The following is a 72,089-nucleotide window of genomic DNA, read 5'->3' as shown; positions in this document are numbered from 1 at the left end:
GCTGTAGATTTTGAACCCTAGCTCTGCCGGCACCTAGGGAAACCTAGCAAACCTATACATTTTTGAAAACTAGACACCCTGGGGAATCCAGGATGGGGGTGACTTGACTGGGTTTCACCAGGTTCTGTTACCCAGAATCCCTTGCAAACCTCAAAATTTGTTTTAAAAAAAGCACATTTTCTGGAATCAGCCTGGATCTACAAAATTCCACCTACCCCAAGTTCCCCAAAGTCTTACAAGAAAAATGGCACCTCACTTGTGTGGGTAGACCTAGTGTCCGGGTCAGGAAACGGCCCAAAACGCAAAGTGGACACACCACATTTTCACAGTGAAAACTGACCCTTTTTTGCAAAGTGCCTAGCTGCCGGCACCTAGGGATACCTTGCATACCTATATATTTGTGAAAACTAGACACCCAGGGAATTCCAGGGAGGTATGGCTTGCGTGGATCCCCCAACGTTTTCTTACCCAGAATCCCGTGCAAACCTCAAATTTAGCTGAAAAAAAATCACTTTTTCCACACATTTTCGTGTGTGAAAGTTGTGGCATCACCGGGCTGACACAAATTTCCTGCCTGGGGGGAGATCAGGGGCCACTGCCCCATCTGCCCTCCCGGGGGGGCAGAAAGACAGGAATTTCTCTGGGGGGGGATTGTCATGCCCATTTTGGGCAGTCCCTACACGAATAACAAAAAAAGGATTCCTGGTTTCTAGTGGGCTTTCTGCCCCCCGGGGGGGCAGATCGGGGGCTACTGCCCCGTCTGCCCCCCCGGGGGTCAGGAAGGCTGTAATTTTGGTGGGTGTGGGGGCATTGGCATGCCCGTTTTGGGCAGTACCTACCCTATTCAAACTTGCCCAAACCCCCCCCCCAAAAATCCCTGGCATCTAGTGGGCTTTCTGCCCCCGCGGGGGGGGGGGAAATTGGGGGCTATTGCCCCATCTGTCCCCCAGAGGGGGAAGAAAGTCTGTAATTTTGGTAGGGGTCATATTTGTGGAGGGTGGGGGCATTGGCATGCCTGTTTTGGGCAGCCCCCACCCTAATTCAAATTGCCCAAAGAGAAATCATAGTCATCTAATGGGCTTTTTGCCCCCAGCGGGGGGGGGGGCAGATTGGGTGCTACTGCCCCATCTGCCCCCAGGGGGGCAGAAAGGCTGCAATTTTGGCGGGGGGTGGGGGCATTGGCATGCCCGTTTTGGGCAGCCCCCACCCTAATTACATATGGAAACAGAAAATCCCTGGTGTCAAGTGGGTTTTCTGCCCCCCCCGGGTGAAGATTGGGGGCTACTGCCCCATCTGCCCCCCAGGGGAGCAGAAAGGCTGTAATGGTGGTGGGTGGTGGAGGCATTGGCGTGCCAGTTTTGGGCAGCCCCCACCCTAATTCACATATGTCAGCAAAAATATCCCTGGCATCAAGTGGGCTTTCTGCCCTCCCGGGCGGGGTTGAATGGCTGTAATGGTGGCAGGGGATGGGGGCATTGGCATGCCCATTTTGGGCAGCCCCCACCCTAATTAAATATGTCAATAAAAATATCCCTGGCGTCAAGTGGGCTTTCTGCCCCCCCGGGTGGCAGAAAGACTGAATATGGCCAATATATATTTAGGGGGGAGCAAAGGCCCTTGCCCAAGGGGCCGCTCCCCCCTCCCTGGTGTCTAGTGGTGGATACCTGCACCCCTTTCCAAAGATACCTCTCCCGTGTTTCTACGTGCTCAGGGGGCTGAGATAGCCCCCTGAGCACGAAGAAGTGAAACTGAAATGAGCCTAAAGGCTCATTTTAGTTTTGGTTTCAGTTCAATGACCTCAGCACGATCGTCATTTCACTTAAACGGGGGAGGGGCCTCAGGTGCTGGGGAAGCTCTTCCTCAGCTCCCGAGGCTACAGGGGAGAAATAGAAATCCCTCTGGTCCCTGCACCAGAGGGATTTCTGGTGCCATGTTCCAGGACGGCCGGGAGCTGTCCTGCGAAAACGAGCACCGTGGCGCAGGACGGCTCCCGGCCATCCTGCACGCCGAAGGGGTTAATCACTCGCCGTAACTACGTGTAAAACTTCAGGCTGTGGTCCGAGGGGACAAAGAGAACCAAACCCACCAGGGCACAGCCTTAAAAACCCGCTAAGTTTCGTTTCTGCTAGGTTTCATTTCACCGTACCTCCCGATGACATCACCTCAGCCAGACAACCTTTTCCTTGTCCAGGGGCCCCGGAGGAGGCTCAGCCCCGTAGCGCTACTAGGGGCGGCCCTTTGCTAGGCACGGGGTGTGCCTGTTCAACATTGAAAATCCAAAAAACACATACATTCCCTTCTCTTTCCTCTGCTTTCCAATGCTTTACCCCTGGGAAGATGGCCAATATTAAAAGTGAAAATACCATGGACTTTATTCTTCCTGCAATCAGCTTGATATGTGCCTGGCTTAAGACTTTTTAGTGCTGAGCTCCTCCATTTATGAAAATCAAAACTGTATATCCTGAAGAATAGCTGTGCAAACTGTGAAGATGGATGATCTTTCTGCCCCTTCTAAAACAACAAGTAAATTTCGGACCCTTACTGTTCATTGGGGACACTATGTCACACCTACCTGAAGCCAAACCGACAATTGTTTCTGGGCGTGAGGAGAGCACGGTGGCCGCGTTAGCTCGCGCACCAAAAACTACATTTCCCAGGTGTCCTGCTTCCGGGTAGGCACGCATGCCCGCTGATGACGCACCTACCCAGAAGCCTCTTATGCAGAGCGGCGGCGGCGATGCGGTGCTGCGGATTCTGTTTGGCAGACGCCGGAGAGAGGAAGACCCACGCTGAAGTGCATCATTGGCATTTGGATGCTAGTATGCAGGGTGGTAAGGGTGACGTTGTCACCGCTCTGGGGGCATATGTTGTTACTTCACGAGGATGTGATTTGGATCGCTTTGCTCATTTTCTTAGCATTTGACAATCATGTTGAGGTAGGGATGTTAATACCTCCAACGTGTACTGTTTATGGAATATCGATTCATGGTGGTTAAGCATAAGAAGTGAATTATTACTGGAATCTTTATTCATGACATTTGCTGTGCTTCAACACGCAAAGAGTGCTAGGCATGAGAGGTTATTGCCAGTACAGTTTATTTAGTTTATGATGATGAGTATTACTAAAGACTTTATGTGGCTCTTGTGATCTTCCTTCCAGCAAGGGCATTGGTGTGAGTTATGCTCAACTCCCTCTGTGATGCAATTACCAACAATCATTGTGTGGTGGGTACAGTCTGAGTGAGCGTGGTGTGTGAGTTGTGTATGCCCTTAGTGTGTTGAAACTCATGATATGGTGTCTTTTCTCCTTTTGCATATAAAGAGCCATCCTATGATACGATACCTTCATCAAAGAATTGGTTCGCAAGAATGCAAGTTATTTTTTCTTTACAGGTAGTTACTGCTCAGTATATGTTATGTGTGTTTAGACATGTGTTACAGGAAGTGGAACAGGTCTTTAATTGTGTTTCTTGTGTTGTAGGTCTCCCTCCCCACTGTCCCCATCCTTTCCTTCCCTCGCTTAATCATTCCTACCCTCTGCAATGTTATAGCATCAGAGAGTGGAGCGATTGGGAGGTGGACCCATTTGAGCAACGCACCGATCCTGGGACTTTGGAAGAAAACCTTAACAGAATTCGCAGCCAAAGAATTTATTTTCTCCTGATCGGTGTTGGGTTGATAATGGCCACCTTAGAGGATGTAATGGCGGCCTTGGTTATGGTACAACAGGAATTAACTGCCTCTAGGGCAGAAACCGCGATCTTACAAGACCGAGTTGACAAATTACAGAGAAATCCGTTTGATGTGAGCACAGGAAATGGTAGTGGTGCTACTTGGTCTTCAGGTTCCTTTGCAGGAGCAGCACCACCGTTGTCGGTGGAATTTCCTACACCTATACGTTTGGCGGCCCCTGAAAGGTTTACAGGGGATGAGAACAAAGTACAGGTTTTTATAACACAGGTGTTGTTGCACTTTACCTGTAAACCCAGAGCATTTCCTACTAACCAAGTTAGGGTAGCCTTCCTTATTTCTTATCTAGCTGGAGATGTCGCATTGTGGGCTGTCCCGTTGGTTCATAATTATGATCCTCTGTTGTACGATTGGGAAGGATTTAGAAAAGAGTTTCAGAATATCTTCGATAGATGATCCCATAGTTTCACAGCCGATAGGGAGTTATAGGAAGTAAGGCATGGCAATAAAGATCTAGTACTATTTTTAAATACTTTTCAGCTGTCGATATCAGAGACTGGATAGCCTGAGGATAAGAGAGCAACTTTGTTTCACCAGGGATTAAGAGATGAGCTCAAAGATGTGATAGCCCAGGTAGATCCTCAACCAGCCACGTGTACTGATCTCATTAATTTGGCCTTGAGGTTAGACAGTAGGAAGAACGATCACAGGACCGACAGGAGAAGACCTGATCGTTTTTTTCCAGATATGAAAAACCAAGGTTTCCTAAGTCTAGCACGAGTGGAGCGCTATAACCCATGGAGATAGGAACTGTTAGGGCTCCTTTATCGCAAGAGGAACGAGAGCAAAGACGTTTGAATGGGCTATGTTTGTATTGTGGTAAGAAAGGCCATTTTGTAAGGGATTGCCTGGCTAAACCCAAGAATAAACCAGGGCTTGGTAGCATGAGTGCACCTGTGCCCCCTAAGTTGGAAAACTAGAATGCTCAGAGGTAACAGGAGGGGGCTTTTTGAGTGACTTAGTAATCCCTTCAACTCAGCACATACATGTGATCACATCAGGACATTTTAGGATCCCTATCCATATCCAGTTGCCAGAAGGGTGGAGAGAGGTGGAAGCTATGATAGACTCAGGGGCCACTGGGTTGTTTGTAGATGAGGATTTGGCTGCTAACTTACAGTTGTCATTAGTTAAGAAAGATGTGCCTGAAACAGTCTTGGCCATAGATGGAAGGAAATTGATCACGGGACCAATCAGTTTCTCCACCAGTGTATTAGTAGTGCGCTGTGCACCTCAACATGTAGAGTTCCTAAGCTTTAACCTAATACGAGCACCTCAGTATGGCATTATTCTAGAGTTACCTTGGTTGATCAAGCACAATCATTCCATAGATTGGGTTGCCATGACTGTTCTTTTTAACAGTACGGGATGCAAGTAACATTGCAATCAGGAACATAAGGATCTTCCAATAAAAGCCTTAGCCACTCTTCTTCACATCGCTACCACAGCTGAGCAGAAAATTACCTTACCCAAGGAATACGAACAATACAGGGAGGTGTTCAATGAAAAACAAGCCAATGTGTTACCCCCTCATAGTTCTTATGACTGTCAAATTGACCTAGTGCCAGGTGCTGTAGTACCATGTAGTAGGATCTATGCTCTCACGGACACTGAAAACGAGCATCTCAAATCATATCTGGATCAGTATTTTGCAAATGGCTTCACAAGACCATCTAAGTCTCCTGCAGCCTCCCCTTTGTTTTTCATACCGAAAGCAAATGGGGAAAAACATGCGTGCATTGATTTTAGGGCCTTGAACCACATTACCATTAAGAACAGGTGCCCATTACCTCTAATCCCAGTTCTATTAGACCAGATGAAAATTGCTCAAGTGTACACACGGTTGGACTTAAAAGGTGCTTATCACCTAGTCAGGGTGAGGAAGGGAGATGAGTGGAAAATAGCGTTTCACACTCGTCTTTGGATTATTTGAGTATACAGTGATGCCTTTTGGGCTGTGTAATGCTCCCGCTGCTTTTCAATTCTTTTTGAACGAGGTGTTGCGGGAGTACCTAGATGTCTTTACAGTAGTATATATTGATGATATTTTTATATATTCTGATTCAGTGGCTCAGCATTATCAGCATGTGTGTTTGTTTGGTCCTGCAAGCCTTGCATGACAATGGATTATTTTGCAAACGAAGTAAATGCGAATTCCACGTTCAGAGGGTGGAGTTTTTAGGAGTAATTATTTCACCTCAAGGATTGGAAATGTCTGATCGTAAAATAAAAGCTGTAAAAGATTGGCCACAACCAGTCAATGTGAAGGAAGTCCAATGTTTTTTGGGCTTCGCTAATTTCTATCGAAGGTTTATACTCCAGTTTTCAAGGGCGGTAACACCGATAACAAAATTGTTAAGGAAAAACGTTCCATTTGAATGGAATAATGAAACTGAAGCCTCATTTTCTCAGCTGAAAGGAGCCTTTACCTCAACCCCAATTTTGGCCCCCCAAGATCCTGAGAAGCCGTTTGTAGTGGAAGCTGATGCGCCAGACATGGCGGTGGGTGCAATTTTGTCACAAAGGAATGTGAAGACAGGACAGCTACATCCTGTAGCCTACATGTCTCGCAAGCTAAATGAGGCTGAAACTAGGTACACCATTGCGGAAAAAGAGTTAATGGCCAACAAGGATGCTTTCACTACCTGGAGACATCATTTGATGGGTGCCAAGCATGTGGTCACTGTATACACCGACCATCGTAATCTACAATTTATGAGGTCTGCCCGTATGTTATCCCCCAGGCAAATGCGCTGGATGTTATTTTTCTCCGAATTCGATTATATCGTCACCTACAGACCAGGTGCAGAGAATGGGATAGCGGATGCTCTCATCCGACAAGAAACAGCGTGTAGTCTGGTGAATAAACAGACTCTTTCTATATTGGCCCCTGATCAAGTCATAGGTGTTGTGCACTCTGAACAGTTTTTATGCTCTGTGGTTCGTGCAAGCACGACTCCCATATGGAGGAAATGGCTCAAGGAACATCCTCAATGGAAAATGAGACAAGGGGTGCCTATAAGAAATCAACAAATGTTAATCCCCTCAAAAGCATTACAAGAGAGTGTACTTCATTGGTGTCATACGGTTCCCAGTGCAGAACACAATGGTATCGACAAAACACTAGACAGAATTCTGAGATATTTTTGGTGGCATTCAGTAAAAACAGACTTGGTACTTTTTGTAAAGAAATGCGAAACATGTGCAAAAGCAAAATCAGATCACAGAAAGGCTCAAGGGTTGCTGCAACCGTTACCCACACCCTCGGTTGCATGGACTACTATATCCATAGAATTCATAGTAGGGTTGCCTAAAGATCAAGGTAACACTGTAATCATGGTAGTGGTAGACAGTCTCACTAAGATGGGGCACGCACATGTACAGCGTAGGGAAGGTCCCCCATACCTGCCAGGTGATGTGGTCTGGTTATCCAAAAGGAACATCAGGTTTCGCAGATACAGTATTTTCATCCCTCGCTACTTAGGGCCCTGCAAGGTGATAAAATGCATCAACCCTGTCTCGGTCTGTTTAGCATTGCAAAAGACCATGAGAATACACCCAGTGCTCCATGTATTCTTGCTGAAACCCTCCTACACACCGGTGAAGAAGAAAACTCCTCCAGTGTGGGTGGACGGTGAACCTGAATATGAGGTATCTAAGATTTTGGACTCCAAAATGAGGGGATCCTCTTTATGGTATCTAATTTCATGGAAAGGATATAGCGTGGAGGAGAATTCTTGGAAACCAGCAAGGAGTGTTCATGTTCCCAGGTTGATTCACACTTTCCATGTGCGGTTTCCCAGAAAGCCACGTCTTCGTCGGCCCCTTTAGGGAGGAGGATGTACTGTCACACCTACCTGAAGCCAAACCGACAATTGTTTCTGGGCGTGAGACGAGCGCGGTGGCAGCGTTCGCTCACGCCCCAAAAACTACATTTCCCAGGTGTCCTGCTTCTGGGTAGGCGTGCACGCGCACTGATGACGCACCAACCCAGAAGCCTCTTATGCAGGGCAGCGGTGGCGATGCGGTGCTGCGAATTGTGTTTGGCAAAGACGCCGGAGAGAGTAAGACCCACGCGGAAGTGAATCATTGACATTTGGACACCTGCATGTAGGGCGGTAAGGGTGACGTTGTCACCGCTCTGGGGGCATATGTTGTTACTTCACGAGTATGTGATTTGGATCGCTTTGCTCATTTTCTTAGCATTTGACAATCATGTTGAGGTAGGGAAGTTAATACCTCCAACGTGTACAGTTTATGGAATATCGATTCATTGTGGTTAAGCATACAAAGTGAATTATTACTGGAATCTTTGTTCATGACATTTGCTGTGCTTCACCGCCAAAGAGTGCTAGGTATGAGAGGTTAATGCCAGTACAGTTTATTTCGTTTATGATGATGAGTATTACTAATGACTTTATGTGGCTCTTGTAAATTTTCTTCCTAGCAGGGGCATTGGTGTGAGTTATGCTCAACCCCCTCTGTGATGCAAGCACCAACAATCATTGTGGTGGGTACAGTCTGAGTGAGCGTGGTGTATGAGTTGTGTATGCCCTTAGTGTGTTGAAACTCATGATATGGTATCTTTTCTCCTTTTGCATATAAAGAGCCTTCCTATGATACGATACCTTCATCAAAGAATTGGTTCACAAGAATGGAAGTTATTTTTTTCTTTACAGGTAGTTACTGCTCAGTATATGTAATGTGTATTTAGACATGTGTTACAGGAAGTGGAACAGGCCTTTAATTGTGTTTCTTGATTTGTAGGTCTCCCTCCCTGCTGTCCCCATCCTTTCCTTCCCTTGCTTAATCATTCCTACCCTCTGCGCTGCTATAACATCAGAAAGTGGAGCAATTGAGAGGTGGACCCATTTGAGCAACGCACCGATCCTGGGAGTTTGGAATAAAACCTTGACACACTATCAATAGTAGCGTTGTGACAACCTGACTGGGGGGCAATGGTGTTGGCGTTTTCCTGCAGAGTTTTCGTATTTGTGGCCAGGCCTACACACGGGCAGCTCTGACTTGCAATCTTCTTGTTGTTGTTCTGATGTTTTGTTGCTCTGTCAGCTCTCCATGTTTATACTGACTCAGATTGAGTATAAGCATCTCTATGAACACCTGCTTGTGAATGTTCTTCTGTGAACTCTTTTCTTTGTGCCAATCTCAAGCTATTTGAGAATGTGGAAATGTCAGTATATGTCAAAGGGCCACCATACCATTACAATTGATGGATTACTCCTGTGCTTTAATGTGGGGTCGAGTTCAGCTGAATTTGTAGATGGCATCACCTCACCATATAAGTTGGAAAGTAGGTCAGCTTTTGCAAGCTGGCAGTCTGTTCCTTCTACTTCCCTGCATTTACATGCATGAATGTTTATTTGTTTGTTATTTCTAAAGTGGCAACCTAGCTAGCTGGCAACGTAGCGTTGTACAGGGATGAGGCAAGCTGTAATGGAGATACAGGGGAGGAGCAAAGGGAGGAAGTAGAGCTACTGGAGTGAGTGAGAAGTCAATTTGTCTGAGTTAGTGTTCCTTGAAAAGGTGAGCTTTCAGTTTCCTCTTACATTGTATGAGGGCTGGTGCTGCTCTGATGTTGGAGGGTATGTTGTCCAAGATCCTGAGGCACAGGCTGAGAAGGCTGGTTTTCTTCTTCTTATACTGTTTAGTCTCTAATCTGACGATGTTGGAGCTTCCCACCTGGCACTGACTTCGAGATATTTTATCTGGTTAGCTAGGATAACAGGTTTCTTGGTGTAAAGAGCCTTGTAAGTGAGGCAACTGATCTTGAAGATGAACTAGGCTTCTAGAGGGACCCAGAATAGATCCTTTAATGTGATGGTAATAAGACTGAATTTATTTAGCCCCTTGATAAGCTGTACCACTGCATGAAGGATGCCTTCAGGAGAGCGAATGTGGTCTCTCAGATGCTGTTGTGCAGGGTGTTCCCTCCCTCTAGGTGGAACGGGACCAGGGCTTGAACTGTCACTCTGAAATCAGCTCCTGGAAGGAAAGGTTTTACTTTTGTTAGGAAAGAGACTTGCAACCAGTCTGTTTTAGTCTTCTTCTCAGTGTGTTATCTGAGTGAGAGACTGGATTTGATGTTGCTGTTTTTTGCAAGTAGGAGGAATTCAGACTTCATGGCATTTAACATCATGAGGTTTGTTGGCATCGATTTATGGATGCGTTTGAGTCTGGCTTTGATTCCCTCTATGTCATTGGTAAAAGAGATTTGGAGAGAGAGATTTGGGTGTCATCAGAATATTGGTGGAGCTTGATGTTGCTGTACGCAAGTCCAGGTCCCAAGGTTTCCTAAGAACGTTGAAAATGATGGGTGACAGGATGGAGCCCTGGGAGACTCCACAGGTGACGGGAGAATTTGGGATCTCGTAGGTTTCATCTTAACAATTTGCTGTTAGTTGATGCTGTGCAAAATGAACTATTGTAGGATTGTGCCAGTGAAGCCCATGTGAGTTTTCTGGATGTGGATTAACAGAGAATGGTTGACAGGGTTGAAAGATGCAGAGAGGTCGAGCAGGATCAGGAGGCAAGGGGCGTTTATGTTATTGAGTAAAAGGGCATTGTCAACTATGTAGAGTGTGATGCTTCAATATTGCATGTCTCAACACTATATTGTCTTAACCTTCACCAGAGGTACAAGAGGAGGTTACGGAATTCCTTTGATTTCTTGACTCAGCCAGAGTACCCCAGAGTACCAGAACTTTCTCTGCCTTTCAAAGGGAAACGTTTCTCCCAAATGTTCAACCCTTAAGGTGAATAACTCCTCACCCCTACAATGAGTTGCACAAAGCAAAAGTGCACTGATATTTCCTCTAATACATGTTTCTTCATCACACATGGTGTAATTTAGAGTTTTGGTGGAGCAGTACCCCCTCTGTACATCAGTGATGGCCCCTCGAACCACAAACTCTTGGTAGCCTGGTTAGAGTTGGGTGAAGCACTGTGCTTATATCGATGAAGCCTTTAATACTCTGCCAATGTGAGCCTTTGACATGGAGTTCCATCCGCCAAAGGGTCCCAAGACCACAATTAAGGTGGGTCCGCCATACTAAGGGTGAAGCGACTGTTGTCATTTTCCATGCCTGCTTTTGCAAAACTTTGGGGGTTTATTTACTCAATTCAAAAAGTTTGCTGAGCAAACCCTTTGAATGTGACTTCCTCCTGAGAAGTCTTCAGTACATTGTAGGGAGCCAGTGCATTGGAGCTACGTAGAAGCTTCCTCCAGGCAGGCAGGGACCTACAAACAGGGCAGACGACCAACTTAAGCTCCCTGAAAAGCATCTCCTTTCATTCCTCTTGAGGTATGTCATGATTGTGTGTCCAACAATAAGACAACAGTTGCAGTGACTAGATATCTTGTCTGCTTCAGATTCAAAGCTGAGGTGCTTTTTAGACATATCCTATGGGTTTGAATCCTTATTGGCCTTTACCTGACCATCCCCTGGGGTATCTGGCTAAGTGAGCAGGAGCTGGCTCTTAGTGTCCAGCCTGTACACCAGGATCTGCACTTTTCACCTGTTTGAGCTCATCCATTGATGTTCATCCTCCTGAAAGTGATGAATATAGTTAGAATATTCAAGTGCAGTCCTTTCCAGTGCCACTTCAGTGAGGACCATGAGCTGAGAACCATCTGCAGATACAAAGTAAGTCCCTCGATCAGCAAGGCTAGGGAAAAGTATGATGAGTAGGGGTCCTTTCGGCACACCACGTCAGCAACGAAAAAGTTTTACTGGCTGGGAATGTTCTAGGAGAAAAGAATCCTTCCATTTCAGTTGCAGGAGCTAGTAGTTAGAATCACTCAGTAATCAAGGAGTGTAGTAGTGTCATATTCTGTATCAAAGGTGACCAACAAACCAAGAAATAGCAATGCTGCCAGTCATCTCTCAGCTTTATTCTGCTTCTCAAGCTTGTCGAGTATCAATTCTAGACTCTGTTCCACCTCTCAGGTTTTAAGTTCTACAATGTTTCTTTGTAGGTACCCAGTTGTCCTACATGACCAATCGTTAAATGACAGTGTAACAAAGTAGGTAAATGGAACTTTTCTTCCTTTGGCTTTTTAGGCACCGTTTTATGCAGTGTGTGTAAGGATACGCTTAATGGCTGCTTCAATGAGCACTGTGTCAGTGTCACTTGCTCAAGTGATATGTTGATGACATTGCAGTTGGTTGAATATTACAGATGATATTTCTTTAGAGAACCATGTAACACACAAGTGTTTTATGCAGGGGTGTGAACAATGTTCCCTAGCCAAATTATGTGGAATTACTGCCAAATTAGGCGTAATTAAGGAGGAGTGTAATCCAGTATTTAGCACTATTTTCTTCGCGCAAAATACACGATTGCATCTCAAATGGACCGAAGGATGCATTTTGCTTTAAGAAAATACCACCAAATGCAACAGAACATGAACAACAGCAGTCAGCAGCCTCTTTCCCCCTCTTAGTTTGTTGTTCCTGTGCCCTTGAAGTAGGATTTTTGCCCCAAATTACTCTTAATTACACGAATGGGCGTAATCGTGTAAATGTGGTAATTTCGTATTACAAGAGTAATGCAGAACTATCGAAATTGCTCCGACTACTCCGACTTAATTAAACTTTTGCTCAAGCATAGTTTTAAAATATAAGGTTTGAAATCATTAGTTAGGTCAGCATCTATTGTGTTTTCAAAGTTGTTCCAGGTTAGTGATGTTATTTCAGTGTGGTACCCTCTGTCATTTAATTAGGTGTTACTTGTTGCTTAGACTTGACACTTTGTGCACTTTTTGCAGACAAAGTAGGCAATGTCCCCAGATTCTAGATTGGATTGCTAAGCGCGCCCCTAGCCACTACTTCCCTGAGGGACTTTGGGGCATATTATCAAGGAAGGCGTCAAAAATTATCACCGGTTTAGCGGCAGAAAACTGGCCCTAAAGCGGCGATAATGGGCTTGATAATATGCCCGTGAGAATTCCAATAGAAGTCCATGTTCTGGTGTGAACATGGGCTTCGAATGGAATTCTCCGGGGCATATTATCAAGACTATTATCTCCACTTTAGCGGCAGTTTTCTGCCGCTGAACCGACGATAAATTTAACGCCGTCCTTGATAATATGCCCACTCGTTTCTTCTAGAAGGAATTCTGTCGGAGGTGGACAATATGATACCGTGGCTGGAATTCACTTTGTCAGGTCTGTCAGCGAACTTTATTCATTTTGCATTTCATTAGAAGTACAGTTTACTATTTGCTTTTATGAATTGGATGCACGTATTCCACTCGATGCACTGTCCTCGGTTTTCCATTTGTTCCCTTTTTTCTCACAATCCCTTTTGTGAGTTGCCAGCTCACGTGCACACAAACATGACGGAGATTTCCTTGGCAGCCGGAGTTCTTGAAATAATACCTAACAGAGAGTCGCCGCACGAGTGCAAGGCACAGAAACTATGAATAATTCAAAGGTTTTTTAGGGAAATTCTCTCTCCAGTTTCTCAAAAGCTGCTCAGCCCTGAAGATGACTTTTGACATTAATTTCAGACACCAGAAGCGTTCGGGTACGCAAGCACATTGATGGTGTAAAATTAAATACAACGTGAAAAAAAACCTTTTCTCCCATGTTGAAAATATGATTTGCGAGATCCTGGAGTCTTTGCTACTAACCAGGATGTGCAGTGATTCAGCAACAGGGCGGAGGCTGCTCCGATCTCATGCGATGTCTGCCTTTGGGTGCAGTGGCATAGCTAGGGGGGGGGGCGGTGGGGGCGGTCCGCCCCAGGCGGCACTATTTTTGGTGCGGACAAAGGCATTCAGATAAGGCTCGGCTTGCTTTCGTGGACGTTCAGGGCGGGCAGAGAAGGAAAACGACTCTGTCTCTTCCTTACTGTCCAGAGAAGACACGGACTATGTCCTCTTCTTTTCTGTGCTGGCAGCTGCCCCCACCCCCTCTCTCTTCCTATCATTCCCTGTCTTGGGATCTAAAAAAGAAAAAGACTCTTGCGGGAAATGTCGTTTTTCTGTCATTATTCTATTCCAAAGTGCAGCGGGATGGAGAGAAAAAGAAGGTTTTAAATATGAAAAATAAATACATAACTAAATAAAGCAAGACAGAGTGGTTGCAAAGTGGCCAGATCGGTTTTATTCTCATCCAAATACATCAGCCGCTGCCTCACTTTACAGACTTTGCAGTGAAGCGCTACTTTTGTTTTTCTCATCTTTCTTTGAACAGCATTGTTGTCCCCAGGTGGGGAAGTGTACCATTCCTGGAGGTACTGCAATACCTGGTTGATGGGTGGAATGGAAAACAAAATGCGTACCATGGCTCTGTTTATGGATGTGGTCTTTTTAAACCATACTGCTTACGTTTTGTAAGGATATTAGCAATGGGCATTGAAACGGTTCCCTTCAGGGCCCTGTAGTCATGTCCTTAACTTTTCAGATAAAACCACTCGCTGATTTCTGAATAGTGAGTGGGAGATCGTTAAGGTAACCATGTTGTTTCTGATTACATTTCACATGCTTTACTTAATCTTGCATTCCCTATGAGTGTTTGCTTTTCCTTTTTTTTTTTAGGCAGCATATTACTCTTATCTAGTTCATAATTTGAATTGAGCCACATCCAAGCGTTTATAGCGGGCACAATTGGGTTGTAGCTGAAGGCAGTGCGAGTTTCTCTCAGTGGGGCAGTATGGTGTTCAGTGGGGGAGAGGATGTGGCACTATGGCCAGAGCTGTCGAATTTGGAACTGGGGAACTGGGTTCAGCCTTCATGACCAGTTCACCAGACCACTCTACTGAGGGAGCATATTCCCATGCTAGACCTTAGAAGGCTCCACTAGACCTGATTTATTTATTTATTGAGTATTATATAGCGCTGGCTGGACCCGAAGGTATCAGAGCGCTTTACATTGTGAGAAACAGCAAGTTACAACAATCGTTATTTATACATTAAACAAGCAAATTTCAAGGTGAAAGTTAAGATAATGGGCGGCAGAGAGGGGGAAGGGGTAATCATGGTAAGGATAGAAGGGAGGGGGGGAGAGACCCAGAGGGGGGAGGGGTATAGGCAGAGCAGGCAGAAAGAGAAAGACGTTACCTCAAGTGAAAAGAAAAACATAGCGACGAAAAGGGTGAGTTCAGGGTATAGTAATTGGGAGCGAGATTAGCGTGGAATTAATAGGTATGGTGGACGAGAATTAGGAAGTTGGGGAGAGAGGAAGAAGCGGGAGAGGGGATAGGAGGGAACCAGGAGGGAGAGGATTGCATAAAGGTAGACCAGGGGGAGGGGCATAAACATTGAGGATCGTCTGAGTGGGAGCGGAGGGGAGAGGGGAGTGCCACAAGTAAAACAAGATGGTGGTTCCAGGTCCGAGGGATCAACGATAGTCAACTACAAAATGGCTGGCGAGTCAAAAGTCAGAGGGACAAAAAGACCCTGAATCGTACCGGGGAGGGAAAATTAAATGCAGAAAAGGAGGGGAAGTCAAAGGGGGGTGAGTAGATCCAATGTCAAAGGCAGGGGGCCGGGAACAGTAGAATGCAGTTGCTCCGGATCCCTGGGGCATCAGCGGTGGCAGTCCACCCAGCGTAGCTCTCTCTCCCCCATACCTGTACAGAGCTCCCAGGTCGTAGCAGACAAGATCAAAGTAGAGAACCTCTGCAAGTACTGCCAGCATAGTGGATAGTGAGGCAGCAGCGTGAGATAGGAGCGAGAGTTTTCTGAGATGGCAGACTGCAGGCAGGAAAGCAGGTACAACGGGGCAAGCAGAGCCGCCGCACTCACCATCGGAAAGGCAGGAAGTTGCGGCCCGGTGGAAAGAGGGACTGTACCGTAGAGAAGAATCTCTTGCCCCGTTCAAACTTCCGCCTTTTTAGGCCATTCCGATGGTAGAAACGCTACTTCCAGGCTGGTAGGAAGATCAGGAATCCACGTAAATTATTTGTGAAGGAGGTAGCAGGGGGAGAAAAACGGAGGTAACGGGACAGAGCCTGACTTGTACCGATGTCCAGAAGGGTAGGAGACAGCCGCAGGAGGACCCGAGCCAGCCTCCTCAATAGCCGAACCAGGCGGCTCCTCTGGGCATCGGCCATTTTGTCTCAGAGTCCCAGAGGTTTGGAGATCTCGTCCCCGGATCAATCGGTCGCCATCTGGAGCCTGCCGACGTTTACAGATCAATTCGCCGAAGCTGATCTTACATCAGCAGTCCAAGGCAATTCGATTCTGAGGACGATAGGAGGGGTGGAGGAATGATAGCAGCTGGACGGGGGATGCCATGATCCGATGTCCGGCTGGGTAGGTGTTGGCTGCGGGACAAACCTGGGCCGAACACCTCTTTAGCCGAACCAATTATGTCGATTATGGGGCAAATTACAGGGAAAAAGAGGGCTTTTGGGCGAAAACGGCATTCCCTGTCCGGGAGCTCCCGACTGGAGCTTCACTCCTGGCAGCCATCTTGGTTCAGGTCCTTAGACCTTAGAAGACTTGATGTCTTAGCACAAGCAGGTGTACCCTAGTGGTGTCAATTGTGGGTTAACCTTGAAGGCCTGTCCACCACCGTCCATACTGAAGTTCATCTCCAGTCTTGCGGGCAGGCCTACGAAGCAGCACACCCTAGAGCAACAGTGATCCAGTCACTTTGACTCTGTCACTGATGTCACATGAACCTTGAGCAGGTTAGGGCGCTGCGAACGGTGTGACCGCACTGGGTACCTATTTCGGGTGGAAGTATATTATGGTTTAAAAAAAAACTTGCTGCCTCCTTCCTGGCCTCCAGCAATTTTCAGAAACAATAAAAATGTCATGATAACTTTGGTGATTAATGTTCTTCCTAGAGAGAAATCGGGAGTTTTGTCTAGTGGAAGGGTTGACTCCTGGAAAGGTAGCACAGAGGGTTAAAGTGCCCGCTACAAAGAACATGTACCATGCAGATCACAAAGTGCACTGCTTTAATGGGGGGGACTATGATGAATGGTCATTTAATGTCAGCTGTAGATGATGGATCCCTGAACAGTGTCATGTATGTGCATGTTTGCATTGTGCTGAGGGGATTACCAGGTAATTGTTCACGCAGCTCCCTGATGGATGTCACATGCGGTTTTTCTGAGTCCCCAGATAGATCATGCAGTCTGTGTGTTCTCTTTTGTACTGCCAGTTACGGATGTATTCAACTGTGTAGCCTTGGACCGTGTCATGTATGTTCATGTAACTTGCATGATCAAGGTAACTATTAGCGGCGATACTACGTGTCTCTCGGACTTCTTTCAAGTGCTTGCCATCATTTTTCCCCAGCATCCCACCCCCCCAAGGGGCGGCAATCTGAGGAATAGCCCCGGGCGCCACAAGCTCTAGCTACGCCTCTGGAGAGCATCCTCTGTTTACCTGCCCAGGTAAGCTGGTTTGCTGCAAGACAGGGCGAGTGCAGGAATTTGGGGCAGAGCCAAAGACTTCTTCTATAAAAACTTCCTGTCAGCCCCAAGAGAATCGTAACTCCCCAGACATCTCCAGTTTGGTAACAGCTACCTAACTCCAAGAAGGATGTGCTCAGGCAGGGGGGTCCTGCTGCCCGTATGGATCTTTATAGTGGCAGCCACCTGCTTCCAGCAATATGGTAAGAGCCTCTCTCTCCAGCCCAGTCGACTGTGGACCTGTATCTGGAGCCCTGAGCTTTTCTTCAGTTACCATGGATTGTTAGTCCACTTTTTAGCGCTTAAAGTTTTTAGAATGTCTATATGTGTGAAGATGTATATATGTATCTACACACTCAAGCTTCTAAACGTGTTTTTGATTTATTGACATATATTTATGTTTTCATGTACGTATAAAATTATATATATATATATATTTATTTATTTTTTTATATTTATTTATTTATTCATACATGTGTATCTGTCTCAGTAGTGAGGCTTGTATTCCAATATGTTTGGGACGTTTAGTATCGAAGCGGGTTTATTGATAGCCAGTTCGTGGTCCATAAGAAATGAGTGTGTGTGCACCCCAATGTTGAGAGCCTAAGGAAAGATGAGTTTTGGAGCTGTTGATTGTCTCACTTTCTTGGGGACTCATCCCTCTTGAGAGTCCATGAAATGAGTGCTCATAGAGACAGAAGTAACCTCACACTTCAGAAGAAGGAACTGTCTGGAGAGCGTGCAAGAGATGGGTTGTTATGGAGACCTTGCCTCCTTCACCCTGAGACAACATCCCCTAGCGCCTGACTTAGCTCCAATACCACGCCGTTGTGAGGCGGTGTAGAAGGCCATGGCTACGATGGTCATGATGAAGACTTCCTACTCCAAACTCTATCAGGTAGCCCTCCCTCAAAACTGCTGTCAGGGTCTGTGCGGCATGTATCATGTAGGGTACCCCCGAGATCACGTGACGAGATAGCAAGGAAATCTATGACTTGTAATAGAAGGGATGGGAAGAGAGCTATGACCTATGAGTGCAGATACTGGTGGTGGAATTAATAATATGCATTCCAATGCTGCTTTACCACTTCAACACATTTTGTGATCCTAAATAAATGAATGAATGAACGTGGACGCCTGCACCATCCTAAAGTGTGACCGAAATCACAACTGCAAGTTTCCTGACTAGGAGAGTGCTTGGAAGGTGCCAGGGAGTGGACTCAACAGTCTGTACACACACATCGCGATGGGTGCCATCTTTTCGAGTTGCAGCATATCCTGTGAGCGCGAGGGAGTGCAGAGGGAGCATTGCTCTGTGTTTGTGTTGAGGCACTCTAGGTTTCTATGGGCATACTGGTCACATCACTTGATGTCCTTGTGCCGCACTTCCCTTAACCTGCTGAAAATAGGAGTGCTCGGAAGCATGCTATCAAGTATGAAAGAGAAAATGAAAAAGAAATACAAAATCACCCTCATCCAAGTATGGTGGAGGCTATGCAAAAGGTGTCCGCTTCAAGCAAACCCACATCAGGAGACATGATATAATAATATCTACCATCCTTTTGCTTCCACTTGAGAAAGTGTTGACTTCTCCTTCCAGAAGGCCACAGGTAAGTTTCAGTGCCCCATCACCAGTGCTTTCCTGGACAGTCCCTGCTCTAAGCCAGCAGTCAGCTCTTGGAGGTCATGGAAGCGCGATGACTGTGCATCGCTTAGGACTGGCTTACTCAGAACACCATGAATTCTCATAGGAGTTGGTCATGGATAACACATGCCAAACGCAGGATAAACCTGGCCCTAGGGGCAGAGAGTGAAGTATCTAGTGCGCTAGCATGCACTAGCAGAGTCTGTTTGTGACAGATTCCTCAGTGTGAGGTTAGCTTGCACTGCGGATGTCTGGTTTCAGCCAGATTTATAAATTTGAGAGATGATTGTACTACTGTTTCCTGATTTGTACCAGTTTTGTATATGTGAGGAAAGCTTGCATTGCTCCTGCCTGGTTTGTACCATATGCACATGTATGAAGGAAGCTTGCACTTGTGCTGTCTAGTTTGTATCTAGCAGATTAATATGTATGAGTGAAGCTTGAGCTGGTGCTTTCTTACTTGCACTAGATCTGTAAGTGTAAACGAAGTTTGCACAGCTTTACGGGTTTGTACCAGGTCTGTCCCAGGTGTGCATGTCTGAAGGAAGCTTGCACTCGTGCTGTCTAGATTGTATGTAGCAGATTAATATGTATGAGAGAAGCTTGAGCTGGTGTTTTCTGGCTTGTACTAGATCTGTAAGTGTAAACGAAGCTTGCAAAGCTTTACGGGTTTGTACCAGGTCTGTCCCAGGTGTGCATGTCTGAAAGAAGCTTGCACTCGTGCTGTCTCGTTTGTATGTAGCAGATTAATATGTATGAGTGAAGCTTGAGCTGGTGTTTTCTGGCTTCCACTAGATCTGTAAGTGTAAACGAAGCTTGCACAGCTTTACGGGTTTGTACCAGGTCTGTCCCAGGTGTGCATGTCTGATGGAAGCTTGCACTCGTGCTGTCTAGTTTGTATGTAGCAGATTAATATGTATGACTGAAGCTTGAGCTGATGCTTTCTGGCTTGTACTAGATCTGTAAGTGTAAACGAAGCTTGCAAAGCTTTACAGGTTTGCACCAGGTCTCTACAGCCGAGTGAAGCTTGCATTGTTTTTTCTGGGCCCTCAATGTCTTTTGATGAAGATGTCCTTAGCGGTCACACGTGGGCAAAAAAAACCCTGTTAAGCAACCAGAGAACGAGAAACCCGCTGAAGAGATACCCCTCTAATGTGCTATTCTGTTCCCTGTCTGACTGCACCAGAAGGTCGTATGGCGGCTGCTCATGGTCGTCCTCCTCTTAGGATGAGGAAGACTTGCGTCAATTGACAGTATTCTGATTCTAAAATATATTCCCAAAAAACAAAATACATTGAAATTGATCTTTGTTTCTTCTGAGCACACCCTGCTTTGCCCAAGGTTTGAGCAGCAAAGGGTATTTGGTGGGAGTCACAATTCACACAACAGGCACAGCAAATTGCAACCTAAGACAAACAGCCTACTCCAAGAGGCTACATATTCACAACTAGGGGCGTGCGAAGTTTCCATAACTGCTTTTGCATAATTATGCATAGTTTTTCCAAAATTCTGCTTATGTACATGGAATGCAAATCTATCGATCGGAAGAACCAAGATGGTGGATTGAAGCCGCCACGGAGAGCAGCGGTCTGATGGTCTCCCTATACCCTCAATAATAACGTGAGCAATGTGGAATTTCTGAGTGCTTCCAGGAAAGAAGAAAAGAGATTTTGCCTACCGATATAGCCGAACGAATGTGGCAGCTTCTTCTGACAAAGTTTGGACGGAGAAAGTCAGGGCGGTTGCCTGCAGCTTATTGGCTTCTCTCGAGGTGTTAGTTTGGTTGGTCGGCGCTCTACTGGCCAGGTCTTTCTTCCGCGGTAGCTGTTTCATTATCTGAGAGCGGGGGAAGGATGGTGCCACCGAAAACAACACCGACGGATACCCGCACCGGCCGAAATGTTGCTGGAGGAGGAGAGGCAGGTATATCTGGCGGAGCTAGCGTGAAGGAGAAGCCGGGCATCACGACTAGTAAGCCGCTCTCACATTTGTTACAGACGGGGAGAGTGCCGGAGCTTCTTGCAGGCAAGTGCCTTTCTGACAACAATGTTACAGAGACTATATTGTCAGCGATCTCTGATGGCAACACAGTTGCGACAGACGTCGTTGGTGCTCTCCCTGGGGATACAGTCTTGGTCGCATCTGATAATGGTGGCAATAGCAATGTGTTTGGCGCGAGCGGTTGTGGCGGTGATGGGGTTCAGCTGACGGAGTCCTCAGTACTAGCACAGTCTGGCGATGTGTCCAATAGATTTGAGGAGAAATCATCGGATGGGGCCAATTTGGCGAGCCCACGTAATATATCTATTAATACAAGCCAAAGTGAACAACATACTGACATGGCTCTGTTAGGGGCGAAGGCAAAGGCTCATACTATAACAGATGGTATTTTGCAAGAAGGAGAAGGTGACGGCGAAGCTAACGACTCGGGCTCATTTGATGATGTCGAGGAACCAATGGAGCTATCTGTTCAGATGGTGGGCAAATCATCGATGGGCAAGATAGGCAAAGGAAAAATTAAAAACAAATCTATCATTTAGACTTATATTTTAGCATAAAATGTGTCTTTGCATCAATTTTGGCATGTTAATGCATTTCACGCTAACAAAAGTAGTGCAAAAAGCAAAAGCTGCTTGTGCTCATTTTCTTCCTCTGCATTTGCAGAAGACTGCATGTTCGCAGTAAATTTTAACTGTGAACAAGTAAATACTCAAAATGTGCAATGGTGGAAGCTTGTAAATTTTGCATAACAAATGTAACGCAAAAATTCTGTATTTATGCAAAATACACTACCGTACTTTAAATTTTGCCCAGACCTACATATAACAGTGTTCATTTTTCTTCCACACAATGCAAAGGGAATTGCCTCTAGTCCCTAAACCCAAGAAGAAGAATGAAAATCTATAATCTGCCTATTACATACAAATCTAGGCAGTAGGTTTATTAACTCCCTGACTATCCACCAACATTTGGTTGTGTTGCTGTTAACTAACATATTATTTGTTGTTTCAAGTACATTAACCACAGAGTGCTGAGCGTATAGAAAAAATCACAGGGGGTGAAAGTCTGTAAGTGGGAACTCTGGCTTTCAGTGTCCAACATCAGGCAGGGCGGATAGGGCACCCTAGTCTCTGGGTGCATGCAGTGCAGTGCTCCAACCTTGGTGCACTGTGTACCCCTACAGGACCACCTAAGACAGGGCTTTAATTGGGATGAAAAAACTGAGGGGGAAGGGGTCTGCCAAAGAGGTATGGCCCATGTAATTAAGGGCATGGTTTTGAAACAAGTAAGCTGAAAATCTGTGCTTAGCATAGTCTGCCCTCCGACTGGTATTTTTCTGCTTTTGTAATCGTATCCAGATATATAATACAACAAGTGACAAGCCAGGACTTTTGGCTTTGTCAATTGTTCTTAGTTGCTTAACATGAAAAAGCAAACCATGGCTTCATAGTATAGCATATTGAAAATGTGTCAGTTCTGAAATGAGACAGTAAAAAAACTATAACGAGTTTCTTTGAGGTTACATCAAAGGCAGCAAAGGGTGGAACTGTTGCAGAGTAAAGTTATTTTTTTCATCCTAAGGGTCAGAGCAAAAATGAAGAACCCGACAGGGACCCATCTCAGTACCTGCCTTTTAGGTTTCGCCTGCATAGCGCTTGCACTGTGCTTGTGAGAGCGTTTGTATTTATTATATCTTAAAAAGAGGCTCTTATTAGTTCCCATCACCGAATTAATGGGTTTATTCACTTTTGTGTGGAACTTGTTTTTTAACTTCCCCTGGCTGCACGCATTTACTATACTTCTACTAAAGCTGTTCACACAGTTTAAGCCCCTTTCACTGTCAAGATAAGATCTCTTCCTGCTTGTTCTTTATTACTTAGCTGTGTAAAGTAGATGCTTTAGCCTTAGAACATTGGTGGCATTTCCTATTCATGCCTCAGACTCTTTCTTTGCACTTTATAGGCATTGTCGGTTTGATTTTTTCAACGTAATCTATTTGGTAATTATGATCAAATTCTAAATGTTGTAATAAACATTGCACATTAAAAATAAAGTTAATATACAAGAGCTATGCTATATTTTACTACTAAAAAGGCAGCCACAAGTGTCGTTACCTTGCAGAACCAGGATCATGATTAGAATGGTGCAGTAGGTGCAGTAGCACCGGGCCCAAAAGATGTCAGAACTCCTCTAAACACATAATATTGCTATATTTGACTATTAAACAGGCAGTTTCAATGGCAGGTGCCTTGCAATTGAAAGGGGATTGATTTAAATTGTGCAGCAGGTGCAGTGGCACCTGGGCCAAAAGTTGTCATAACTCCACTAAACACCAAATATTGCTATATTTTAGTACTAGACAGGCAGTCACTAGAGCAGTTATCTTGCAGGCAATAGGGTCATTATTTGAATGGTGCAGCAGGCGCAGTGGCACCGGGCCCAGAAGTTGTCAGAACTCCTCTAAACACCATATATTGCTATATTTAAGTACTAAACAAGCAATCAAAAATTCAGTCACTTTGCAGCACTAGGGTCAGGATTTCAATGGTGTAGCAGGTGCAGTGACATTGGGGCCCAAAGCTCTAGGAACCCCTCTAAACCCCTAATAATGCTATATTTTGCTACTAAACAGGCAGTCACATGTGCAGTGCAGACAACAGGGTCATGATTTGAATGGTGCAGCAGGTGCAGTGGCACTGGGTCAAAAAGTTGTCAGAACTCCTCTAAACACATAATGCTGCTATTGCATCATTACCAACACAATAGATTTCCTTTTTGTACGTAAACAAGCCATAACACTGTAACCGACTTTCTGTAACTTATATTGTACAACAACTCAGCAAGCTACAACCTACAACAACAAACTGCGTATCATTAATCACATAGGTGAAACCTGATGCATTTACCAATACTTGTTAGAAATCAGCTGATGCTGATCACCTGCAGAACCCGGCCCACTCAAAGCTCTGCTAAAGTCTTTTACAGGCATTCCAGTAAACCCACAGACTGTTCCCAAATCTCCATGCTGGCCAGGTACAGAGAAAGGCTGTCCAGCCCTACTAGGCTACCCAGGGGGCTCCAACTTGGCACTGCAGGCCCTTTCATCTGATCCGGTACCAGCCCTTAATGATTTAAAGGAAGAGGAATTTTGTGCGGAACAAAAGAATTGGCTTTCACAGCCTGAATGTCACATATTTCAAGAAAGGTGCAGCACGATTAATGTGCAAATAGAAGTGAGCTGAAGAGGGGTGCTGAGGTGGGAAACTCCATCTTGGCTGCTCCACCCCATACCTCCAGCCATATGTAAACGTTTTAAGCAAAAGTGTGCATAGGTGCGTGAGCACATATATAGACAGCCTTTGTAGATGACCCCACCGGGTTTTATAAGTATCCAAACGTGAGCCCCCTCTCAAAATTCACTCCTAGAGTCACCACTGCAGTCTAGAGGTTGTATGACGTTACAACGCATTCCGTTGCAACGCATGCCTTTACCACGCATGCGTTACAACGCAAATGCAATTACTACGCATAACCTTTACCACGAAAATGCCTTTACCAAGCATATTTTTACAACGATTTTCATTGTAAATCTATGCATGTTAATGCAATTTTTTTGGTAAAGGTTATCTCCGATCCCTGCCCCAACTCTATAAACTGCTCCCGATTCCCACCCACAAACCCTTTTATCAAATACCCCTCCCCGTAAACCTAATAATTTACCCCATCTCTTAACAACCCCCTCATCCCTTACATTTTTTTATTAAAACAAAAATCCCCCAAACCTTTCCTCGACCTCTCCTCTTCAAGCTCTTCTGTGTGACGTTGCACGTCGTAAAGAAGAAGCAGAAGTGTCTTTCCGTTTCCTCTAAGGACGCCGATTGCCTCCACATTGCGACGGAAACAGGTGAGTTTTTTGGGGGGGAGACACCCCCAAGCCCACTTCTTTTTCGCATTTTTTGGGGGGGAGGGAGATACCCCAAGCCCCCTTTTTTAATAATAGCCGTTACCACACATGCCTTTACTACGTATTTCGTAGTAAAGGTATGCGTGTTAAAGGCTATTCGTGGTAACCACGCATGCATTGTAATGCATGCGTGGTTAATGTTATGCGTGTAAACGGCCGCGTTGTAGTGGCCGTTTCCCCACTCTAGAGGGGAAGAGACATGTTTGTTACTAACGGCCAGAGGCCGGGTCTGCCCGCTCTGCTCGAGGCAAACATTGCAGAATCAGGGCCCACGCAAGGATACATGTTAACCGTGCAGACATGGTCACTCTGCTGTGGCTTGTGCAATGGAAGGGACATGGCACGCAGAGTGCATGGTCAATGGTGTTGCGAATCTCCCTCTCACACAAACGCACATACACTGCCCCAGGGCCCTGTTACATTCACACACCGCGCTCCACTCGCTCGTGGACACTGTGCGCTGCACCAGGCCTCCTCAAAACCCACACATTTTGCCAAGGCAATCTTGGATCCACACCCACCCGTCTGTGGCTCTTCTGGATTCCCGCACCTACACTGATCATCTGTTAGATGTGCTAGTCTATTCTCTGGAAGCCACTTCTTGCTGCAGTGCAGTTAATCCACCGTGGAGTGTTTGTATGTAATCTAATTAAAATCCATTATGAACGGCGGCCATGAACTCAGTCATTTAAAGAAAATGAAATTCCTGGAAAGAACATAGGGTTGAAAATTGTATTGCTTCCCGTTATGATTTCGGGGGATCAGCCAGACATGCAGAGAAGAACCACAGCAAACACAAAACCGAAAAAACACACATCTAAGGAGTCTCCCTCCCTGCCTGTTCTTTCATTTCTTGGGGAAATAACACATTTTTCCTGCAGGGTGAGTCTGCTAAAAAAAGGAAAGAGGTTTTGTAACTAGGACAGGGAGGTTATATACTTAGGCCACACAGTTTGTCACCCCTGGTGCCAATTCTGTAGGCATCACTCTTTAACCCTCTGTAGCAGGGTTGGCAGGGCGTGGGGCCCAGGTGATGTCTCGGGTTATACTCATAGCTTTATGCAGCAGGGTGTGGTAAGTCACAAAAAAGCTTTATTACCATTTAGGAGCCTCCACTCTGGGCAGAAAGCTTGCCAGGGCTGTCAAACTGCACCTGAAATTCCCGTTTACCACCCTACCCTAGTGTTGGGTGTTACCCCAAAACTGGTCCCAGGATGCTTGTTTCCGGTCCAGGAAAGACCTGGCTTGACAGGATGGGCTGGACTGGTCCCTTAAGGCACAGGGTAAAGACTGATTTGCATATAGCTGGGTCTGAACTAGGGTGGGAGGTGAGCTAAAGAATTATGATGGATTCAACCCAGATCTGTGAGGGTGGTGGTGAGTGTCTGAAAAGTTTCAGCGCTTGGTCCAGTCCACCATTTCCTTGTGTTTACCCAGGCGTTTGAACTGGTCAATGGTTTGTTCATTGCTCTTGATTTAACTGTAGGGGGTAGTGTAGGGCTTACACGCGAGTCCTAATGGACCACACTGGGATATCGAAGAGTAACTAGGACCGGAATGTAAGAACTCTTTGATTTGTGTAACAAAGTTACCGCCGGGTTCGAGGTCACATTGCTTTACGCATTCTTCCTGTGCTTGTTTGCAGCCCACGCGCAGACGGAGGAGGGCGTCCTGCAGGCAGATGACCCGGAAGAGGTTTCCGACTATGGCCACCAGAATGAAGAAGGTATGTGTGATTTTGCTCGCTCTTCATTTCCCCCACTGCCGCACCCCACAGATGCCGGATATCCGTTTCATCCCTGTTGCCTGCGTGTCTGCTTCTAGCAGGACAGGTTTTAAAGGCGAGTGCTTTACTCTTCCCTGAGCTTTTAATTACAGCCCATTATCTACAAAGACACAGGCTACGTGGTTTGTTTGCTCAACGTCATTGAAAAACACACATTTTAAACACGCTAACGACAGGCACTTTGCCTATGTTTTGTTTTGAATTATTTTGGAAGCTTCATTAGCACCAGTCGCGCGTGGTTTACAGTGAGTGGGAATGGCACCGGTAAGTTTCCTTCATGTCTCTCTGAGTGAAAAACATTTACTTTATCTTTTGTGTTTTTTTTATTTTATATATAAGAGTACACAGGGACTCATGGTGCTGCTTTAGGGCACTTCATTGGAGCACTTAATATGTGGCACATAGTTCTGTAATGAGTTGCAGGCACCAGTTTAATGCATTTGACATATTTATGAGAACGCCTTTAGTGCATAGCTTCTTAAAGCCTGCCCTTCCTTCTTGTTCCACCACTGCACCACAGGTGTGCAAGAGCTCATTATTATTGCCTATCTGAAGGGTCCCACCGGGAAAGTAATACTTTATAAAAACTAAATGAAAACTATAGTTAGATGCTCAATAAGTTTCGTTTTACAAAAGAAAATATATAAATAAAATGGATAAATTCCGACTGTGACGCTCCAAAGAATCTTTTCAGCCCAATGGCATTTTGTTGAAAGGATAAAAATGCACCAGTTACGTCACAACTGGTGTTGTGGCTGAGCCACGGGCATGTGGGTGGCAGTAATCCTGTCTGCTGAGATATGTTTACTTGTAAGGAGCTATCAAGTCTGCATGACTATGAAAAATTGCCCCCGGGACTTGGCCCCCCCGGGGTCTAATTGTAAACGAAACGCGGGAGCCCGCACTTCAATTTTTTTTTCCTCAGCGGGATACGCGCATCCCACGATTAAAAAAAAAATATATATATATATTTTTTGGGCCTTAGGGGTCCTTGTGGGACCCCCTGAGCAGGCCTAGGGGGTCAGGGTGTTTCTACCCTGCCCCCTTTTCGCGTTTTGCGATGTTTTTTTGGGGGCTCCTTGATGGCTGCCAACACTTCCTGATCTGGAGTGTTGAAAGCCAATTAGCATTCAGCTCGTGCACGGCAGGGTGCGCGCTGGGTGCGGGGAGGGTCGCGGATCCTCCTCGGCCATAGATATCACTAACTTTTAACTCTAATTTTCTCAGGAACTACTGAACGGATTTACACCATTTAAGCAAAAGGCCCGAGTCTGAACTGAGGACTACCTCGTTGCCAAATTTGGTGTAATTCCGTTCAGCAGTTCGGGCTGTAGCTGCGACAACAGGTCCTATGGGAAATTGCATGGGGAAAACGCATTTTGGGACCCCCTTTTTTCTCGGCCCCCACTTGACGAATCACCGCGAAATTTTCAGGGTAGGAGCGGAGCTGGCAAAAAGTTTGGAAAATTTCACGAAGATTCGTCAATCGGCACCAGACTTATTGGGAATAGAATGTTGCGGATTTCCTATGGAAAATAGGCCCTAACTATAACTATCTACTGGCGACCGCCAGTAGATAATATATACATACATACATATATATATATATTCACTGAAAAAACCATAGGTTTCACACATGTTATAGTTAGCGGAAATTTTACTGATAAAAAACCAATGAAATTCCCCCGTTATAGTTAGTGCAGGCAACTATAACTCACGCGACCGCAATCCTCTGCTGATGCTAATACTGTATTTAGACACTTATTTGCCCATGTCTTCTTCCATACATTTTTAGCTATACATATATTACAAATATTTTTTTTTCATAAAGACACATATGTCATCAGCAGAAGATTGCGGTCGCGTGAATTATAGTTGCCTGCACTAACTATAACGGGGGAATTTCATTGGTTTTTTTATCAGTAAAATTTCCGCTAACTATAACATGTGTGAAACCTATGGTTTTTTCAGTGAATTTGCAAGGTTTTTTAAATGCTAATTCCTAACTATAACGTGTGTGAAACCTATGGTTTTTTCAGTGAATTTGTACGGTTTTTTAAATGCTAAGTTACTTTACGCCATTCGTGGCGTGCGCGCCCACTTATCGCAGTTCGTTCCGTGCGCGCGCGTTTTGGGACCCCCCTTTTATCTCAGCCCCCGCTTGACGAATCCCCCCGAGACTTTCAGGGTAGGAGCGGAGCGTAGCGCCCCACCTGTTTTGAAAAATTCGCGAGGATTCGTCGACCGGCGCCAAAGTTATTCAAAATAGAATGTTGCGGATTTCCTATGGAAACGTGGTCCTAACTATAACTACCTACTGGCGACCGCCAGTAGGTAATATATATATATATATATATATATATATATATATATATATATATATATATCTATACGTATACTCCGTCACTCCTCAGCTTTCTCTGTAAAGACGGAGACGGACCACAGATTGGTGCTCTATCATGACCACTGCTCCGACGGATGTTTCTGCCCCGCAGGTAGGTGATGGTCCACAGAAGTGTGGGGATGTGGAGATGCGCTACACCGGGCTTTGCCCCGCCCTCTCGCCCCTATGCTGCTTTAGTGCTCTTGATGAGCAGAAGTTCTAGGGTTCAGCACACGGGGCTTTACGTGACCCTGTTAAGCAATCCCAGCCTGCAAACGCTAGCTCCCCCTGCTGAGGAGACCCACTCCAGAGGGCCTCTGTCTACATCCGTAACAAGCCTCGAAGGCCAGAAGCAGCAGGGAGAGCAGATACGGACACCGCAGAGGAAATATTAGTTCTTGCTTCATGGTCGTTTGTACTTCAGTGTAGCTACCCCGGGGCTGTGGCATCCACTCTGCTTGTTTCTATTTTGAACTTATGAGATATTGAGATATGACCACGATGACCCAAATACAAATAAAAGAGAGAGTCGCGAGGATATACTGGGTGAATTAGAATATCATAATGTGGTATAAAAGAGATATACTGCTTCTTCCTCTTCACCGCTTTGTACTGTATACACACCCCCACGCATGCACACACACACACACACACATATAAATAAATAAATAAATAAATAAATACCCATCTAGCTTCAATTTTGGGGATTTTGTAGGCCCAGTTAAGTAGAAAGACAGGACATGGTTTGACATGATAGGAATCCTCTTGGCGCCGTCACATACTCCTCTGTAAGGTCCATCATGTCTTATCTTTTGTCTACGATCAGGAACTGTGTACGATGACATCACCAACTCCGGCTGCATGAAGCAGGAGGACTGCCCTTGCATCTTCAATGGCAAGACATATGCCCTGGGCTCCAATTACACAACGGCCTGTCAGAGATGGTAAATAACCTGCCTTTCCTTTCTCCTGCATAATGTTGGGAGACTACCGGCAAGCCAGCCTCCCAGGCCCTGGTTTTAAATTGGAAAGAGCAATGGGTTACCGGCAAAGCCTTGTTTCCCCCTAGATTTCCAATGTTTCCCTTTCACTGGATCTGGCTCATGCTCCTGAAGCCTTTCTGATCAAGCTTCCTTGTTTCTGACTGACGCTCTTTTGCACATACAAAGCCTCTCATCTCATCTGCTGGCATCTCTGATTTTCGATTCTCTATCGCATTCTCTAATACAATGGTGGTCATCCCTTGGAGTCCATTTGATGCTGCAACACTCAAAGTTCCTTCACAGTCTCTTTGCTCTGCTTCTCACACCCTTTCTCTCGCTCTCCCATCTCATCTGCTTAATCCCACTTCCATTCCTTCGTTTAAGGGAAGTTGCACAGGCTCTTCTTGAGATCTCTGCTTACCTTTTCACCAAAAACACAAGATGTGTGAAGGATGCTACCTGTATGTAATTAGGAAATTTGTGACTTTTGCCATGTCTGGTCCACTGGTTTGCACTTTTGTTCGCTTGGAAAAGCCACACTAGGTTTGTGATCAGGTCGAAAATGCTGGAGATGAGAGAGCGTAAAATAAAAAACCTTTTGAGTCTTGTATTATTGCATGAATGATATTAATCGAGGAAAACATGCTCTTGGGTATGTGAGAAAGGAAATGAGAAAACTCTGCAAACCACATGAATAATCTGGAAAAATAAAAACCCATTTGCACCAAAAAGCATTTTTACACCACTACCTTATTGGATTTGATATTTGAAACTTACCTTACATCACCGAGGCACCCATCTACATTTGTTACTGTTCCTCATTTTTTCTGAAAAGCAATTTCTCACTGTCGACTTTAGCATTCCAAGTGCAAATAAATCCAAATTGTATTGCATTATATTGCAGTTGCATGTATATAGCATTGGCGCACTTCATAATGGGCAGCACATGGCTCCTGAACCCAACGTCAGTGGTCAATCCAGTGGTGATTGGTTATAGTTGATTAGTGGGATGATCAGTATTGCACTCTCAAGGAAACCATTGCATGCATTTAGTCCAGTTTCTTTGTGGTAGATTAAATTAGTAGAAGTTAGGTGTGATCATTAGTTGAGGGGTATGTGAGTCCAAACTGTTGGTTGGCGGGATTAGTAGAGGATCCAGAACAGGTTAGATCTTGGTAGGTTGCAGAGTATGACTTTCAAAGAAAGACGTGGTCTTTGAGATTAGGTCTGGGCAATCTGCATTTCATGGTCCATTACGCGTATTTTTGATGGAAGGTGTCAAAGAGGGCTCGAATTGCATAGCAGCAAATGAAAGTGTGCAAGTTAGACAAAAAGTATCCAGGTGGAGGTGTCAAGAGCCACATCATGTGTCCTGATTTGTAAATCTACTCTTTCTGCGCAGCACCTGTGGTGGAGGGACGTGGGCATGTGATAAACTACCTTGCATTGGGACGTGTTCAGTCTATGGAGGCTCCCACATCAGCACCTTTGATGAGACACTTTACAACTTCCATGGCGACTGTGGCTACGTGCTGGCCAAGGTAATTCACAAAGACAATTCCGGTAATGCTGCTGTCTGTGAGGGATGAATGGGGATCTCGTTGTACTGTATTCTAAAGCAACAAGAGCATTTGCATTATATTGTTCATTTCCATGATCCTGTTCACATATACCTGTATTTTCAGGCTTCCTACCATTATAATCTATTCATACTAGTGACCCTAGTATGGTAAACATTGCAAGCCTCTAATTGTACTATAAAAAACCCTCGAGACCATGGGTCCTGGCATCATAAATCCGCCAGGACATGGATCGTCCTACTATAAGTTTTACAAGCCTTCAATATTACTGATATAAACCTTTACATACTATATTTCCTACTGATATAAACCTTTCAAGCCTTAATACCCCTATTATAAACTCATACATCCCACGAGCACTGTAAAGAAAAACATTTCAAGTCCAATCTCCTGATGATATGCTATTATAGCCATTCCAGGCCAAGAGCTGTGTGGCTATGAACCTGTCACCCTAGTGGTCCACGTGGCTCTGGCACCAGGGACTCCACTGATTTCAGTCTGTCTGTCCAGTTGCAACCACTGGAAGTCATTAATGCTGCTGGTTGTAATTTTTTCCTAGGATAGCGTTGGTAACTCATTCAGTGTCATGGCAGAGATGCGCATGTGTGGAAGGACGGAGAGTGAGACCTGCATGAAAAGTGTCTCGATCAGCCTCAACGGAGGAGACAAGGTATGTGGCTACATCTTACTTGCAAAGGTCATAGGTGTGGAAGGAGAGATGTGAGTGGCAGAGATGTGAGCATAATTTTAATGAGATGCTGGGTGAAAACAAATTGGTTACTAATTGCAGGACACACCGTGCTCTTCAGAAAGCAACAGGATGTCACTAATGATTTTCTTAAATGATATGAGGAGAGGCCCCTACCCCTTTTTCAAAACACCAAAGTTCCAGTGGCTCCGCAATTTAGTGGGTAGTAAATGTTAAGGTGGGCATCCTAGATTTGTGCGTATTGAATGGTCATAAGGGAATTTAAAAGATGTATTCATGTTATTAATAAATTGTAATACATAGATGGATTATTTGTACGGCATGAGACAACCACAGACACCCCAAACACCTATTCTTTCTCTCTCCATATCTTTTTCTCTCTTCTACCTTTCCCAGAGCTAGCATGCAGTCTAAGTACCCCGTAGATGATACAACTTAGATAAGATTTCCATCTATGCAGTATCAAAGCTCTAAACACTTGGTAGTTTTGTTTCCCATCCATGTAGTTCCTTCAGTGACACTCAGATCGCTGCATTGGTGGGGAAGGAACCCCATATATGAGCCTTGCAGTGTGTTTATGGCGGTAATAGCTGGGAAAGAGGTGGCAAGACGATCCAAGAGATTCAAGGAAAGATAAGGGAGTTGCTAATAAATACTAAGTGAATAAATGAGGTTGATTTAGGATGACGCAGAATAGATCCCAGTAGTAAACATACACCTCTCATACCTATCATTTTGATGTGCCTTGTTCAATGTGCCTTTCTCCAAAAGTTTAGAGACGTTCCTACTCTTGAAGTGCAATCCACCATCCACGCCTTATTGCATGAAACAACAGGAGTTTTGGACAGTAATGAGATGTTTTCTAAATCCCCTGACAATATCTCCTTTTATGTGACACAACAATGCTTTTGGTTGAGCTGTTTGGGAAGTTAGCTAAGTTTGGACGTGCCAATCTCTTTAAAGAGGGAGATCTGGTTGCCAGAGAGTATCTCGGATGATGAGGTTGGCTCTCTGCTTGAATAAATACTAGGGCGCTCTCATTTAGTGTTGACATTTGTCCTATGGGATCATGTTTGACAGCTGAGCCAAATCCCTCCAAATAAATCTACTCTCAGTTTTTACAGTGGGCCCTGTGAAGTCCCCTTGCCTTCGACTAGAGCAAATGGTGCTTTGGTTTTCTGTAGATCAGTCCAGAGAAGTTGAATGGCTGGTCTGATTTGTGTTCTGCTCTTCCAATCTACAGACTTTCTTCATCAGGCCAGACGGCACTGTACTCATGAACATGGTCCATGCAGAGCTGCCTGTTGTTTCAGGTGAGTTTCTAGTTCACACCTATCTCTGGATTGCTGGCTTCCTTGGCCTTCTTTGTTTTCTTGACTTGCATGCAAGGTGTGAAGGCTGTGTTCTATCGTTCCTGATTAGTCACATTCTGTGCCCTCAGATGGTGTTTCAATGTTCAAACCCACTTCCTTCTTTATAATTCTGGGGACAAATGTTGGCCTCCAGGTTGAGATCCAAGTGAAGCCCTTTATGCAGGTTTGGATCCGGCTGCAGCCACACTTCGAGGGGAAGACCTCTGGTAAGTCTCCCTCTGCTCTTGATATGAAGATCATTCACCCATCTACTGACCGCTTCTCAACACCTGTGTGACTGCACTTTAAATGTGCCTTGCTTTCTCAAAAAGGTCTCTGCGGAAACTTCAACAAAGATCAAGCCGATGAATTCAAAACCTTGAGCGGAGTGGTCGAGGGCACTGGTGCTTCTTTTGGTAACAACTGGAAGACACAAAGTGACTGTCCAAATGTGAAAAACATCCATGAGGATCCGTGTGCCTCCAGTGTACAGAACGGTATGTGTAGTCTTGAAAAATGGTATCTTTAAAGGAGGAAGGTTGGAGCCCTTTTGCTGTGATTACCTGGCACCTCCTAGGCTCATAAATGTAAGCATGTGCTGCCTACAGAGTGGACCCCCTGGAATTGTGGAGTGGATGGCTGATCTCTACTAGCATATGCCTCCACACTGTCACCAGAGTCTCTGACTCAGGTCAGTTCGTTACACGTGACTTCTTGACCAACCTCACTCTGTGTCCCAGGCCATATAGACATTGACTATGTATGCCAAGTGTGCGAGAAAATTGTTTTTTATCAATGTTAACAGCTGAAGGTAAACATTGAGTGGTTTTTGATCGCCACCATTATGTGTGTATCATTTCACCTCATGAGCTGTGCTGGTTATTCATTGACTTCCACTCAACCTCCCCATCTTCACACACAGTGTCAAAGACCGTCAACCATACGCACCTGAACTGATGTGGCTTGGTAGTGACTGTTGCCTGAAATCTGCACCTCTGGGGCATAACCCCTTGTTTTCCTTCTTTCTATGTGCAGCCGAGTATGCTCAGCACCACTGCGAGATGCTGTCAGACCCATTGGGACCTTTCGGACCCTGCCACGCTTTCCTGGCTCCAACGTCTTTCGAGATGGTGAGTTGATCTAGCGTGGTGAGTCAAACGAAGGTTGGCATTCTCAGCTGGTGTGCAACGGCTGAGAGTCATTTCTTTTCATCATACAGTTTGTTGGGATCTCAAACCCTTGCTTTTCAGGTCCATATTGTCGCCATGTCTTGCTGGCCTCCACTGTCCTGCTGTCCTCTGCTTGCGCCAGCATACTTCGTTGATGCCACACAACTTCGTGCTTGACATATCACTTCCAGTCATTCAAAGGGCATTTTTGAGTTGAATAGTTTTGTTGTACAAATTTCATGCTTATAAATATGAGTACACGTCCTTCCCAAGGCGAAATATGCATTCGAATACCAGTTGGCACTGCTGGTTCATGCCCCTTCTAAACACACTGGTAGCAAACAAGAAAACGAACAAGGGAGGTTTTTATAGGAAACATTAGAGATCCTACCATAAGCCGTGGGTTCTCCGCAGGTGAACTGCCAGCATGCAGCCCACATCAGGCATGCGAGTTTCGCGCACACTAGAACGCAGGTAAGGCTGGGACGTGGTACAGACGGTCACTCTCACACCTCGTGTCACGTGTCTCGCCTTGGTGTTGTGCCCATAAAGCTTTTGAATCATTCTAAATTACAATTGTCATCACATTAGAGGCCATCGCACAAGGGTTTTAGAGCAATGTGTTGAGTTTATAGTCTTGTTTTCTTATAACAATGCATGCCCGTGATTATCGGCGAACCAAAGACCCATGGAGCACAAGAGCGAAGCAGTAGTTAATTATGGTGAAAAATTACGTGGGGCTTAAACACTCTGATGTGTTGAATTCTAATTTGGACGGCATTTCTGTCTTCCCAGAACTGCATGTTCGACACTTGTAACTGTGAGAAGACTGAGGACTGCATGTGCGCAGCCATCTCGTCCTACGTGCGCGCATGCGCAGCCAAGGGGGTCTTCCTAGAAGGCTGGAGGAGGGAGATATGTGGTGAGTGGGGGAGGGGGGTCTGAAACTAAATAAAACTTACTGCTACTGATCGGGTCCTAGCTTGGGTACACATGACACCTCACTAGTTGGCTATAACAAAAAATATATATATATATGTATCGGCGGCCATGATGAATTAGCCAGATTTTTAAAGAGACATGCTCTGCATTGTGGTTGCCACAGCACTCTGACTCCCATACTTGATGTGCGCTGGTTTAACTTTGTGCCTGTGAAATGTAACCTCCTGTTTACCTCTCCTCTACCAAGGCAAGTACAGTGAAGACTGTCCTGCGACACAGACCTACACATACTCCGCGCACACGTGCCAGGCCACCTGCCGGTCCCTCAGCGAGCCCGACAACTCCTGCGGTGTAAAGATACTACCTGTCGACGGCTGTATCTGCCCAGAAGGCATGTACCTGGATGAGAGCGGCAAGTGTGTGAAGGTCGAAGAGTGCGGCTGCTACTACCAGGGCTCCTCCATGGCACCCGGGGAGGTTGTGCACGAAAACAAGGCTATCTGGTGAGTTCAGGAAAAGGGTCCTGCCATTCCAGTCTAGGTCAGAAATAGTCTCAGCTGGGTGCCCAGGGCAGACGTCGGGTGTAGACTCAGGGGTGCGGAGTTCCCCCATTACTTTTAGAAAGGGGGCCTCGTTCCCCTTATTTCGATGATGAGAGGTGTTGCTTAACAAACTGCAAGTTTAAAGCACTGTTGGGCTTTGGCGAGAGGCGAGCTTAAGAACTTAGGGGCATATCAACAAGGGCTTTATCTCTGCTTTTTTGGCTTTAAAAGCCAAAAAAGGAGAGATAAAACTAGCGCCCTATCAACAACAGGGTGCTAACATGCAAATTTACATGTTAGCACCCTTTTACTCTACGCTTCCCCTTGCATCTCTAATGAGATGCAAAGGGGGCGTTCCAGAGTAAAATAATAGGAGAAATGTCGCTAAGCGACATTTCTCCTATTATCAAGAATGTCGCTAACCCTGTTAGAGACAAAAAAAGCAGCGCTAACCGCGGTTAACGCTGCTTTTTTACGTCTGGTATTTTTCTGACTTAGCCATGATATCCTATGCAAGGAGGATATCATGGCTAAGTTTGCCTGTCCCTATCAACAAGGTAATGTGAGAGTATCGCTGGCTTTCCAGCGATAATCTCACGTTAGCCTTTTAGCGTGAGGATTTTTATCGCTAATGAGATAAGAGTTGCTAATAGCACGCTATCTCAGCGATATAAATTCACGCTGGCCGGCGATAATTATCCTAGCGCTAAGTGCGCTTACAGATACTTATCGCCGGTTGTTGTTGATATGCCCCATAATCAGGAAATAAACGTGCACTCTCAGCCAGTTTAATATTAAAAAATATACATCCAGCATATTTTGTTTAGTGACTAAAAGCTGTTTAAAATATGTAATTTACAAGTTCCACCTGTCTGTTTAAAAACATTGACATTTCCAAGCTCAGTGGCACCTTTGATGTGTGGAAAAATACGTGATTTGTAAAAAAGTAAAACCAAAAATGTTCTTTTTGTTTTTTTGCTTTGTGATCATGTCAAGTTGCTGTTGCTTTCAAAAAGACACTTGAGGTTTTAAGTAAAGCTTATTATAAGGACATGCCATTAGATCATTTGACGTGACTTGCTATGTCGTCATTTTTTAACTGCATATGATAAGTCCCACCAGTATAGGACTTGTGTCCCCGTGGGTACCTTTAAAAAACCGTCCAGCAAAGGTAGGACTTCGGGTTAGGTGGGAAGAGGTGATACTCAATATTTGGATTAGCTGGTGTAATGTAATTCAACAACAGGTACGTACTCAATGCTTACAACCACATTACATAAATCTCGTGGCAAGGTACACACCGTCCTGGGCGTGCAGCCACATCTTGAGCTATAGCTCTGCAGCAGTGCAGCTGTCCACTACAAGAAGTTGTGCAGATTCATGCATCCTGCGTGGGCAGCCAGCTCTGGAGGTTGGGCACAATCAAAGGATGCATTTTGAAAATCCAGCAGGACAGCCTCGGCAACCCAGCCTCCTGCAGAGAAAATACATGGCATCTAATACTCTTTTACACAAGTTCTGTGACTCCAGCTGTTGTGCTTTTTGTGCGCTTCCAGTTTCTAAACATGAAAGAGAGCGCAGGCTGCACCAGGACATGGAACAATACACAAATTCATTTTATCTGCAAATAAAAACGATCAGGAAGTTGTTTATTTTAAGATGTCTTATAAACATGTGAGATGATTATTGATTTCTGTGCCCCATGCTGCTAAATGTAAAAACAAAACCACTCTGTTCAGCACCCGCAGGTGCTAAAACAACAACCAGTGAATTTAATCAGTAAATGATAAGCACGAGACCTCCGGAAAGAAACTCCTGACATTGGCCACCAGATGGCAATGAACCGCCCAAAAAAAAAAAGAAAAGGAAAAAAAATTCACAGAAAGCTGAACAAGTAGAACACTTTTCTAACACCTTGGTGTCTTTCTCCCTTCTTCTCCACAGCACCTGCTCACAGGGGAAGGTCAGCTGCTTGGGAGTGACAGTTAAAGAGCCAGGTAATCTTCACCGCCTATCCGCGGAAACTACAATCCAAGTTTGTCTCCTTTTGACACTCTCTGATCCCCAATGCTGTACCACTAGCATTAATAATATTCTCTTGTTCTGTCTTTGGGGTTTATTTTCCTCTCCCATTGAGTAAAATGTATTCACTTCTTTGCTTATTAATTCATCATCTATGGTCACAGATTCATCAGCGGAGAAAAGGTTGATTTCCCAGGCTAGGCAAGCAGACCAGTAGAGGGGGGGCCGAGACACTCCTGTGTCAATCTCCATCGCTTCACCTCTGCATATCTGGTTCTGACTTCGGCTAAATTGTGTCCTTAGATACCCACCGTCTCGTTGAACAAGCGGGGATTGGGAAAGCATCATTTCCGGAAGTGCGACATCCAGAATACAAGGCCCCCATGGTGTACTTCACCTGCGCAAATGTTTCTACGAACGCCAAGGGCTCTGAGTGCCAGAAGAGCTGTCAGACGTTCGACATGGAATGCATGAGTGTCTCGTAGGGTGGGGTGAAGGGAGTTCGGGGGGCACACAGGGCGAGGGCTTGGGGAGACATGAAGAGGATGGTTTGATGTAAAACAATATTTTGCCTGCACCTGTTCTTTTCTTTTGATGGAGAAGTTGGACGGGGGGGGGGAGGAAGACCCTCCCTGTTGTTTCCAATGGCCCAAGGTCTCAAGACTCAGCACACGGCGCCGGAACCATGACTTGTCTAATGCCTGTGAAATGTTTTCAGACTGTGATGCGTTTATCGTGGACTCCTCCAGAACCGGGAGTCCGCTCTATTGTTTCTCTGTCCTGGGCCCAGCTAACACAGCCTTTTCTTCCTTGACTTTACAGTTCAGCACCCACTGCATGTCCGGATGCGTCTGCCCAGAGGGGATGGTGCTCAATGGCAAAGGTGGCTGCATCCAGGCCGAGGCCTGTCCCTGTCTCCACAATGAGGCCGAATACCAACCTGGAGAGATCTCCGTCAGCTGCAACACCTGGTTGGTGTAACGGTCTAGTTGTTAGACCTAAAGAGAACGATAGCCCGGAAGGGCAACCACACAATGTAACACTCTCTGGCCAGGCGTGGCCAGAGAGCTTAAATAAACGGGCGGAGGTCACACAGGACTTCTGGCCCAACTAGCGATTGTGGTGTGTGCCTCGTAATTATTGAGCAGCTCAGCATTAACATTTATGTCCCCCCCTACCTTGTGGCCATCGTTACACTGGCGACAAGGGTGGGCGCCATCTGTGTTGTAATCTCGCAGTGCACCCGTCGTGTGCCCCGGTCCTAGCTGCGACCCTCCACGACGTCTCATCGTGGTGCTGTGTCTCCGGGAGCTGGCGCGCTCCCGCTGAAGCCTGGGGCTGTAAATCACCACGTGGGTCGCGCTGCCTGAGTCCTGCAGCAGCGTCATCATGCCGATCTTCGTGTTCCGGCTGCCTGCCCCGTGAGCCTGAGCCGTCACTGCCTCATCGTTTCAGCGCACGCGCACTTGCCGGAGACGGTGTTTCCCAGCCTGACGAGTCTTCTGTTTGCTCCGTCAGGGAGCCGAGTGGCGCCACCTGCTGGGGGAAGGTCAGTACTGCATGCTCCCAACACTGCAGCTATTGTGTATCCAGCCTTTGCCCTGCAATCTCCCGGCTTATGCACACAAGTGAGCACAAATGTCTAGCTGCATTTTGGAGGGGGAGACAGCTGCAAGCTAGGAGAACAGGCCCCAGTACCCCAGCATTCAAGGCAGAAGGAGGAAGTCTGACTGCCAGGGGCAAAGCATATCCAGCCACTTCGCCATACTCAGGCTATCCTTGCCAACAAGTACCACATTGCTGACGCCCCTGTGACACCACCATGTCAAACCCGGGGAACGCAGCCGCAGCCCAACAAAATGCGGCCTCCGCTCCACAAGTGGCGAAGCCCACTTCACAGCACTCCCAGATTGCGGCGCTGCCCCCGTTCAGCAAACTGATTGACCCTGCCACGACGTCACCCAGATGGACGGTGTGGATCGGCAGACTCAACAACTATTTCACCGCGACTCGCGAAACGGGCGGCGAGGTCAAGAGGTCACTACTGCTCCATTTTGGCAGGAGGAAATATACAAACTGTCTGCCCACCTCCCGAACACAGGCCCTCCCACGGATTAAGACGCCGCCGTCAGGGCGCTAAATGCCCACTTTGACCCGCAACTCAACCCCGACTACGAGCGTTTCAAGCTCCGTCAAGCATGTCAGAGGGAAGGCGAAACAATGGACGCGTTCCACGCTCGCCTGCGGGAATTGGCCAGTACATGCACGGATGATGACCAGAATAAAGAGGTGAGAGCGCAAGCAATCCAAGGATGCCGCAACAAACATCTTTGGAGTCTCATACTGCGACAGCCAGGAATCACTCTAGAAGATATCCTTATCCTAGCAAGATCGCACAAACTGCCCGATGCTAGAGCAACAGTCATGGATGCGGCGCTTGCCCAACAGGCTGAAAAACCTGTATAAATCAAGACGGAGAGAGCAGATGCCTTATGGACATCATCCAGAGGCGCCTGAGGGCGATGGTCAACCAAGAGCTCGCGAGGGCCACGCTGTGGCTACTGTGGGAATGAGTAACACTCACCAGAGGAATGCCCCGCACAAGGAAGGACATGCTCAAATTGCGGCATCCCCAATCACTATGCAAGTGTTTGTCGGGGAGGAGCCCGAAGCAGAGGAGCGCGCGGAAGAAGACCTCCGTCCAAAGCGGTATGACATCTGTCGCTTGAGGAAGGAGAGAACTCTAAAGCGATGAAAGCAACAGCCAGTCGGAAGCAATATCTTGAAGACTCATCCACTGATGATGAGGCGAAAGCGTACCTGATATCCTTTGCAAGTGATCTCAAGAGAAGGCGGAGACCTCAGCCGACATGTGCCATTGAGATCGCAGGGACACCAGTGACAGCGGTCATTGACACGGGAGCGTCAGTAAACGCCATGGGCTGCCAACAATACAAACAGTTGAAGCCAAGACCAGCTCTAACCGCGTCAAACGTGAAGATTCTAACGTAGGGGAGCCAGAAGCCGTTACCTCTCAAAGGAAAGTTGAAGGTACAGGTCAAGTCGGACACCCACGAAGTCACCACGACATTCCACGTCATAGACCGAGAGGCGGAAATCCTAGTAAGCAGCCACACGGCCGAAGATTTAGGGCTGGTAGCATTTGCCAACACAGTCAAGACACTGCGGAATGATGACATCATGGAGCTGTTTCCACAACTCTTTAAAGGCCTTGGGTGCATGAAGAGGCCTCCGGTGAAATTACATATTGACCAAGCCGTGAAACCAATTGCCTTACGACACTGTCGTATACCGTTTCAACTCCGGCCACTCGTCGAGCAAGAGCTGCTGAGTCTGGAGCAGCAAGGAGTGATTGAAAAGGTCACTGGACCAACGCCATGGGTGTCGCCGATGGTCATCGCAGAGAAACCAAAGCAGCCTGGAAAGATCCGCCTCTGCATCGACATGCGCATGCCAAATCGAGAAATCAAGCGTGAACGCCATCTCACCCCAATGGTCGATGATATCCTAGCTGATCTCAACGGTTCTAGGTGTTTTTCAAAACTCAACCTCAATGCCGGCTATTACCAGCTGAAGCTGGCGGAAGAAAGTAGGTTCATCACAACTTTCTCAACTCATTTAGGACTACGACGCTATAAGAGGTTGAACTTTGGCATTTCTTCGGCAGCGGAGATATTACAAAATGCGGTCGGATAAATGCTATCAGGACTCCAAGGGGTCCTCAACGTCAGTGATGACATTCTCATACATTCTGCAACACTCGAAGAACATCACTGGCGCCTTCAAGCCACCCTACGACGCCTAGTCGACCATGGAGTAACACTCCACCGGGACAAGTGTCAGTTCTTTCAATAATCTATTGAATTCTTTGGCTACGTATTCAGTCAAGATGGCGTGCAAGTAGATCCCAAGAAATCACAAGCTATTCAGCAAGCGCCGGCTCCTACCACAGCATCGGAGGTCCGGAGTTTTATGGGTATGGCGACATACTGTAGTCGATTCATACCCAACCTTGCAACAATAGCTGAACCGCTAAGAGCCCTGACCAAGAAAGATGTGGAGTGGAAGTGGGGACAACAGGAGGACAAAGCATTCCAGAAAGTAAAGTCGACTCTGTTGAGCAAGACCACGATGGCTTACTTCGGCACTGCGCGACTGACGGAGGTGATAGTGGACGCCAGCCCTGTAGGGTTGGGAGCGCTCCTGGCCCAGGAGACAGAACCCGGAAAATGGGCACCGCTAGCGTTTGCATGCAAATCGCTCACACCAACTGAAGCTCGCTACTCCCAAATCAAACGAGAAGCACTCGCCATCAAGTGGGCTTGTAACCACTTTCATCTCTACATTAGTGGACACCCGTTCAAAATGGTAACCGACCACCAGCAATTGCTCCCTCTGTTCAGAGGCACCGCTCCGCACCCGCCCCCAAGGATCGAAAGGTGGGCAATCCAACTACAGCATTACCAAATGGAAATAGAGTACTGACCCGGAGCCAAGGATCTGGCTGACTTTCTGTCACGACACCCACTAGCAGAGTGCGCAGAAGAAAATGAACAAGAACAGTGTACCGAAGAATACGTGCGCATGTTATCACAATGGGCTTGTTCACGAGCCCTCACTGTAGAAGAAATCAAAGCAGAAACGGACAAAGACATAGTGCTACAGAAAGTCCTGGAAGCTCTACGCCAGGGATCGTGGGAAGGATTCATTCAGGGCATCACCGGATGGAACGAAGACGACCGAGCCCAGCTGGGGAGAATGTGGAGAGTCCATGACGAACTAAGCGCGGCTGATGATAATAAGGTGCTATGAGGGTCACGGACTGTCATCACTATAGGCCTCCAGGAACGAGCAACAGTTCTGGCGCATGAAGGCCATCAAGGCACCGTGAGGATGAAGTCGCGTATGAGGGAAAAATTATGGTTCCCTGGTCTAGAAGCAGCTGTGGACATGGTTGTGAGAAACTGCCGAGCCTGTCAACTCACCAGCAGCCCTGAAGCACCAGCGCCTGTGATAACAGAGGATCCTGCACCCTCTCCATGGTCATGGGTGAGCCGAGACTTCGGGAGTTTCCCTGACGGACGAGTGACTGCTGTCTTAGTAGACAGTTACACGAAGTACCCTCTCGTGGAAGTCATACCATCCACGTCCTTCAACTATTTACAGCCTGTACTGGAGAAAGCGTTCGCCCTGTTTGGCCTGCCTCAGGTAGTCAAGACCGACAATGGACCACCATTCCAGGGAGGGGTGTTCCAGGCACTGCTATCACACCTATGGGTCAAACATCATCGCATCACCCCGCAATGGCCGCAAGCAAATGGTGAAGCAGAACGCTTCATGCGAAGACGCAATAAAATACTTCGGATAGCAGTAGCAGAACTGTCGGACCCTGAAGTGGCCCTTCACCATTTTCTAAGAGAATACCGAAGTACCCCTCACTGCACCATACAACGGTCGCCGTGGGCGCAGATGCTGGCCGGGCCCAAGTGAGACACTATTTCGGTAGCAGATGTCTGGGTGTAAGAGCCATACAATCCAGGGGAAGCACAAAGTCGACGGACTGTGACCAACGACCAAGCTAGCCGCCAAAGGAGGGCACGATCCCGAGTCATAGCACCAGGGTGCACTGTCCTAGTGCGTCATCGTCGCAACGGAGGTAAATTTCGTACACTGTACGAGCCAGGCCTGTGGACCGTACGGAACATCAACGGGACGGCCGTCACGGCTACAATAGGAGGGGAGACCATCAGCCGAAATATACCCTGGTGTAAGCAAGTACAGCCAGACAATGTGGTGCTGCAGCATCCCAGTGACCCTGGTGATGACTACCCCACCAATGACAGTTCGCCATCCCGTAGAGAAGGTATTCCAAACAGACTTCATGAACCTGCCACTTCATCCGCAGAATGTGGACAAGACAACACCAGGGAAGCCGCATCAGCAGCCAGCCCAGTGACAAGTCAACGGGACACGCAAGACCGATACAACCTGAGACCCAATCCCAGACCGAGTCAGAGACTGGCAGATTTCGCATGTTGACATTCTGAAAGAACACTAACTTGGGATGGGATGTAACGGTCTAGTTGTTAGACCGAAAGAGAACGATAGCCCGGAAGGGCAACCACACAATGTAGCTTAAATAAACGGGTGGAGGTGGCACGTGACTTCCGGCCCAACTAGCGATTGTGGTTTGTGCCTCGTAATTATTGAGCAGCTCAGCATTAACATTTATGTCCCCCCCACCTTGTGGCCATCGTTACAGTAGGCACTGCCACTCAACCGCTTGTCAGGGGTATCATCCTTTATAGACTCAGGCTGGGAAGAGGGAGCTGGGGCTGGTCGCTGTATGTTACTCCTCATGTGCATGTCCTGGCTGTGAAAATGGGCCCTGGGAGACGTCTCGCTACAGTCCCCAAACAGCTCCTTTGACAGCTGGGTCCTTTGCAGCAGCTGAAGATGTGGTCGCCTGATAATCCAATAACCCTTGCAGCCCAGAGAAGAATTTTTGCGTAGCCTGTGGGCAAGCTAAACATGTCTAGGCTCCATTACACATCGTTCCTACACCTTGTGTTAATATGATGCCTTCTAGCTCCTCCGCCACAAAGAAAAAGTTAGTAATGACTAATAGAACAGGCCCTATGCGGAAATACACGTGAACTACTTTTGCTAAAGATCACTGATTTAATGCAAACCAACAGGGCTTTGTTAAAATCATGCCCAAGAAATCTTTTTGCCCTCTGGAACTAAATGGCACATATTTTAAAGAAAGAGAGTGTAGTTTACTTGAACCACACCAGAGTTGACCAGTTTTGATCCACCTGGGGCCATGGTATAGCTTTTCACTGGCATCTTTTGTTCAAAAGACGTGCAGCCAGGTCAGATTTCCTGGATTGTCTGCAGTGGTTCCCAAAGGACCAACATCTTATTATATTTAATGAATATCCCTATGATATGTATCTGCCGTGAACCTAAATTGAAATCATTTGAGTAGTTAGCGGTCACCCTAAATTTAGGTATGGATCGGCGCATTCTGAAACAGTGCTGGATATCTCTGCTGTGTAATGTCATGGAGAAATCATGATCTATTGAACAGTGGTAGAAAATAGTCAAGGGCACAGGCAGCTTGAAGATGGATGTTAGGATTTGAATAAAGCATCGATTAACTCATTTAAGCCAAACATTCTTAAGACAGCTTGTGGTTTCTTGCTTGGAAAAGATTATACTTTCAGTAGGCCATGGCATAGGACGATTACTAATCAAGTGATGGGCTAAAAAGTGGTGTTCAAGGATTAGTTTAACAGTTTGTTGACATTATAAAAGTGGGCATTAGGAAAGATGGCAGACTTCACAGAAGACACATGCACTGTAATCAAAAACGATCAGAAAGCTCAGCTGGTCTAAATGTTATGAAATAGATAAATACAGCGTTGTGCTCCTCTGCTGTAAAGAGGAAGACATTAGAGTGACCTCAGAGGATGGAACTCTTCTGCATTAAAGAAAAGTATGGATAGAATCCACAGAACGGATGGGCAAGAGGCCACCTTTGTACAAGGTGCAAGCCCTTTCCATGTCATATGAGGATAATGAAGAAAGAAACACATCTAAATATATGCACTCGGTCCCCTCTCGTTGCCTGTGTCTGCTTCACTTGAGTAAGCCCTCAATGCTACACATGCTGCAATCAAGGACCACCTGGAGCTAGAAGTGACCAGGAAGAGACTCATAGGTACTGGAGCTGAGGCCAGTGCTTGCCGAGAATATTCCACCTCAAAGAGCTAAAAGGAGATAGGAAGGATGGTGTTGCAATTAGACAACTGAGGTAGGGAATAACGTTTAAATGTTGAAGTGTGCCTCAGTGTTTTATACATTTGTAAGAGTATTTTGAACTAAAGAGACAAGTTACCTATGGCAGGTGTGTCAATCTTCTGCATCTAAAAAGTAACTCTGAGGGGCATATTTACAAGCCCCTAATGCCGCTGGAGCATCACTTTTTCTGACGCTCCTGTGGCTTTTCTCCATACCCCATATTTACAAGGTGGCATTAAGCCACTGAACACGGCTTAATGCCACCTTGTACATATGCCCCTCTCCGCAGTAGTCCACTGCTGCAAAGGGGCAGGCGATGGGTGTTGCAGTGGGCATTCCACTGCAACACCCATTGCTTCTTGATGCCGCTCCATATTTACAATGATTTGGAAGCGCCAAAAACTTAGGCCAGGTAAAACCTGAACTTAAGATGGCGATACGAAGAGAAATGAATAATTTCTCCTCGTATTTTGCTCTTTCTATGTGTTCTCTTCTCTGTAGCACACATAGAAATGGCAAATCACCTGTAAAGACTGTTAATGTGCAGGATGTTTATGTGATTATTTGAGCTAGGCAGCTTTTTCAGTGCCAGCGCTAGGTGAAACGCAGGGGTGCACCGTTTTTTGTAAATAGGGCGCATCCCTGCATTTTGAAAATGTAGGAATGCGGCATTGCCAAATTTGGCATTACATCACGCTCTGACATTTTCTTGTAAATATCTCCCTGCATTTCAAGCAGAGTTCAAGAGTGCTAAAGCATGGGGCATGGAATGTGTTTTGCGGGCATGAGAAGGGTGCACTTGTTCGACTGCACTGCTTCATTGATTGATGAGAGGATTTCTTGCTCACAGCACCTGCAAGAACCGGAAGTGGCAATGCACTGACAAACCTTGCTTCAGCACCTGCACTGTGTACGGCGATGGACATTACATCACGTTCGACAGCAAGCGCTTCAGCTTCAACGGGGACTGTCAATACACCCTGGCTCAGGTATTTATGGAGTATTCTAATAAGGCCCCTTCTCGCAGCCCTCAACCTGCTGAGGATCATTGCAAATGAATACCAATATCCTTCTCCTCAGGACTACTGTGGCAACAGCACTGCTGGCACCTTCCGAGTGATCACCGAGAACATCCCCTGCGGCACTACTGGCACCTCCTGCTCCAAATCTATTCGGCTCTTCCTCGGGGTGAGTAGCGCGTACTGCGTATGAGTGGAAATGTCTGGATGTCGGATGGAGCTCTAGCTGGAAATGAAAGCCACATATCGGTCTAGCATCACCACAATAAAAAGTCACTTGATTAAATTGTGTGGCTGAAGATGTGAAAAGTATCTGTTCCCTGTTGCTTCAAAGAGTTGCAATTGCTCTGAATGAATAGATGAACCCACATGTGTTCTGTCTAGGAAAGAGTTTCTTCAATGATGCCTCTGTTAAGAATATGACTGATCATGACGTTGAGTGCACCATGGTTTGTTGCTCAGCCTCTTGGATTTACAGCAATTCCCATGCTCGATAACAAGCTGAGTATGGAAACCCAGGTGGCAAAAACAGTGGGGATCTGCACGGCTTTGCTACGCTCCCTGCGAAAAATTATGCCACTTCTTCCTGCACAAGCCCGGGCGCTGGTAGTCAGGTGTACGATTCTGAGTCGCCTGGACTACTGCAACGCCCTACTCCTTGAGTCCCCTGTCACGCTGTTGGACCGGTTGCAACGAATTCAATCAGCCGCGGCCAAACTGGCTCTCGGCTGGTCGAGAAGGTCTTCGGCCACTGCGGCACTGGCCGAATTGCACTGGCTACCCCTAAAGCAGCGGGTGGCTTTTAAGTCCCTCTGCATTGTATTCAAGGCCTTGCACGGACTCGGGCCCAGGCCCCTGCAAACCTTGTTTCAGTGGTATACTCCTACTAGAGAGCTTCGGTCTTCCTCGGCGTATCTGGTAAGGGTGCCCAGATACAATAAAGCCAGAACCGGGGGCAGATCCTTTAGGGTCGCAGCTGCCAAGTTATGGAACAGTCTGCCCATTAAAATACGCCAAACCCCCCAACTTCTCCCATTTAGGAAGTGCATCAAGACCTGGCTCTTCCCTTAGACCTCCCTGTCTTACCTACTTGTGCTCCTCTTCAGTATAGTATTTTTCTTCAGCGCCAGGAAGCCTGCAAGGTATCAGCCGCGCTATATAAATAATTAAAATAAATAAATAAATAAATAAATGTGTTGGAAGACCAGGGGTCTTTGCATAATGCTTCAGTAACGTCAGCACAGCTGCCTTCTGCCATTGTCCACATTTCTGCAAGCCACCTTCAATCCTTTAAGTACTGACACCCTTCTGTACGTTTTAGCGTGGAGGCTGAGGAGTGAACAGCCATTAAATCCGAGGATCTTTCTCACTGCTTAGAGAGCCAGCAAAATGGACATTATTGAGGCTGAGCCTGAAGACTGAGCTACCCCTCTCAGCCATAGAAGTGAGATACAGAACCTTGATTGGGCACGGAAATTGAAAACTACACTGCCAGCTCTCATGCACTTTCTCATTTGGGCACGAATGGAGTGCCACGTTTCATGCACTGAAAATTGACATCCTCCATTAATAGTCATTCAAGGACTCTGGTTGTTCATTGGATAGATATAGATGAGTCAAACTTGCATTCTGGCAAATAGCCTAAGTCCACCAGCATACTCCACACTATTGCATATGTTAACAGGTGCAATACATGAACAATTTGATTTACTTTTATAAGTAAAGATCATTTAGAAAGTTTATAAAGAGATGGAGTAGTTTACTGCTAAAGCCACACACTCATTGGTCGTCACTGCAAACTGAGATTGTTTTTTGACCTGTCTACCACCTAATTGAGCCTGTGTCTTTTCCAGGGCAATGAACTGATCCTGCATGAGGAACACATCGATGTGGTGCAAAGGGACAGCACGGTGGAGATGCCTTACAATGTCCGCTCCACAGGCATCTACATGGTGATTGAGACAAAGCATGGAATGGCCCTCATGTGGGCCAAGAAGACCAGCATGTTCCTCAAGCTCAGTTCAAAATTTAAGGTGCGGATTTAATCAAAGGACACTACATGTGTTCAGAGGACATAATAATTCCTTGAGTAACGTAATACCTCCAAGGGTTTAGGTTAAATGGTGTTTCTAACTTCCCTTCTCCCACGAAAAAGCAACAGTCTCTGTGACTGCAATGTTGCGCCTTGGGGCATTGGCATGGGTATGGCACAAACCTCCCTGCAAGCCTTTTTTTCTTTAATTTGTTAATGATTGTGTTGAAAGAGTAATAACCCACACTTGTTTGGCTCTTTACACAGGGCACGGTTTGTGGTCTCTGTGGCAGCTTTGATTCGAATGGTATCAATGACTTCACCACCAGAAGCCAGTCTGTGGTTGGCGATGTACTTGAATTCGGGAACAGCTGGAAGGCCAATCCCACCTGCCCAGATGCCTTGGAAGCCAAGGACGCTTGTACTGCCAACCCGTACAGAAAAGCTTGGTCCCAGAAGCAGTGCAGCATCATCAAAAGCGACGCATTCTCAACATGTCACTCACAGGTAACTTTGTCTGGTTCTTGAGCAACAATTCTGCTTGGCGTATCAAGTCACAACCCCCTTTATGTATAATTAAAACGTTACCACTGAAACCATCCACCAAGCTGAAGGATTTCTAGTGATCTGATAACACACATTGACTCACCTACCAGGTTGGTGTGTTTGTAACCACACTATTATCACTATCTGCGATACCATAGCACAACTCTTCTTAGAAGATTTTTACTTTCTCTGCTACTCAGAAAGTTTAGATAGGGTGTACGCATTGTATCCTCCCATTCCCAGTTCTTGTGTTTCTTTCTACTCACAGGTTGACCCAAGCAAATACTACGAGGCCTGTGTGACTGATTCCTGTGCTTGTGACACAGGAGGGGATTGTGAGTGCTTCTGTACGGCTGTTGCCGCTTACGCCCAGGCCTGCAGTGAGGTTGGAGTTTGCATCCACTGGAGAACCCCAACTACATGCCGTACATATACATGGACAGAACATGCAATTGAAAATCTTCAGAGCTAGAGAAGTTGCGGCATAAGTCATTGAGAGAGAGAGATAACGTTGCTTACATTGAAAGAAATTTTAAGATGTATTGGAGAAAAAGGTGTTGCTTTCAATGGCACTCTTCAGAAAAAAAGATTTTTTTTTAAGTTTTCATGTACGTGTGTCAATTGACACTAGACATTGCACAAGATCTCTACAGTTCACATGAATTTTACATTTAGATTGTACAATAATGAAATAGGAACACCAACTCCTAATTACCCAGGGTTTACTAATGTCTCGGGATTGGATAATCTGTCTGTCTATCTGTCAACTGTGTTGGTCTTGTTATCGATCTGTCTATTACACAGGATACATATCAGGTAATGTTATATTATGTTCCTACAATGCAATTTAAGCTTTCTCTTTAAATACTGTACCAAAGAGACATACTGCCTGATGCACATTCACAAAGGGCAATAATGTCTAAGCGGAGTTGGTGAAAACCTGCCTGTAGGGCACTATGTGTGCCTTACAGAGGTGTTTGAATGTCATACGTTCCAGCATATAATACAAACTCCTCAGGGATGGGGGAACTTGCTCTCATATATTTCATTTACATGTCTTCCCTGGTGCTGTGTTTTGGAGGGGTTATTTCCTTACTGTCTCTCTTTTTTCAACATAGTGATTTGATGGACATTAGGGATTTTGACAGTATGAAATGTATGTAAAAATGCCATAATGAGGGAACCACTTCGAAGAAAAGTAGTTACAGTGCATTTTAGTTTTGGACCACTAAAGAAAATAAGAAAAAAAAGATGTAAATTTTTCAAGTAACTGTTAAAAATTAATATGGTATAGGTAAAAGCATCTGAGAGTAAAAAAAGTTAAGAGCTACAATAAAGGACAGGGCTTGAGTTATTGTGGGTGGGGCGTAGAGCAGTGGTTAGGTTAAGGGACTGATTAGGTTTCATATAAAGATTAGGTTAATAATTAAATTAGGATTTGGAATAGATTATGGTTTAGGGTGAGTTTGAGACAAGGTGGCTGGAACCCAGATTTTTTTTAACAAATTGTTGTAAAACTCATTTAACACTGTCCATCTAATGATAATGGAAAGTTTTACTTTTTGAAAATTGAATGTAATAGGTTTTTTATCAAAGTATTATGTTTCCAAAAATATTCTTCATTCCAACACGAAGCTGTTATAGTAGAGTGATCAAGCTAAGTAATAAGTAATATGACTATGAGCCTGATCTAGACTCTATCCTTCAGGGTGATGGAGGACTTTACATTTGCCACCCTAATGGACCGCCGCCCGCCACATTTAGAGCTAACCACTGGTCCACTGGTGATCCCTGCACCTTGACAGGAACTGCTGTTATGGCAGTTGCTGCTAAGGTAAAAAAGGTTTGGTGGACAGCTGCTGTTGGTTTTTACAGCAGTCTACAAATCTTTAACAACATTTTTTCCAGTGTTTGTTATTGAAAAACACAAAAATGAATAACCTACATTCCCGGCCTTTTTCTCTCGATGTAGGGTTCATCTTTTGTTTTTTTCTGTCCTTTCCTGCCCAGTTTTACCTGGCAAGGAAGGAGAAAAAAAGGACATCACATCATACACCCTAAAAAGGGTGGGGGGCCATCAGTATGACAGACAGGCAACTATATCGCGAGCACCCTGTTTGGAAAACTGTGACTCAACTCCTAGGTTACTAGAATACTCAGATTATAAATCCATTTTGAGTATTTTTGGTGAAGTCTTTAAAGTTTGCTTCCAGGGAAACGCCAGCCAGCCACTTCTGGAGATCCCCAGCCAAGGATCTAAGTCTTAGCACCAACTAGTGTTAACCAGGTAGCTTATCACTCAGTAACCAGACATGAATTGGGTCACATTTGCATATAGCAATGGAGAATGTACGAAGGAAGGTGTTCAGATGGGATCTGCTAATGCAAGGAGATACTGTAAGACAAAATCAGGCGAACTATGGATGCCGAACTTGCTAAAACATTCACCCTGCTCCCTTGTGTACATTGTGCCTGTCAGGCCTTTGCTAGTCTGTGCCCTCGCAACGGCATCAAGTTGCATGTATCTTGCCATATACAGCTCAAAACACATTGTTGAAATAGCAAAATACATAGAAGACAAGAGGTGCTCCATTGTCTTTCTCTCTGCAGCTCTGTTCTGCGACTTCTACAACCCAGATGGGGACTGTGAGTGGCACTACAAACCATGCGGCGCCCCATGCATGAAGACCTGCGCCAACCCTGGTGGAAAATGCCTTTATGAGTTGCCCGGCTTGGAAGGTATGGGAAAAACAAACCAGACTTTGTCCATATTCCGCTCTGTTTTCAGCAGTTATGATCATTTGAAACAGTCCATACTGGACAGTAGAGACGTAGTCAGGATGTAAAGGAGAGAAGTTTGTAAGTTGTCTTCCCAAACTAGGCTCGTGCTGGGGTTCAGAGCGAACAGCGTTGCTTTGGTCAGACTCCAGAATAGAGACTTGGGTGTGTGGAGGCCCAACATATTGACAGGGAAAATTTGTGGGCAGGTAGAGCTTTTTTCTTTACATATGTCTGCCACAAGATTCGTTCTCTTCAACCATTCTAAAGTCTTAATACTGTGGTTCATAAGGGAAAGTTATTTGGAGTTTCACCATGACAGCTACTGCTAGTTGCTTTGGCACATTCCTGACCTTTCACAACTCTCCTTTGAGGTACCACATTGTTTAGAAATTTCTCATTTGTCCAGATGCCAGTTCAACTCTGATTTATACCGTCAGGGATGGTTGTAAGCCAAAGTGCAAAAAAGATGGCTAAAATGTCAATTCGTCCAATAACAGCCTTTCAAATATGAGACAACGTTGCAGTATCAAGGCCATCCTCCCTGCCAGCTCGACTCTGTGGGTTTCAAAAAGCTTTGACAGGAAATAAGCAAGCATAGAAAGCTATGTGTTTTCCTTCTCACCGTTCCCTTGTGTTTTCATTCTTTTCATCTGTTGTCTTCTGAAAATCTTTAGGTTGCTACCCCAGCTGCCCAGAGGACCGACCCTACTTCGATGAGCAGAACATGGCCTGCACTGCTAACTGTGGTTGCTATGACAATGATGGCAACCTCTACAGACCTGGGTCCAAGATCCCCAGTGTGGAGAACTGCATGTCTTGGTAAGGGAGGATGAGTGACAGGGCAATGATATTGTATGTGACCTCCTAGATAAGTAGTTGATGGCTTCTTTTATTTCCTCGTGGGTATTCATCATAATTTTTGGTTTTTCTGCCTAGTGATAGCCCTCTCTCTGGGTCTCTGAGACCTTTGCTTGAATTCTGACATGGAGGGAAAATAATACCTCTGCATGTTTTCTTGCTTGGTTCATATTTGTGTAAGTTTGCGTGTGCGGCTGCTAGCATTTTGAAAATGACATTTTTTGCTTGAAAATTAACATAGCATGAACATTTGTGAGGCTTGTAGCTCATGTCTACCTTCTCTCCAACTAGCACGTGCATTGGCAATCAGATGAAATGCAACTACGACCTTACAGGTAAGATGTCAAGGGTCGCATGCGCAGTACAGTTTTTTTGCTACAGCACTGGACTTCCCGGTGGCCTGAATATTCCCTGACTACATGCTTGGTTTTTCAGCCTGTTTTTGTTCTTACGATGGCAAGAAGTACAAGTATGGTGAAGAAATCTACCGAACAGGAGATAACCTGGGAGGCTGCTTTGTAGCAACCTGTGCAGCCAATGGCACAATCAACCGTCAGATTACAGAATGCTCAACCGCAGCACCCACCACAGCCTTCACCTTCACCACTGGCACGCCCACTTCCTCGCACACCAGCGGTAGGTTGTTTGTGTTCTCTCTGATAAACTTGCTCCTGTGGTCAGGGTATTTAGATTTCCTTTAGTCATTGGTGGGATCAGTGGGTAGGACCAGTAATAGAGCTGGATGGCCCTATGGAGGTGTTGTTCAGGGCAGTAGTTTGGCACAGAGACTGTTATTTCTGAGTAATTTCCTGCTTTGGCACCAGCAAACCTTAAGATGCCATTCTCTTGCTTACTTTAGCATTGCAGGCGCTGTTTGGTGACACGATTCCCCCTTCTTATCAGAGGGCAGTCATTCTGTAGCAAAGGTTGTGTGACTTCCTATGAGCAGGCACCATCAGTACCAGAATCATAGTGCCTACTGGAGCTACCTGACTCAATATTTGTGGGTCACTGCAGAGACACCAACTATTAAACGCGGGAGAGAGATGTATAGCTTTTTATTCTATAGAACTTGAGGAAATCGCGAATAGTTGAGGCAATGTAGTTACTTTGGTATTGCAGCTGCACTTGAATCTGGCAGCAAGTGGGATAAACAACATTACAATGTATTCCAACTTGAGCTTTTCATTAACATTTTAAATTATCAGTTTTTTATGCCAATTGACTTAATCATGCAATGGGTTCTATTCCACTAATTTTCTCTATTATTTGTACAGTACCATGTTAAGTACTGCCATAAAGGAGAACATGTGATTCTTTTTCTCAATGAGTAAAATAATAGATAATATTGTTTGTCCTTTTCTCTGCCCATCACAGCACCACCCACTCCAACCGTCTGTGTCCATGAGGTGTGCAGCTGGACAGAATGGCTTGATCATAGTTACCCACGGTCAGGACCTAATGATGGAGACTATGAGACATTAGAGTTAATGGAAGAAAAGGGGGAGAAGGTTTGTAAAACGCCAAAAGAAGTCCGCTGTCGAGCTGCAGATTTTCCAGATTCCTCTTTGGAAGAAGTCGGTCAGGTAGTGGAGGGCACCCCTCACACTGGACGTAAGTGCAATAACAAAGATCAGACGCCCGCACCCAAGTGCGACAATTACCAGGTCAGCTTTTTATGTTGTTCCTATGTGCCTTGTGGTTCTACAAAAGACACACAATTGGTTCTACGCCTTCATCAATGACCACTTCTGCCACAGAACCAACCACAACCACAGGAACTACAGGGGCCGCATCAACACCTACAGGCACAGAACCAACTACAACCACTACTAGGACAACCTCAATTGTTACTTAAACAACCACACCTCCATCTACAACTTCAGAAACTACAACAATCACAGAATCAACAACTACTCCCTCCATAACCACTGTGTCAGAAATGACATCTCCACCCTCAACTGTCTGTGAACCAATTTGCAAATGGTCGGATTGGTTTGATGATAAGGAACCTACCTCAGATCCTGATGATGGTGACAGTGAAACGTTTGGAAATATAATAGCATCAGGAAAGACAGTTTGTACAAAATCAGCGAAAATAAGCAATATAGAGTGTAGGGCTGCAAACTTTCCCGAAAAAGACATTGCTGCACTTGGGCAAAATGTAAAGTGTGATGTAACAACTGGACTGGTTTGTAATAATGCTGACCAGACCAAAGAGGGGTATGTGAGGAATGTGTTATAACTATAAGATGAGAGTGCTATGCTGTGACACCACTCACTGTGCCACAACAGGAGTAACCACAACAAGGAGGCCAACCACAGAAACAACAGCCCCATCAACATCAGCTGTTGCAGAAACTACCACCGGCACAACTGGGACACCCTCAACACCTGGCACTGTACCAACAACAACCACTGGTACTACAGAGACACCTTCAAAACACCTGGCATAGAACAAACAACAACTACAGGTACGACAGGAACGCCATCAACACCTGGCATTGAACCAACTACAAGCGCTGGCACTGCAGGCACACCAACAACAACAGAAAAACAACCAACAACAAACACTGATGTGACAGGGAGACCATCAACATCTGGCAGTGAACCAACTACGACCAATGGTAAGACAGGAACACCACCGACACCTGGCACTGAACCAATAACCACCATTGGTACAACAGGTGCACCATCAACACCAGGGACAGAACCAACTACAACTACTGGCACAACAGGAGTACCACCAAGCCCAGGCACAGAACCAACCACGACCACTGGCACTACAGGGACTCCTTCTACACCAGGCACAGAACCAACTACAAACACTGGCACTACAGGGACACCATCAAGATCTGGCACAGAACCAACCACAACCACTGGTACCACAGGAACACCATCCAGACCTGGCACTGAATCAACCATGACCATTGGTACCACAGGGAATCCAACACCAGGCACAGAACCCACTGCAACCACTGGTACAACAGGGACACCATTGATCCCGGGCACAGAGCCAACCATGACCACTGGTACCACTGGAACATCATCAACACCTGGCACAGAATCAACCACGACCAAGGGCACTACAGAGACACCATCAACACCTGGCTCAGAATACACTACAATAACTGGTACTACAGGAACACCATCAACACCTGGCACAGAACAAACCACACCCACTGGTAACACAGGAACACCATCGACACCAGGCACTGAACCAACTACAACTATCCAGACCTGGCACTGAATCAACCATGACCATTGGTACCACAGGGAATCCAACACCAGGCACAGAACCCACTACAACCACTGGTACAACAGGGACACCATTGATCCCGGGCACAGAGTCAACCACGCCACTGGTACCACCGGCACATCATCGACACCTGGCACAGAACCTACCACGACCACTGGCACAACAGAGACACCATCAACACCTAGCACAGAATACACTACAACTACTGGTAAAACAGAGACACCAACAACATCTGTGACAGAACCAACTACAACCACTGGAGCACCATCATCTCCTGGCACTGAACCCACAACAACCACTGGTACTTCAGGAACCCCATCAACACCGGGGACTGAGTCAACCACGACCATTGGTACTACAGGGGCACCGTCAACTTCAGGCACAGAACCCACTACAAGCACTGGTACAACAGGAACACCATCGACACCTGGCAAGGAACCAACCACAAGCACTGGTACCACAGGAACACCATCCACACCTGGCACTGAATCAACCACGACCATTGGTACCACAGGGACTCCAACACCAGGCACAGAACCAACTACAACCACTGGCACTCCAGGGACACCATCAACATCTGGCACAGAATCAACCACACCCACTGGTGCCACTGGAACACAATCAACACCTGGTACAGAGACAACCACTGGCACTACAGAGACACCATCCACACCTGGCATACAACAAACCACGACCACTGGCATACAAAGACACCATCAACACCTGGAACGGAAACATCTACGACCATTGGTAGTACAGGGACAGAATATACACCTGGTACAGAACCACCCACAACCTCTGGTACTACGGGACCACCATTAACACCCACTAAAAAAGCAACCACAACCACTGGTAGCACAGGGTCCTCATCGACACCTGGTACAGAACCTAGCACAACCATTGGTACCACGATTGTTACAGGGACAACCACTTCAGGATCTACTACGTCTGAAACCACCACTGTATCTACCACTACACCTTCATCAGCTGCTGTCACAGAAACTACTTCCCCATCGGTAACTGCTTGTGAACCACTTTGTAAATGGTCTGATTGGTTTGATGATAAGGAGCCCTCCTCAGAACCTTATGATCGTGACAGTGAAAAGTTTGAAAATATAATAGCATCCGGAAAAACTATTTGTGCAAAATCAGAGAAAAAAAGTGATATTGAGTGTCGGGCTGTAAACTTTCCCGAAAAGGACATTGCTGAAATTGGGCAAATTGTAAAATGTAATGTAACAACCGGGCTGGTGTGTAATAATGCTGACCAGACTGGAGAGGAGGATATGAAGAAGTGTTATAACTATAAGATTAGAGTGCTATGCTGTGATACCACACACTGTGCAACAACAGCTGCAACCACAACAACAGAAACAACTGCCCCACCAACATCAGCTGTCACAGAAACAATCACAGAAACAACTGGTGCTACAGGAGCACCATCAACACCCATTGGCACAACACCCACAACTACCACCAGTAGCACAATGCCATCAACAGAGGAAACTACTTTAATTGTTACAGAATCAACTACTACTCCTTCCACAGCTACAGAGACAACTACAGCAGAGACCACCTCAAAATCTCCGTCCACATCTCCCGAATATACAGCAACACCTACCACCTCTATTCGCACACCTTCCTCTCCAACTCCCACCACAGAAACGTCCACGTCAACAACTACTTCTGTCACAACTACCTGCCACTGCAAAGTTGGCGAGAATCTGATTCCTCCTGGTGAGTGAAGATTCCTTCATGTTAATGAGGTAACAAAAAGAAAAAACACACGATAGCAATTGTATTTTAAGGCACCAATTCCTATATTATTTGTGCATTTAATCAATATTCGTTTTTTTGTTTCAAGGAGAGTCACTGCATTAAATTGCACTAACAATGATGGATCCTGATTGGACGATGAAAGTCTACAGTAGCAATTATAGTGGGATATGCCTTTTCAGACAAAAATGTCTGTGGACTTTTGAGACAGGAATTAATTTAGGGTTGCTGTATGGGTGGAAGGTTCTGGACTCGCGACGCTACAATCGTTAAGGCCCAATTTTATATGTGGCACAGTCCTCGTAAATGGCTACACCCAAGAGCCATTGAAAAGTTAAGGTTAAGAAGCGATGGAGGGTAGTGCCTTCTTAATTGATCCACGTCAGTGGATAATCAGCATCAACGACACTGCTCGAATGGAAATCATTAGTGTTATTTTTATTTGTATTTTTATCAAGGAAAAACAAAAGCTTTTGTTTTTCCTTGATAAAAATACAAATAAAAATAACACTAATGATTTCCATTCGAGCAGGAATTGATTTACCATTTTGAAAGAAAAATCACTCGAGTGCCCGTTCTAAAAAGGATATCTTATCCTAAAATGTGGTTTAGTGGAAGGATTTATCTGAAAAAGATGAAACATGCCTTATGGCTAGTGGTGTTTAAAGACCCAAAGTTTTATTCTAGTGCTCTGCATGTATTTTTCACAAATTCTACAATTACTAAATGTAGATTGCACAGCTGTACGCAAGTGGGATTTAACATGAAATTAGTACCCTATAAACTTGTGAAAAAACAATTAATCGATTTCCAATATCCATTCCAGTTTGAAAGTTGGGGAGAAAAATGATTTTACTGTAAACTCAAGAGAAAATGGTGCCACCATTTTCAGTGTGAAATTTTGTGAAATAAGTACAGCTCAATGATCAGGATTTATGCAAGACTTTGCTAATGTAATAAAAACTTCGCACACCCCAACTTCTGACTCACAACCGAGGATTCAGCACTCCTCTCTGCATGTAGTGCCTTATTTACATTGGTGGACTGTCCTCTAATTTCTGAAAGAAGTGATAAACACGCATGATAAAGAGAATCTTCTTTTGGAATTTTGCCCACCATACAAACCATTAGGTGGTAAAAAATTCTATCGTGGACGCTTCTCTGAGTTTAGAATTTCTTCTGGGTTTGACCAGATTTCCCATAACCACCTGATTCTAAACTGGGCTCTCATTTTAAAGGGTGATCTCCAATGATTGTGAGCCATTGATCCAAAAGAAGTGAAGATAATAAGGGGATGGAAAAACATAACTTGCCACCAGAGTCTCTCCACTGCTGGCCTCTAGCCATTCTCTTAAGATGCAAATCCAACAGATTTGAAAACTTTACAGCCATCAGTAATGAAAGCAATCAAGGGCAAAGTCATCTCAGCTTACAAAATATCAGCATGATGAAGAAACTGCAGTTCCACAAGTGGTCAGTTTGCCTTAGATATGTGATCTCTGGTAGACTCATAAGATTTGGGAGAAGGGTGCGTGTCAAAATGTGGCTATTGTTGAAGACTAGCACATGCAGCGTTGCAGCACCATTAAGTAGAGAGTGTCAGGTCGTATAAACACAAATAGGGGGAGGAACCAGGAGTGCGCCCCCAAACTATCTAACGTCATATTGTTGAAGACTACCATCAGGTCAGTCAAACTAGTTAAATGAGATTTTAGCAGCAGAGGCAACACCTACATGACACGCATTGGGGGCTACAATGCTCTTATGGAACCTAATGTTTTAGGGGCATGATCTGTTTTGCTTAAGAGTGCCTGTCTCCAGTAGAAGGTCACTATAGTTCACGCTTTATATCACATGACATTACGTCAACTATATTGACTTACTACATTGCAGTGAAAGTATAAGTAAGTATACCAGGAGTTAAAAATAGTACATATATATTTTTGCTGCGATACAGTCATTAGGTCAGTGTAGTGAATGCAAAAATGTTTAGGTCAATAGTAGCCTTGATTCCAGGAAGGAAATGTGGGCATTCTGATTAACATTAGAAGGTGTAAAAACTCATATTGGTAAGGCAAAGACATTAAAATCTAATGCCAGAGATTGTAAATGAGAGGGTTTGTAAATTGCAGGGGTTTCGTTACTGTTGGTGATACAGCTCTTACCATCAAAAGAAGAACTATTTTGCTTGTTCATTTTCTAATGTTGTCACTTCATCACTCACTAGCAATTGTGCTTCTCGTATCATTCAGGTGGCGTCATCTACAATACAACAGATACTGAAGGCTGCTTGTACTTTGCCATTTGCGGTGCCGACTGCACACCTGTGAGGTCCAAGGGTCCCTGCATAAACACGGGTACCCCTCTGCCACAAGTCACTTCGCCAATCACTACTGTGACACCAGTTACTCCAGAAGGTACAACTGAAGCAACCACCCCAAGCACAACGGAAAGCCCTGGCGCCACCACTACACCTTCAACCTCAGGATCGCTGCCAACCACTCACAAACATCCGGACGCCACTGTCCTCGAGTGCTGTGAAAGTGTAGAACCCTACAGAGAGGTAAATTGATATACCAGGCAGCCAGTTCCTGCAAGTGAGCTTTTTTGGGTTTATTATTCGATCAGATCTCCTTGTTTATTTACTCTCAAGGTAAATAGAATAATATCTTACAAATTCTGGTCTCACAATTCTGAATGGATGGAGGTGTAAAGGGAAGATAATGTGAGCTTCCTCTCTGAAATGTGTGCCTTATATGCTGGGACTCCTTGTTAAAGGTATTTATCAAACTTCAGTGTGCTGAAGACACTGCCATGCCCTACCCAGTAAGTAAAATAAAAAATGCTGACATCGTTGTCCGGACAATTGATATGACGTGATGTCAATAGTACTCAATCTTAGGTAAAAAAGAATAACGCATATTTGGGAGTCTCTACCTCAAAGACTTAAACCACTTTTTTGTTACAGATTGGTGAAACATGGGAAATTAACAAATGCACTAACGCAACCTGCGAACTTGGCGGGAACATCACCCTGCAGCATGTTGAATGCCCAACCGTCAAGGAGATAACATGTGAGGGTGGATTAGCTCCCAAAGACGTCTATGACGAGAAAGGCTGTTGCTTCCAGTACGAATGTCAAAGTAAGTGCTGCCAAAACCCAAGCAGAGACAAGGTGCGCCTCGCGCTCTCCCGTATTTTCAGCTTTGCACACCTGAAGCCTTACAAAACCATTCTGCTGACAATGAGCAGCCAACGAATCATGTACAATCTAGATATAATAGTGAACCAATGCTTGTGTAAAGTTCAGAAGGTAGGGTCTTGTGCCTTCCCCTTTCCCTCTTTTTTTGGCCACGCACCAGGTTAACCTTTGATGTGAACATTTAAAGGATGCATGGGCATTGGCAGAGGTACCCCATCCACTACATGTCTGGGTGCGCTGAGACATCCACAGCATTGGGAATAGATTACTTCTATGGTAATTGAGGAAACGAGTACACAAAATGGCAGGAAACTGCATTTTGTAGTACATAGCTAAGAAATTTTGAAAATTCCTCCAGCTCCAAATGTGTGATGCAGTGAGTGGTCAAGCCAGTGTTGGCTTACACAGTAGAGTACGTACTCCCTGCTTCTGTGTCAGTGTGTCAGACCATGGCTGTGCTCTGTCACTACCTTTGGGCTCTTTTAGAATTAAATAGATTGACACTAGTAACTTCTATTGTGTTAGGACAAATGCACATTATAGAGTAAAGCATGATGATGGCAGTGGTCCCTTGCTGCACGATGGAGGAGTTGGGTTTTATCTTAAGAGAACTGTGCTTCCTAAAATCGAGTTTTGCAGTCAGTGTCTCTGCCAACTGCTTCAGCAACTTCCCATTGGTGATGGTTGTGCTGTTAATGGGTAGTCTCCTCGGGGAATAAAACATAGGCCCTACCCACGCTGTGAGGAACAAATCCACTGATGCTTGGTATCCAGAATGCACCCGCAAGAGCTATCTCATCCTTTCCTACATGCATCCTGCTGAGGTTCTTTCCGCAGAACCATTCCCCCCTAAAAAGAACTGGTTGAACGGACTGCTCACACTTTCCGCTCCTTTGTTGCTCGTTTGTCAGAATTTCCAACCTGGTTTCCCTTGACTTGGTTTCGTCTATAAACTGTGGTTCTTGTTAGACATTAGTTGGCTGTAAAAAACGTAGCTATAATTCTAAAGACCTTCATGTGGAATGTGTTATTAACTTCAAGTAAAAGCCTTTCCTTTCTTTATTCAGGCTGCGTGGGACCTGACGGAAAACCTAGAATGGTGAGTCCACCATTGTACATTTACTAGCACTGGCTTTCATGTCATATCCGAAATATATAACATTCTCTGGTGGGCAGCGGCTTTTTGGTTTCAGCTCTTCTTTCGAGACAGGCATGGTGTGTGTCTGTATGTGTGTCTGTGCGTTCCTATGTCAGTGCCTTGTGGTGCCCTAGCCAAAATGTATCACTCTAATTACATGTTATGGTATGTATAACATTGTGTAACCAGTGTGCGTAGAAGGCAGCATTCACCGCAGTTTATATCTGGACTCTCACCTTGTCGGCCACTATCCAAGTTAGTTCTGCTGTCGAAACGCTGCTGGTAGCAACTAGTTTAAAGAAAAGCCTATACAGAGGAGTACGTTTTCATTAGAACTGCATGACATATAGGGGAATCACTGATTACGGCTTTGTTCAGGGTTCTGTTAGGGGTTCACAGTGAAGTAACTCATAATGGTATACAATACCTTACCATACAGAAATAATGCACATCGCCGTTAAGCGCTGTACCAGGGACCTTTCTGCACAGCAGCGAGGTACAATCGCTTGTAAAGGCTAGTCAATTTTACATTTCTCATGAGTGGGGTGGGGTGGGGTGGAGGAGACTTGCGTGGGGAAGTTCTGCCATCTTAGATACCTTTAAAAGTGCTCCTTAGCCCGGAGGTACTGTCGCAATTGGTTAACGAGTGTATATTCTGAGTATCAAATGCAAAATATTGTGACATCCTGAATATAATGGACAAAATACCAAGGACTAAAATATCAAAAGATAAGTATGTATAGATTTTCTTTACCTAGCTCCACATATATAGACAGTCACGATATATATAGCTCTAAGGTATACATAGATGTGGGGTTAACAACAGTACATTTATACTTCCCTGTATGCACTACCTTTTGGCAGTTTGATCCTCGACACTTTGTCGCTGGTATCAGAGTGCCATGGTATTCTTATACTTGATGTTCCAGAGTGCGATCGCCTCAAAGGTTGTTTTAACCCCCTGTTCTTTTACCCTGTGGTCCAGCCGGGAGAGTCATGGACAAGCGACTGCCAGAAATGCTCCTGCAACATCAATACCATTTCAGTCCAGTGTGAGGAAATCAAGTGTCAAGAGTCCACTCCACCAGCATGTGACAAGGAAGGCTTTGAGCTTGTTGAGTCCCCAGTGCCAGATAACCCCTGCTGCACCGAAATGACATGCAGTAAGTGCTTCCTTTCCTGGCCCCTTAGTGAGGAGGGAGGCAGCTTAGCAGACTATACGCACATTGATTTTACATTCCCACCAATTTCTCATTCCCCCAATTTAAGATGACTTAGCTGCCTGCTCCTTTTGTCCCATCCCATATATCATGACTATTGGATGAACATTTCACTAAACTCCCCTCCTCTCCCATACCTAACGCAAACGTGGCAGAAATACTAAAGAGGGTGACTTACGTGCCAAAAGATCAACTTAAGTGACTTGAGAAAAGGGATTGTACGGCCTGTCTGCTAACAGCATTATAGGTGGGTTAAAAGCAAGGCACGTTGGCATGTCACATCATGTCAAAGTAGTACCATTCAGCCACAGTGCTTGACTGTGGAACTAACTCACCGGTGCTACTTTCACCTGGCAAACCTTTACTTATCCTGCTGGGATTATTTTAATGGCCAAGACAATCGTGTTCTACTGAAACGATGAACCCATACTAATCCATCCCACCTTCAAGTGGTGTACCAAGCCAAAGCAACCCACTAATTGCTGTCTCTGCAAAGAGTGTGCACTTTCCACTTGTGGCAACAGGTGATAGCCTTGTCTAGTGTAGCCATGGCCAGGAGAAATATCTGCTCGCTTTACATATCGCTAGAATTGATATACCTGGAAGCCATATCTAGACTTGACAGAATGTCCAATAACCAATCACTGAAAGTGAAGATCACGTTTATAATAGATGATTAACACATATATATTTCTATAAGTGTGTCTAGTGATGGCGTCCATTATCATAAATATTTTTAAGAATTTGTGGTTTTGCCTGAAATCCATGGCTGTAATAGTTAACACTTTCTATTCTCTTGACTCCAGACATCTTGCACCACTGCCCCTGTGGCTGGAAGGGCTGTCTCTGGCTACAATACAATGTCAGCCTTGATTATTCCAGGACTGTAACTAATGTTTGGTGCAAAAGTTTTCGATGCCCCTTTACTTTGTGTTTACAGAATGCAACCCCATACTGTGCAATCCAGATGTGAAGAAATGCGAGATTGGTTTCACGCTGTCGGCCATCCTTTCAGCCAGTGACTGCTGCGCCAAGATGGAATGTGGTATGTGTTCTGGGTTCTCACCATGTGGTACAGAGTCACGACTGTGCATAAAGTACAGGGGCAGCCTGAATGTTTCAGATATGAGTTCTTGGGTTGATCTAGTAGATTTAGATTCCCAAAGGGTTTACCTAAAATCTAAAAGAATAAACATTTGTTATGACAACTTCCACTGCACAGACTATTGCCTGCCATGCATTGACATATGACCAAAGGTTTCCGGTTGGTCTTGTGACAACAGGGTGCGTTTGACGTATGCATGACGAAAGATCTCACAATTTCCTAAAACTAGAGGGTTTTGTGGGTGAAATCTAGCAAGATATCTAGATATTATTGAGCTGGGATGTAGATTCCTGTGAGAAGAAACTGAAGAGTTTTTCTTGATCTGGGAGGTGCACGTGATCTGAACAGAAAATAGTTTGTTGTGAAAGTCAAAGCACTTTAACACTGGGCGTTAGAATTAATTCATGGGAAGGGCATGGCTGGTTTTACACTATTTTGCTGTGAAATGCCATTCCTGAGTCTGCTCCTTTTCAACGTATGCATGCAGTAGCGCAAGAACCTAGTCACAAAAGAGAGCTTTGCAAGAGAGGAAGGGACAGTGGCGGTGCATCCATTAAGGCGCTGGGGCGTTGCCCCACAAGCCGCCCGCACCGGCAGCTCCCTCTGCGTCAATCATGTCAGTCACAGTCAGCAGACAGCATGAACTCGGACTGCCCACCCCCTTCAGATTCTGAAGGGGGAGGGTGGTCCGACGTCATGCTGCTGAGTGACTGACAATACATGCAGCAGACCAGGGGTGGCGCAGAGCGCACAGCAGGCAGCAGTGCGCATGCTGGGTGAAGGAGGCGAATTTTCGCTCCGTGCCCAGTCATGCGCACTACTGTCTACTGTGGCTGGCGCATGCCCATTAGGAGAGCGAGGGTTGAGCAAAGGCTCAAACCTCGGTCTCCTAATGGGCAGGCGGGCGGTGAGTCACCCTGCTCTAAGCCAATGCTGGCGCTGCTGGAGCAGCATCAGTATTGGCTTAGAGGGGTTGCCAACCAGTGCTGTTGCCTGTTCCTAAGTTAGAAGAGGCGCCAACGGGACCCGGCCGAGAAGCAGAGAGGCGCTGCGCGGTCCGGACCTGGTCTGGTAAGCTAAAGTTTAGCTTTCTTTTTTAAATTGCAATCCCCCCACCCCCGGCGACCTCCTCCCCTCTCCCGCTAGTATTGCTAATAGCAGTAGTGAAGTTGTATAGTTGTATTGTCAAGCTGACTGTGTTTACATTGCCATTCGTGAGAGATACTGCCGAGTCAAGAAACATGGACTTTGAGATGTTAAGAATGCTGAATTATTCCCAGAACTGATCTCTGATCTACGTGGAGTTCTTAGAGAAGGTGCAGTAACACTGCACTCCAAGCATTTTTCGTTTGGATCTGGAAAACGCAATAGCTTATTTGTCGAGTTTAGAATATTAAGCAAACAATCTGGAAAGTTCGAAAGTTTGTTTTCCCGAAGTCGGATGACTGAAACTTCGTTTATCATGCGATTGAAAGCAGCGCCAAAATAAATACACTTAATGTCAATTAAGAGAGACTTGTCAGTAGGGCTGGAGAACTCAATCATACAGAAACCAAAAAGACAATGTTCTGGGCAGGTTCTTTTACCCCTGCGCATGGCCAGCTAGCAACCTGTCATTTTTTTACAATGCATAGCATTACAGTATCGAAATATACTTCCATCCATCCTATGTCTCTTCATATCTACCCCGGCAAACCAATACTTTGTTTGCCATTGCATAGGGAACTATTGTTTCATCTAAGGGATAGCTTAATGAAATATTTGATTTCACTTAATTTATATAATTCCGAATTTCACACTGGTTATGATTAAATCCCCTTTTTTTCAAATTTAATGTATTATTATAATTATTTGCCAGTGTCTAGAGTTAGCATTAGGGTAAGAGTTCCTTACTTTATAAAATGTTGCTGGGGATATTGTGAGAGGTGGGTTAGGATTTTGCGAGTAGTGAAGTTGTATAGTTGTACAGTTTATTTCCTAGGCTGATTTTAGGCTTATTTGTGAAGGGAAGGATGTCTGGGTAGACCGCTTTTTTAATAAATTGTTTCCTTAGTCAACCAGTCTATAATTTATGAGAGAGAAGACACATTGTTTTAACACTGCATAATCTTCTGCTGTACGGAATTTCCTTCCCTTAAATCGCTTTCTGTTTAGAATACACCAAGGTCTGGACGAGGTGCCTGTAAATCGTCTGCAGTATTATCTCTTCTGTAAAAAGGAACGTGTCAGCCGCATAGGGCACAATGTAAACACTCTGCTGGGTTGTGTGTGATGCGTGTGTATGAGTGCGTTCGGTTATATGCTCGGTGTGCGCGTCTGTGGCGAGTGTGTGAATGCAGGCCTCTCGAAGCTTAGAACTTTTTCAGCTTGTCTGTAATTGTATGTGTATCTGTGAGGGAACTGGGTTTCAGTCTGTGTTTTTATTTCTGTACCATTCAATGTGCATGTATTTTTTCCAATCGTTTGTGTTTGGACTGCAATTAATGGTTGTTTTTATGTCATCTATTTTTTTACTTTATTTAAAATGGCCGGTTTAGATCGGCTGTTTCCAAAGAACATGGAGAGTTTTATATATTGAACATGAAGTGTTTACACTGTAAGATTGTTGTGATATCTTACTGATACATGATTTTAGAAACCTTGATTTGACTGGGGGTGGGGAAGGGATCATATAAGTATTACTTTACTGAATGGCGCACTGAGCAAATTGGTTTTACACTACTACATTAAATTACATCACACAATCACTGTTATATAACATTAGGCATATTTCACTGGTGTAGCGCGTGCCACAGGCCCTCATGTCCCGGAAGAGAAGAGCGTGCCCACACCCTCTACTCCCGCTGACTGCTGGCTGCGCAGTAAAATGCACCAATAATCAGGCTGCCGCCGTTCCCCAGACCAACGTGCCCCAGCGCCAATGCTCCTGCTGTCTCATTGAAAAGCTATGCCAATGCAGTAATAGTTCTGAGACAGTGATATGTAGTGATTTGTCCGAATCGCACATTTTTTATAACAAACTTCCAAATCAGGAAATGGGGCGGAAGTGTCGCGGGTCAAATGGCAGGGTTGTCACCAAGCAACCTTTCTACTCTATAGTACGCATGCATGCACGTATTTTGCAGCGGCACAATTCTCCAGTGACAAGAGCACAGGTGTGTTGGAAGTGTGATGGAGTGTGTGTGCATGTACTAATGGTGTGCGTGTGTGTGTATGTGAAGTGGGCTGCTTATCTGTCATTAAAACAAGAAACTGCAGTTTGCCATAACCTGTAGCAGAATATTTCAAAGCCATTCACCAAATCACGCTTGAAGCTCAGCAGTCGAAACACAACGGGAAAGTACTTAACAGCCTTTCATTTTCTCATTTCGCTCGTTATGGAGAAAATAGCTGATCTATTGCAGCCAACCCCGGGAGGTTTTTCGGGCTCGCTCGGTACGCTCGCTCGCCTCAGTGCAGTACCACGGTAACTTTCCGCTTCACCACTTTCAAATGTCACCAGCCGCCACTGGGAAGGGACACATTCCTTCCACTTACTTTCCCAACGGCAGATGTACTGGTGGCTTACTCGGGGTGTAATGTAACAGTGGCCTTGATACATGATAGTTTAAAAGGATAGGCACGTTAGAAAAACTCAAGATTGCTTTCAGTTTATTTAAAAAAAAAAGAGCTAATGGTAGGAATGCTCTGTGTTCATTTGTTGCTCGCTTTGCCTTCTGTCTTTACTTTGCTGGTCATTTCTGAATGTTTGCACAGGTAGTAGGGGGTACGCTGGTGCAACTTTGAGACTGAAAAGAGGAAGACTCCCCGTTGTGACCAGTTTCTATATGAACTTGCGTCAGACAGTTTGCTCGAGATTCTCATGACTGCAGGCCAATGTATAGCATAGATGAGCTCTCTGAAGAGATTGCACTGAAGCGGATATAAGGTTGACGTTTCGTTGTTTCTGGGGAAGACCAGGAGATATAACATCAGTTGAGATTACTTACATAGTTGTACAGAAAGTGACCTACCGGCATCTTCTTTTTTCTTCCTCCAGTGCCAGAAAAAGTCTGTCTTCAACAATGTTACATACCAGGTAAACTATTGTTCTTACTTTTCCCCTCATGTGAGACTCTTGCCCGAGTGTGCTTACACACCACTGAAAAGAAAGCCACGTGTGCCCCCTGGGGCACTCTTAGATGTACTGCCAGATTGAATCGTTGTGAGGAATTCAGCTGTACTTTCCACCAGAATGTCGAGTTAACCTTAAATCCATCTTTATGTGAATGTTCCTGCCCTTTCTCGATTTTGCTGGCCACTACCTGCTGCATAGAGTCCACAGTATACAGCAAGCAACAGAGGGAATACCTCAGGCCCATCTGCTTTGAAGTAGACCATTTTTCCTAAGTCTCACAGCCCCTCATCTGCATCTTTATCACTCAAACCCCTTGCTCTGTAAATGTTTGGCCTTTTCCACAACTTTACTCCACATAGATCAGGCAGCCTTCGCTGACTCCGCCCCCCAACCATGCATGATATTGAATGCAATCTATGACCTGGGGCTGTTTTATCTTTGACTTCCTCTAGCCTGGATCCAACATCCCACAAATCAAGGGCGCCTGTCAGGAATGTGAGTGCACGGATCACGTGGACCCAGACACCCAGTTACTCAAGTGAAGTGCCAGGACAAAGTTTGCCTGAAAAACTGCTCAGAGGTAAGAATCTATACCGTACAGAGTAAGACCCCTTGGCATGCTATAAAGCGTCCTCTATTTAGTCTACTCTCTAACATGCTTGTAAAGTAAGCATGTGTTGTAACGTAAAAAGTCCTAATTATTAAGCTACAAGTTTATTTTAAGAGGGACAACAAGAAAAGGGCGCACAGCCAGATCAAACACCTGGATCCGTGTATATTAGGGGACACCACACACAATAGGAAATTCTTAATACCTTTAGACCCCTTTGACCATTGTTCACCACCTTCATGAAAAGGTTTTTTTGTAGAACATCTACGAACTTGCCAGACTTGATGCTGATTGAAAAAGCAGTTAAAGGGTAATAAAGAGAGTCTCCAAATGAAAGGCTGTTCAGGTGCTAATTAAATGAGATTTCCCATAAGAAGATTTTGTGTGCTCTTAATGGTAAAACAGCGGATAGTATGCTAGTCACATTTTAATGGTATGTGGCTTTATGGGAATGTTACAGTGCTTAATTTGAGCCGGAGCTTTCCGGTGCTGAGCACCAGCACTTAATTGGTTTCCGGTGCTCACCACCAGCACCTAATTGTCAACACCACACTTAGGGCAGTCTGCCACAAGGTGGCGCTGCTCATGTAATTTAGAGAGAAGCAGTATAACAGCTGTTTAGGGAAACAATTTACAGTAAAAAATTACTAACACCTGCCTCCATTCATTCCTTTAGCTTTGGGGACCTGAAATTATCTTTACTGTCGCATTTACATGCGAGAGAGATGGTTAGTAGTTGTTTTGGCAGCGATGACAGGGGCGATGGGTGGTGCAAGCTGCAGTGGCCTCCTCTTCAGAGCCCTCTCACTTCATTTTTTACAAATTAAGCACTGGAATGTTATGCCTTTTCTTGGTTTGGTGAACATCCATTCAGCTGTTTAAGAGAAATAATAAAACATGTGAGTGTTTAGTGTGCATGTAAATGTATGTATATTTTTCAAAAAGCTTGGAAACACCTAACTGGACACGTTTGAACAGCACAACCCCAGAGTGCATGCTTACTAGAGGCACACAAGTATTTGCCTCTCTATCTTCACATGCACTGGGAGAGGAAAAATAAAGAAAATAAGGAAAAAAGACGGCAGCCTGGCTGAAGAGGCAATACTACAGTTTTGATAAAGGGCAGATTGGCCTATCCACTTATGAATATCATTCCCCAGCCTGCCCAACAGGCAGGGTAGAGACAAAAACCTCCATTCCCCGCAAACCCAAATGGTTGAACCAGACTTCGCTAGGAGTGAGGGAAAGGGAGGAATGAGAATGAGGGAGGGACTCATTTTAGCCATCTGCCTTGCCCAGGGGCAGCACAAGTTATTTGTCTCTTCGGACTTGCTTCAGGGCTGTGTGGGCGCAAAGTGCAGGGTGGCACTGTAGAGTCCCATTGGCGTGATGGTGACTCACCCTATGACACCCACTCACCCACACCTTAACCAAGAGTGAATGGATGGGAAAACGTATTCCAGTCTCTTTTACAATATCCTGCTCAGGCGAAGTGCGAGCAGAGGCTTCCCAGTGTGGGGAGGAAATGGCCGTCTGCCCCCACGTGCACAAGAGCAAGGAGGAGGTTTGCAAAGATCCAGGGCTGGCTTTAGTGCTGGTACAAAAGGGGGTGGTGATGGACGGAGCATCAGAACCAATCAAACACTCACACCCAGTCAACAGATCTGGGTTTGATCCATCACCGTTCTTTAGCCCACTCTGCCACCCCAGTTCAGACATGGCCATATGCAAATCAGTCTGACCCTGTGCCTCATGGGAACAGTCCAGCCCGAACTGCCAAGCCATGCCTTCCCTGGAACGGAAACAAGCTTCCTAGGACCGGTTTCTGGCATTTCAGCCGTCTTCAGCCAGGCTTGCTTGAATCCAGTGGCAAAGAGAGCAAGGGACTCACGTCTGAGCATACCCTGCTGGTATGGTAGGGGGTGGTGATGGACGGAGCATCAGAACCAATCAAACACAGTGTCTGATTGGTTCTGATGCTCCGTCCATCACCACCCCCTTTTGTACTGCTTTGTTCGCCATAAGTTGGCAGGGTATGCTCAGACGTGAGTCCCTTGCTCACTTTGCCACTGGATTCAAGCAAGCCTGGCTGAAGACGGCTGAAATGCCAGAAACCGGTCCTAGGCAGCTTGTATCCGGTCCAGGGAAGGCATGGCTTGGTAGTTCGGGCTGGACTGTTACCATGAGGCACAAGGTCAGACTGATTTGCATATGGCCATGTCTGAACTGGGGTGGCGGAGTGGGCTAAAGAACGGTGATGGATCAAACCCAGATCTGTTGACTGGGTGTGAGTGTTTGATTGGTTCTGATGCTCCGTCCATCACCACCCCCTTTTGTACTGCTTTGTTCGCCATAAGTTGGCAGGGTATGCTCAGAC

At 45.6% G+C, this 72,089-nt stretch overlaps 2 protein-coding genes across 2 annotated transcripts; both read left to right on the top strand.

Annotated features, from left to right (window-relative positions):
- Positions 1-17,236: 17,236 nt before the first annotated feature.
- LOC146860924 (mucin-5B-like) lies at positions 17,237-58,289 on the top strand. The gene is made up of 27 exons (XM_085646191.1): positions 17,237-17,347; positions 26,400-26,480; positions 29,750-29,867; positions 31,309-31,447; positions 32,046-32,156; positions 33,439-33,508; positions 33,637-33,774; positions 33,880-34,044; positions 34,583-34,677; positions 35,512-35,638; positions 35,906-36,161; positions 38,145-38,197; positions 38,592-38,698; positions 39,045-39,193; positions 46,900-47,038; positions 47,130-47,237; positions 48,922-49,101; positions 49,368-49,607; positions 49,915-50,071; positions 52,257-52,385; positions 53,102-53,246; positions 53,577-53,620; positions 53,721-53,921; positions 54,663-54,899; positions 55,172-55,331; positions 55,581-56,470; positions 57,049-58,289. Exons 1-27 carry the CDS (start codon positions 17,275-17,277, stop codon positions 58,287-58,289), a joined length of 5,553 nt encoding a protein of 1,850 aa, XP_085502317.1. The 5' UTR covers positions 17,237-17,274.
- Positions 58,290-59,764: 1,475 nt separating this feature from the next.
- On the top strand, positions 59,765-65,131 carry LOC146860923 (uncharacterized). Its single transcript, XM_085646190.1, has 6 exons — positions 59,765-59,822; positions 60,573-60,883; positions 61,289-61,463; positions 62,590-62,621; positions 63,646-63,823; positions 64,821-65,131. The coding sequence occupies exons 1-6, from the start codon at positions 59,765-59,767 to the stop codon at positions 65,129-65,131; spliced, it is 1,065 nt and encodes a 354-aa protein (XP_085502316.1).
- The last annotated feature ends 6,958 nt before the right edge of the window (positions 65,132-72,089 follow it).

Source organism: Triturus cristatus, chromosome 3_1 (assembly GCF_964204655.1).
Source record: "Triturus cristatus chromosome 3_1, aTriCri1.1, whole genome shotgun sequence".
NCBI lineage: Eukaryota > Metazoa > Chordata > Amphibia > Caudata > Salamandridae > Triturus > Triturus cristatus.
The sequence above is the reverse complement of the archived record's forward strand: the minus strand, read 5'-3'. Positions and strand labels throughout refer to the sequence as shown.

Coding starts and splice junctions, on each gene's coding strand:
- LOC146860923 (XM_085646190.1), top strand. CDS start 59,765: ATGATGAAGAAACTGCAGTTCCACAAGTGGTCAGTTTGCCTTAGATAT. Junction 61,464..62,589: donor CTTCCAGTACGAATGTCAAA/GTAAGTGCTGCC, acceptor TTCTTTATTCAG/GCTGCGTGGGACCTGACGGA. Junction 62,622..63,645: donor CTGACGGAAAACCTAGAATG/GTGAGTCCACCA, acceptor CCTGTGGTCCAG/CCGGGAGAGTCATGGACAAG.
- LOC146860924 (XM_085646191.1), top strand. CDS start 17,275: ATGTGCTCAGGCAGGGGGGTCCTGCTGCCCGTATGGATCTTTATAGTG. Junction 38,699..39,044: donor TCGACATGGAATGCATGAGT/GTCTCGTAGGGT, acceptor TTGACTTTACAG/TTCAGCACCCACTGCATGTC. Junction 53,922..54,662: donor CACTTCCTCGCACACCAGCG/GTAGGTTGTTTG, acceptor TGCCCATCACAG/CACCACCCACTCCAACCGTC.